This window comes from Lactuca saligna, chromosome 3 (assembly GCF_052625555.1).
Source record: "Lactuca saligna cultivar CGN05327 chromosome 3, ASM5262555v1, whole genome shotgun sequence".
NCBI lineage: Eukaryota > Viridiplantae > Streptophyta > Magnoliopsida > Asterales > Asteraceae > Lactuca > Lactuca saligna.
The window spans coordinates 90,822,912-90,895,000 of record NC_136419.1 but is presented as its reverse complement, the minus strand read 5'-3'; the positions used below and the strand labels follow the sequence as shown (position 1 = coordinate 90,895,000).

Below are 72,089 nucleotides of genomic sequence, written 5' to 3'. Positions count from 1 at the left end.
GAGAGACGTCGCCTGGTTCGTTGAGAGGTGTTTGACCTGCCGTAGGGTTAAGGCCGAGCACCAGAGACCGCACGGTAAATTGCAACCCTTAGAGATTCCTGAGTGGAAGTGGGAGCAGATCACGATGGATTTCATCACCAAATTGCCGAGAACTGCCAGGGGAGTCGATGCGATTTGGGTGATTGTGGATAGGCTAACAAAGAGTGCACACTTCCTTGCCATTAGCGAAAGTTCATCAGCAGAGAAGTTGGCAGAGTTATACATGAGAGAGATAGTATCTCGGCATGGAGTGCCGACCGCGATTGTTTCGGACCGCGATGTACGTTTCACTTCCAGGTTCTGGAAGAAATTCCATGAGGAGTTGGGTACTAAGCTGCATTTTAGTACCGCATACCATCCCCAGACCGACGGTCAGAGCGAGCGGATGATTCAGACATTGGAAGACATGCTTAGAGCATGTGTGTTAGACTTCGGGGGTAGCTGGGATGTGCATCTGCCGTTGGCTGAGTTTTCCTACAACAACAGCCATCATTCGAGCATTGGTATGCCACCTTTTGAGTTGTTGTATGGTAGGAGGTGTCGGACTCCCATTTGCTGGGGAGAAGTGGGACAGAGAGTGATGGGCAGTACAGAGATCGTACTTCAGACGACCGAACAGATTCAACGGGTGAGGCAGAGGTTATTGACCGCCCAAAGCCGACAGAAGAGTTATGCGGACAGACGCCGGTCCGAGCTCGAATTCCAGGTCGGCGACTTCGTTCTCCTAAAGGTTTCTCCTTGGAAAGGAGTGATTCGGTTCAGAAAGAGGGGCAAATTGGGGCCCCGGTTCATAGGTCCATTCCGGGTAATTGCAAGGGTAGGTCGGGTAGCTTATCGGTTGGAGTTGCCAGCGGAGCTGAGTCAGATTCACAATACCTTTCACGTATCACAGTTGAGGAAGTGTATAGCCGATGAAGCGGCAGTGGTTCCGTTAGGGGATATTCAGGTGGATGCAAGCCTGAATTACGCTGAGAGACCAGTAGCTATCAGGGATCGGAAGATCAAGGTTCTACGGAACAAGGAGATACCCCTGGTGTTGGTTCAGTGGCAACATCGGAAGGGATCGGAGATGACTTGGGAGCCGGAAAGTGAAATGCGGGAGCAACATCCGGAGTTATTCGCAGAATGAGACTTCGAGGGCGAAGTCTAGTTCTAGTGGGGGAGAGTTGTAACAGCCCGGAATTTCAGGTATTTCTTTAAATTATTTTTGGGGCATATTTAGGAGGGGACTCGGCGAGTTGGTGCCTGACTCGCCGAGTAGGACCACGGTTTTGGTCACAGATTCGCGACGGGACTCGGCGAGTCGACGCTGTTCAGCTGAAACCCTAGCCGTTTTGATTCTGAATCGTATATAATGTCTTTAGGGCCGTCATGTCTCGTCTTTTGGCCGATTGAAGATAACTTAGGAGTCTATGGGCATCTGGAGCAAGGGTGAGGGCTAGTGGAAGCTTGAAGAGGTTGTTAGACAAGGAGAGGCAAAGTGGTGATCAAAGGAGGTTCAAGGGGTCGAGTTCTGAAGGTTGGGGACACAGGGAACACGTTTCCAGGTAATCTTCGGATCATATCTGTAGCTTTTATGTTGTATGCGAATCTAGGGTTTAGGAAACCCATTTAAGGATTTGATAGATTATAGTGTTGTTACAAGTGTTTAAACCCCTGAAATAGTATATGTGAAGGTCCAGGAAGCCCCATATCTATATATTATGGAATCATGCGAAGTACAGGAGGCAGTTGATTGATTGCATGGCGAGGACTCGCCGAGTCCAATGATCAGACTCGGCGAGTAGCTTGAAGATTCACTAGGACTTGCCGAGTTGTTCTTCAGACTCGGCGAGTAGCTTGAAGACCTACTGGAACTCGTCGAGTCGTTCTTTAGACTCGGCGAGTGGAGTCGGGGTGTCTAGACTCGCCGAGTTGCCTTTGCACTCGACGAGTCCGGTCAAGTTGACCGTTGACCTGTATGTAATTTAGTAGGGTCAGTTGTCTTGTTTGATAAGATCATTAATAAAGGTATGTGGTATTATAGGGAGCCTGCAGATTAGCGGATCGAGTGCGAGTAGCTCGAAGGGTTTATAGCTTGCATACTACGAGGTGAGTCTTCTCACTATACTTCACCCGTAAGGGTTTGACTGCGTGACCGGAAGGTTGTATGTGTTATATTTATGCTATGTCTAGAGAGGTAGTTGCTTTATATGTGATGTATGCTTATATGTGAGGTATGCTTATACGGGCCGGAAGGCGTGACTTTACGTGATAGAAAGAACGGTATGATGTATGACTTATGTGTTATGTGTGATATGTTATATGTGTTATGTTTTATACTATTATGGGCCGGAAGGCAAAATACTATGGGCCGGAAGGCAATGTAATACGGGCCGGAAGGCGATATGTTATGGGCCGGAAGGCGATTATGTTACGGGCCGGAAGGCAATGTTATGTGGACCGAAAGGTCCGGGCCGGAAGGCGTATGTGGGTAAGTCGTATACTGGGGAACTCACTAAGCATTTATGCTTACTAGTTGTGTTTATGTTTTTCAGGTACTAGCGATGACCGTGGGAAGGCGCCGGCGTGACACGTACACACTGCCATTGTTGAAGATCTTGAGGATTTATTATTTATACTTTTGCAATAAACTTGGAATAAACTCTCTTGTCGAATAATGATGTTTTATTTTAAATGAAAATTTTATTTGAAAATTTGAGCTGTTACACATTTACACGGACCACAAGAGTTTGAGGTACCTCATGGATTAGCCGAATCTGAACATTAGACAACGTCGGTGGTTGGACGTGGTGAAGGATTATGATTTTGAGATCCTTTACCACCCGGGGAAGGCCAATGTGGTGGCTGATGCGCTTAGCCGCAAGGCGGCGCCGCTCAGGGATATTTTCATGCGGATGACAGTGGTGACTCTGCTTTTGGAGCAGATTCGGGAGTCCCAGCAAGAGACCCTGAAGGAGGATAATCGGAAGAGTGAGCGCATAGTGGATCAAGTTTCCTCCTTCGACTATGATAGTAGGGGATTATTGACATTACACCGTAGGGTATGGGTGTCATACCTCGGAGGCATGCGCAAGATCTTGATGGATGAGGCACACAAATCCTGATTCTCCATTCATCCCGGGGCGACGAAGATGTATAGGGATCTTCGTATGGACTATTGGTTGCCCTGCATGAAGCGGGATGTGGCTTGGTACGTCGAGCGGTGCTTGACCTGCAGGAAGGTCAAGGCCGAGCATCAGAGACTGCACGGAAAGATGCAGTCGTTGGATATCCCATTGTGGAAATGGGAAGATATTACGATGGATTTTATCACAAAGCTTCCCAGGACCGCGCGAGGAGTGGATTCTATATGGGTCATCGTGGATCGATTGACCAAGAGCGCCCATTTTATTCCGATTCAGGAGAGCATCTCGGCTGAGAAGTTGGCCGATATCTATATCAGGGAGATAGTGGCGCGGCACAGGGTTCCAGTATCAGTGATTTCAGACAGAGATGTGCATTTTACTTCCAGGTTTTGGAATAAGTTTCATGATGAGTTGGGCACTCATCTGCATTTTAGCACTGCCTTTCACCCGCAGACGGATGGTCAGAGTGAGCGGACCATCCAGACTCTTGAGGATATGTTGCGGGCATGCGTGCTAGATTTCGATGGTAGTTGGGATACCTATCTTCCTTTAGCCGAGTTCTCATACAACAACAGCTACCACGTGAGTATTGACCATCCTCCCTTCGAGATGTTGTACGGACGGAGATGCAGGACCCCAATATGTTGGGGAGAGGTTGGCCAGAGGGTCATGGGAAGCACCGAAGTGGTGCTCCAGATGACAGAGAAGATTCAGCAGGTCCAAATCAGGCTTCAGACTGCTCAGAGTCGGCATAAAAGTTACGCCGACAAGCGCCGTTCAGACTTGGACTTCCAAGTTAGGGATATGGTTCTTCTGAAAGTGTCACCATCGAAAGGCATCATCCGATTCAGAAAGCGGGGTAAGTTAGGCTGAAGGTACATTGGGCCATTCATGGTTGTAGCTCGGGTGGGCAAGGTGGCGTATAGGTTGGGTATACCAGCCGAACTCAGCCAGATCCATAACACTTTCCACGTCTCTCAGTTGCGGAAGTGTTTGGTGGACGACTCGGCAGTGGTGCCTTCAGAGGGTATTCAGGTCAACGACAGCCTGAATTACATCGAGCAGCCTGTCGCAATCCTCGATAGGAAGTCGAAGGATCTGAGGAACAAAACGGTGGAACTCATGAAGGTGCAATGGTAGCACAGGAAGGGTTCAGAGTGGACTTGGGAGCCGGTGGAAGAGATGATGGAGCACTACCCCGAGCTGTTTCAGGATCGAGCATTAGTGGGGGAGAATTGTAGGACCTGGTTCCCGAAACGTACTCCTTGCTATTTACCTTTTAAAAATAAATAAATAATACTAATGCATCTTGCCTTGGACTCGGCGAGTTGATGGGCCAACTCGCCGAGTAGGAGTGGGACAAGGCGTGGGAGTTGGACTTTGGACTCGGCGAGTAGGCCCTGGTTGGGCAAAAACCCTAATTAGGGTGTTTGCACCCTATTTAAATGCTCTAACTTGGCCTCCTTTGTCCCTAACACTTCCAGAGAGCAGTAGAGCAAGACCCTAGCCCCCATATTGTTCTTGAGAGTGTTTTTGGCTTTGTGAAGAAGGTTTGGAGCTTGGAAGAGAAAATAGGTGGTTGAAGAGTGAAAGGAAAGGAGTAGATCCGAACTCTACTCAGGGAGAAGCTTCCATTCAGGTAGAAAAGTCCCTACCTTGATCTTTAGGTCATTAATTACCATTTTTGTCCCAATTTGGTGGTTTTCAAGTCGTAAAACACCAAACTCCATGTGTTGTGCTTAATGACCCGAAAGGACTTCAGATCTAGGCTTATTGGATGAATTAAAAGCATAAAGTTTTTGTGGTTGAAGTGATTGAGGTCCCCATTGAGTGCATGATCTCATTAAGAGTTTGGTTTTGGCCTTATGAGCTTATAGGGCCATGCATGCACGTAAAGTTTGCAACTTTACGTGATAAGCATGCTCAAGGAACATGGATCTGTGGTTTTGAAGCGTTGCATGTCTCAGATTTGGCCTATATGGGAAATGGGTCATAGGGACTCGGCGAGTCCCAAGGAGGAACTCGGCGAGTTCCATGAAGATGACCTTAGACTCGGCGAGTTGGATGAACAACTCGGCGAGTCCTATGAAGATTGCCTGGAACTCGGCGAGTTGTTCTTCAAACTCGGAGAGTCGGGTTGCGAGTCGGTTCAATCGTCCCAAGTAATGAGCTAAAGGTGATTCAGTGAGTGGGAAGAAGGACTGGTCGAGTAGGGTCGAGTTAATAGGAGAAGGACTCGGCGAGTCTATGCCATGACTCGGCGAGTCCAGTCAAATGGACATTGACTTTGACCAAGGAGTTGACCTTGGACCAAGGGAGGGTCAGTCTTTTGACCTAAGAGTATTTATGGGTATCTAACCTATGTTTATGGTTTATAGCTGGAGGATTTGCGATCCAGCAGTCAGACGCTCAGCAAGCAGACTTCAACAGCTATTTTCGAGGTGAGTTACCTTCCAGTAGCGGTGGGTCTAAGGCCACAATTCCTTCCCACCAGTAGGAAACGTATGATAGATGATTGTATTTGTGATATCATCTAGGTTTGCTACTACCTGATATGTTATATGCTAGCATGATATGTCGTATGTGATAGTAGTAGAGTTCGGTTGCTAGGACCGAAGGGTAGTCAGACACCCTAGATACGTCTGAGAGTATGTGATGATATGTTTGCATGCTGGCTTGTTATGTTATATGAGATATAGGTAGTAGGAGGGGACCAGTCCCCGAGTTCGGTTGTTAGGACCGAAGGGTAGTTCAGGCACCCCAGATATGTCTGATATTATGTTATGTTATGATATATGTGATAGTAACAGTAGGGGGTGAAATAGTCCCCGAGGATCGGTCATTAGGGCCGATGGGTAGTCAGCACCCCAGAATGGATTGACATGGGTAGTCAGCACCCCAGAACGGCTTCACACGGGTAGGTCAGCACCCTAGAATGGCTGTACTGGGTAAGTCGGGCACCCCAGAATTGCCCGACAATATGTATGATATGTGATTGTATGGTATGTGGTATGATGGGGGAACTCACTAAGCTTCGTGCTTACAGTTTTCAGTTTTGGTTTCAGGTACCTCTTCTTCGAAGGGGATGGAGCTGGCGCGGTAGCAGCACATCAAACACACGCTTTGTATTCCGCACTATGAGATCTTCCTGGGGATTTGTACTCTGACATTGTTATGTTTTTATAAACTGGTTTCCAGACACCCACATCTTTTATGAAATGATATGATCGGAATGTTTTATTTCTAATGTTTTGCTAAGTATGTGTTTTAAAAATGAAATATTTGGCTCGTATTTTTGGGATGTTACATTTTTTTCATAAAAAATATATGGGTAAAATGATTCAATATGAACTTAATATTTAGAACATCATTTTATTTAAATCATCAAACAAACTTATTAATCAATATATAGTTCTTTTGTTAAAAATATATCAAACAAATTTAATATCTATCAAACATTAGATCTCGCTTCTTCTGTTGCGAATTTATGGCAAATACGTGCATTATGTTTTTCCCTTGTGTCGTATTTTATATATTTACCACATTTGTGACATTTTCTCTCATCCTTCTTTGCTTTTTCAGCGACAATCTCCTTCTTCCCCTTCATTCTTTTCTTTGTTTTTCGAACACCTTTATTATTGATTAATGTAAGAGCTAATATGTTTACTTTCTCCTTTTATTCCATACCCATCAAAGTCTTAATAACTTTTTCATTGATTTTTCATTGTCAACCCTTTTCATCTTCTCATTCATATCGTTTCTGAACAAGATCAATTTGTCAAAGTCATTCACCAGCCTATCAATGCAGAACTCCATTGCAAATTCTAATTCCTGTATAACAGATTGAATTTCTTCTTTCTTTTCTTTTGTATGGACATTTGGTATTTTATACGTATTCATGTATCCTCGTACCACATCTTTTGTCCATCTTTTTGTCAAATATTCTTTTGGATAACTCTCCACTCTTTCTATTCTTAAATCATATAAATAATGTCTGCATAAAATTCTTCTCAATTCAAATTTTAAGCAAGAACAAAGAAGTTTTTGATCCCATTTAAAAAGTTTAACTTGTAAAAAAAGAAAATAGTCAATAGTCAATATAAGTTAATATAATATGTGTAATATAATTGTAATTTATAATGTACCTCAAATTGGCCATGATGTTTTGGATGTTTGTCTATATATTTAATTATGAATGTTTTCAATTCTTTGGATTCTTCTAATCTTATTGACATGAAACTAACCACTGTTGCAAGAATCTCTGATTGGATATCAAAGAGAATATTTCTTGTGAAGAATTCAACTCCTTCAACTTCAAGTTTCAATCCGGTTTTAAAATCCGGTATTGTGTATCTTGAATCATGATAGTTTTTTCTTTGAATGCATCTTTGTCCTTCTAATGCAGTATCAAAATGAGTTGGAAATTCAGTTAAATGCAAATATGAGTTGGATAGTAGCCCATTGAAATAATTTTCAGCTTCAGATCTTGATGTAGTCCTCATCAATCAATCCGGAGAATGTGCATTCTTTGAAAGAAGAATGAATCCATAAATCTCTCATTTTATATATCCCATCAAACCAATCGTTTTCATTTAACTGAAACTCATCCATTAAGTTTTTCTATGTTGATTCAAAATCTTCTTTGAGTACTTTTTCATTTACAAATTAGATCACACAACTTTTCCAAAACATTTGTTTTTACCTTATGACTTTCCTATTGCATACATGTAACACCCTCGGATTTTGGCTAGTCAATTTAGAGACAATGAGCATTAAAAATGAATTTTTGATATAATATTATTTAGAATAAATAATCTTAACCAAGTTATAGTATATGTCACAAGGATTCCGTACATATAAACGCTAAAATCCGACTTATAACAAAGAGGTTATGAACCGTCGAAGTTTTGCGACAAAACTGGCATGACGATGTGTATCGTAAAAAGTGAGTTTGCAATAAAATACTTTTTAGCCTTGGCGATCTAAACGAAAATTGTAGTAGATGTTAAACCGAGAGCGTGCATATAGAGAACATCCAAATCTGACTTCGTTAAAGAAAGTTATGATTTTTCTAAGATTTGGCATAACAGTATGCAACCCGGAAATCGAATTTCAGATCGATCGATTTTTAGTCAACAAAATCTAAATGAGAATCGAAGATCTCGTTAATATGAACTTAACGATATAAATACAGATGAAAACGCACGAGGGATGACAAACTTATGAAATTATAACGGACTTTATATGTCTAAGCCTGTTAAATATAACTTTAAAAATAAAGTCAAAATTAGCCGACGGAGTCTAAACAAAAGGTTTAGATCACATTTCTACCTGCGCATGGATATAAAGAATGTCAAAAACGGAGCTCGTATGCGAAAGTTACGGATTTTAGAAGATAATACGTTTTTGGGATTAACCAACGAGTGACACGTGGCAAGATCTGGGCCACACCTTCCCACGGTTTTGCATGAGATTGTGACACTTGGAAAGGTTATGCCCAACATAACAAGTAGTACGGCCAGCATAAGCAAGAGTTGGCAACCTATAAATAGATGGCGTTTCTCCTCATTTCTCCACACCAATTCACTCCAAGTCTTTCCCAAACATCCCAAACCTTCTATTCTTTTCCATAGCACTTCCCAAGTGTTAGAGGCGAGTCTCGGAGCGCCATAAGGATCTGAGAAGGAGAGCTTTTGGCTCAAAAGTTATGTCCCTGCAGAGCCCGACTCCTAGCTAAACCCCCTTGTAAGTGAGTTATGCTTACCCTTCTTTAAGTATAACTTATGTTTAAGTTCATTACCATTATTATGAACCTATAAAAAATATATGTGCTAAGTATTATAATTTATACAAGTGTTATTATAATATCTTTTAACTTCTCGTGGTATGAGGAATCTGGTTTGAAGGGCCGCATAGGTTTGTTGGATTTCAGAACAACTTTAATGCCAATATGGTCCTGCCCTCCGGTGTTACAGGTCTGGCCTCTGTCTGTACATAGTAGTTGAAAAGTATTGTTTAACACTTATATAATACACGAAAAACAATATTGCTCGTAGAGATTAAGTTAGTGATAAATCTGTTGGATTAGGTATCTAAGTCCATAACTATAATTGGTATGTACTTGACCCAATAGTAGCATGGTCCTTTTAGGTGCCTTCACTATAGCAATTTGATAGGATGAATTATGGATAAATAGGTTAATTGTGATTTATTAATATATTATAGAAATAATATATTAATTGAGAAATCATATTATTTAATTAGTATTGATTAGAAGTTAATTTGGAATTAAGTTGGTGATCAAAGGATACTAACTGAATTAAGAGAACTAGTATTGCAATTAACTAATGGTTTCAAAGTTACACTTTTGGATCCCTAAAAAGGGATGGACGAAATCTATGTGTAACCCACATAGAATTCGTCAATAAGGGGATTCTGGAAGGATCTAATGGGTTGCTTAAGGCCTAAGCAGATAATTAGAGTTGTAGTCAAAAACCCCAGCAGCTTAAATATATAAGGAACCCCTAGGACTCCAAATTTTGCTCACTTAATCCCAAGAGGAACCCTAGCTAAATTTTAGAGCCTTCCCACCTCTCTCATACCCTCCATTGCTACTAGGTGGTTGTGATCCATTTGAGGTGCAACATTTGAGGCACTAAGCTCTTGAAGGTCAAGATCAATCAAGCTACAAGAAAAGGTATTCATCTAACTTTGTATTAGTTATCAATTTTGAAAATTGTATGCTAGTTGGGGCTCATGCTTTGGATGATTAGTATTGCATGTATAATTTGAGAAAAACCTAGATCCAAAGCATTAGGGTTGCATGTACACCATAGGATTGTTGTAGTGCTCAAACTCATCAGTGGTATCAGAGCCTAGGGTGTTTTTCTATTATATTTGATTCATTAATGAATTACTCAAAGCAAAGAAAAATCGGTTATTGGTTCTGCTTGATGAACACGACATGGTCATTATGGACGTGTTGGCTCTCCACAACGTGTAAATGGAATTACATGACATGGAGACGAGTCCGAGAGCAGATTTTCGGAATTTTGGCTTAAATTAGGTTTAGATAATTACCATAAGTTATTTTACTAATTAAAAATTTGAATATTTGACATGGTAATGGATATCCTAATCTAATTGGAGGATAATGGTCAAAGTTTAATATAATTACTAGATTATATGATAAACTAATTATTTGTAAATATTGAATTGTATTTATCTTGACATATAGAATTGGATTAGGTCAAATGTAGATAATGGTAAAATTATATGATTATTTCAATTATTTTTAAATTTGATCTAGAAAGTTTTGAAAAGTTTCAAAACTTGCCCTCAAGTTTTCGAATTTAAAATTTGATTAAAAAGTTTTAATTATGAAATATTAAATTCTAAACCCTAGTGTTCTAAAAGTTTAAAATACAACCCTTATACTATTATAATATTAAAAGCTTAATACTTATATATATATATATATATATATATATATATATATATATATATATATATATATATATATATATATAAGATTAATCAGTTTTACCGTTAGTAGGCATCATTCATGAAGCGATCTATAAGTGGGTATAAGGAAACTGCCTATAAAATGGTGGTTGAATGGGTGTCCACTCTTACCCACCGCTTCCTTGATTCGTGGAGGGTCGTTAGTCGAACGGGTAGGATAGGACATTTAATTCCTCATTAATAAGTATAATGATTATAATAAAGTAACTAAATGTTTTTACAAATTCTCAATCTTAGTTACTTTAGGAAAAATGTGAAAATGATGTTATTCGATGAAATAACATTTTGCACATTGCCAAGTCGTTAGTGGAGCGTGTGTGGTTAATCGACACACTAACTTGGACTAACAAGGGTGGCAAAGGGTAACTCGATGTTTATCATAGATCAATGGAGCGTGTGTGGTCAACCGGCACATTGATTAGGTGATAAATGACATTGAGAGTATGCATGGTTATTCACACCTTTTTGTGATCCTCGGTATCCCAATCACAAACTTGAAGGAAATATTCGAGATTGAAACATGTCATTGAAAAGTTCAATGAATCTCAAAGAATCTAGGAATTTCAATTCATTTAAGACCTAATGTTCATTTTCATTTTTAATGGTGGAAATTGGTAAATCATCATTTACCTACCTTCAAATATTTTGCAATTGGATTATGGCATCCCTCTTCTGAATTGTAGAATATTGTGTTGGGTCCTAGCCTTAATATTTCATTTGAGTGTTATATTAAGGATTTTTATCTAATCTGAACTTTGTCTCTTTTCTTTTTCAGATGTCAGGCTCAAACTCCTCCAACGTAAACTCCCTGAACCTACTTTCTCTCTTGGGCATTTGTGGGAGGGTCACATTTGATGGATCCAACTTTAACAATTGGACTAGCAACATTCGCATGGCCCTAAGGTATGAGGACGAGGAAGAGATTCTCGACAAGGAACTCGTCGAGATCAACAAAACTATTGCTACTCTCAAAGAAATCATCGAGTATAGGGCTCGATGCAAAGAGGCGACAAAGGTGTCGTGCATCATGGAAGCCACTATGACTCCCGAGCTTCAAAATATCTACGAGGACTATTGGCCTTATGACATGCAACAAGATTTGGTGGAAAAGTACCATCAAAGTGCACGTCAAAAGAGGTACGAGATAATTGCCTCATTAATAACAACCAAAATGAAGGATGAAGAGTCCATCACGAACAACTTGCAAAGAATGCAAAGATATGTGGATCGTTTGCTCAAGTTGAATGTCAACTTTGATGAAGAACTGGCCATTGATATTATCCTCCACTCTTTACCTCCTTGTTATGAACAGTTCAAAATGACTTATCATTTGAACAAGGATGAGGTGAACTTGAGCGAACTTCAAGGGTTGTTAAGAATTAGTGAAATCGGCTTTAAAGGCAAAGTTGTCGTATCAACTCCTACTGTTGCTACCCTTGTCTTGGCAATTGGACAAGGGAAGGGGAAGAAGAGGAAATCTCCTTCTAAGCTTCACAATGAAAAGTCTCATGATGGTTCTTCTTCAAGTGGAACCAAAGTTGGTTTTGCTGCCCCTTCGTGTAATCCGAAAGATGCAGAGTATTTCTACTGTCACGATAAAGGGCGTTGGATATGAAGCTGCCCAAAGTATCTGCAAGATAGCAAGGACGGGAAGATAAAGCCCACATTCGCAGGTATTTACACTATTCAATCTAATAACTCATCACATGCTAGTTCTTGGGTCCTTGACACGGGGTGTGGTTTTCACATTTGTTCTGATTTACAGGGTTTAAGAAGAAGTAGGGATATGGAGCACAGGAAGATGAAATTGATCATGGGGAATAGGAGAGTATCGCATGTCACCAAGATTGGATTTTATTCTTTATTGCTTAGTAATAGGTTAGGGTTAGATTTGAACGATTGTTGCTACTCATCGGAAATAGCAAGAAGCATTACTTTTTTTTCATGGTTTATATAAATGAGTTTTTAGATTTCCATTTAATAATGAAATTGGTTCTATTAATTCTTTCTATAATGGTAAATTTTATTTTGAAGCATTGCCTTGTAATGGTATATATGAAACTATGATAGTTGTAGAAAACTTAGGAAATAATGTTTTGCATATTGATTCGTCCAATGGTTTGGACAAGGCATGCTTGTGGCATTGTCACCTTGGACATGTCAACAAGAAGCGTATAGACCAACTCCAAAAGGATGGAGTGTTGGAGTCATTTTACCTCAAGTCGGATAACACGTGTGAATCTTGTCTGCTTGGAAAGATGAATAAGTCACCCTTCACTGGTACTTGTGAAAGGGGTGAGGGATTATTGGATCTCATACACACTGATGTGTGTGGGCCCTTTAGACCCATCACAAGGGATGCAAATCACTTCTACGTGACTTTTACCGATGATTATAGCAGATATGGGTATATCTACTTAATCAAACATAAGTCATAAACTTTTGAAAAGTTCAAAGAGTTTAAGCAAGAAGTGGAGAATCAATTGGGCAGGAAGATAAAGATGCTCCGATCTGATCGAGGTGGTGAGTATCTTAGTATCAAGTTCCAGGACTATCTTAAGGAATGTGGAATTGTTTCACAATTGACGTTGCTTAGGACACCGCAGTTGAATGGTGTGGCTGATAGGCGCAATCGAACCTTGTTGGACATGGTTCGTTCCATGATGAGTCGAGCTTCACTACCTATCTTACTTTGGGGGTATTCCCAAGAGACTGCCGCCCATATCCTTCATCTAGTCCCAACTAAGAAGGTTGCCAAAAAACCTCACGAGATGTGGACAGGGAAGGTTCCCTCGTTAGCACATATCAAGGTTTGGGGTTGCGAGGCTTTAGTAAGACGAGAGACTTACAACAAGCTTGAACCTTGCAGTGAGTGGTGTGTTTTCATCGGCTATCCACAGAAGTCATGTGGATATCTCTTTGATAGCTTCATTTTATTTACTTCTTTTTATAGTTTATTTTAGCATATTTCATTCATAATTTAGATAATTTCCATGCATATTTTCCTTTTTGTTATTTTATGACTATTTCGGGTACTCTCGAATCTTGTGAGCATAATTGCAGGTTTTGGGGTCTAGCGGAGCGGGAGTGTTCGGGACGTATAGGAGGCAATGAGATTTGGTAGACAAAAATGACGTTGGGCTTGATGGGTAGTGGAGATGATGCATAGAGTGATCTTGATGATTATTTGAAGACATGGAGAGAAATAAACTTTAAATTTGCAAGATGCGGGGGAATATTCAAGCGTACGTAAATTATTAATCGGGCGAGTTCACGAGCTTTGGAGGACTTAGAGAGGTCAAATTGGGCTTAAAATGAAGAAAAACTTGAAGAAAATGGGCTAGGAGGTGATTGGATTCGATCTGGGCCAAGTGGGCTAAGCTATGGAGGCCTAAAACCTCAAAGATGCTACATCCAGGGACCACCCGCGCAAGAGCACGCGGGTCGCGCAACCTCCTGCAGGGGCAGTTTCGGAAATTCTTCTTTTGAGCTATTTGAGGAAGGTTGGTGCCCATCTTTTTCATACTCTTGGACATCCGATTTTTGAAGATTCTCTCTGGAGTTTTGAAGACTTTTGAAGGCCAAGAACCGTTGAAGAACATCATATTTTTACCTCTTGATTCTTGCTTAATGTTTGGTACAAATTTCTCTAACTTTGTTTCTTTGTGTTTAGCCATGCTTGGCTAAGCTAATCTTGGTTGACTTTTGGTTAATCCTTTGAACTTTTGTTGAATGTTGAAGAATCCATGAACATGTTCTTGAATCTTTATGGGAATGTTTTGTGTTTTAACATCTTATCATTACTTGTATGTTTTAGTTCATGAGTTTAAATGTGTTTGTGGTGATTAGTTGGCTAATTTCTTGATTAAGTAAAGGATCCTCAAATTAGCAAGCAACAAATGATTTTTGTGTTGTTTTTGCTTCACACAATCATAAAAACATTTCCTCCAACATGGTGGTGAAAGCATTTGACCCCTCTTGGATTTGGTGACTTTTTGGTTCTTAATGCTAGTTGACTTTCACTAATTACATGCTATTTGGAATTAGTGACTTTGACTAAGGAAATTGTTATGAGCTTCTCTAGCCATTTCAACAATTAAGAAAAGTCTAGGTAATCTCAAGCTCCTTGGATTACTATAGCCAAATTGAGGATTTAAAACAAGTATTGCACCATTGAATTCTAATGATATGTTCATCAAAAGTCAAAGTGAGAAAACTTTAAGTCAACCATCTTTCCCTTATTGATTTTACATCAAATTCTTATTTTTGTTGCAATTGTCTATTTAAATCATAGTTAATTCTAGTTTGTTTCAAGTATTTCAAAACATCAGAACCCCCATTTTTAATTTATTGTCATATTCCAAGTATTTTACAAAGAGATTTTTCATAGAGTTATCAAATTGAACCAATCTCTGTGGATTCGATCCCTTTACCACTATACACTATTTTAGTGTGTAATATTTAGGGTTATTATTTGTGTTGGCCTCGACAACCACCAAATTTTTGGCGCCGTTGTCGGGGATTGGTTTATTTTTAATCAATTTGTTTCTCTATGCCCAGATCTCAGCGTACAGGTGACTTGATTTACAATCCAGAAATCGAAAAAGAAGCAAGGCGTTTGGCGAAGGAAAAGCGAATTGAACGTGGTCAAACTTCTAAACCTCACGGGGATCCGGAGGTCGAAACCGCTTCATTAAGCGACATAGAGCCCGATTCTAGTCCCGACCTTGGCCAAGAAATTCCCGAAACACCACCCCTACAACAAAATCCACCCATTATTGAACCAATTGAAATGGCGGACGGAGGAGAAGTTCCCAAAAGAACGTTGAGGCAAATGATGGAGACCGATGTTACACAAACTCCAACCGGTATCAATTACCTGGTTTTGGAAGGAGGCTCGAAGTTGAAGTCAAGTTTAGTCCATCACCTACCGACTTTCCATGGATTGGAGAATGAAGACCCTCATAAGCATTTGAAGATGTTCCACATTATTTGCACTAGCATGAAGCCACAAGGGTCAACCGATGACCAAATCAAGCTAAGGGCATTCCCCTTTTCATTGGCCGATAGAGCAAAAGATTGGTTATTCTATCTTCCACCGGGGTCGATCAACTCATGGACCGACATGGCAAGAGCTTTCCTTGACAAGTTTTATCCCGCCTCAAGAGTCTCAAGTCTTCGAAATGAGATTTGTGGAATCCGCCAAGGTCAAAATGAGACTTTCCATGATTATTGGGAGAGGTTCAACAACTTGTGCTATAGTTGCCCACAACACCAAATTCCGGAACAACTCCTCATTCAACACTTCTATGAGGGATTGTTGCCAATGGAGAGAAGACTAGTTGATGCCTCAAGTGGTGGAGATGTCTTTAGTAAAACCCCACAACAAACAAGACAACTTTTCAACACCATAGCCGCAAATTCACAACATTTTGGCCCTCGCCAAGACATGAAGAGAGACACACAACACAAAGTTAATGAAGTGGGAACATCGAATCTTGAGTCTCAAATAAAAGATCTAACATCTGTCGTCCAAAAGCTAGCCATGGGACAAACTCCACAAGTGATGGTTTGTGGAATATGTGCAACCATGGGACATCCTACGGATATGTGTCCCATCCTTCAAGAAGATGCGGAGCATGTGAATGCCACGGGAGAATTCCAAAACTACCACAACAAACCATCCGGGTACCAAAATGCATATAATTCAAGTTGGAAACCAAATCCCAACGGAAGCTACAACCCAAGACCATTGCCTCACAATGCATTGGTTAGACCATCCTATCCACCACCACAACCTCAATACCAACATCAACAACCACACTATCAATCCAAAACGCACCCTCCACATCATCATCAACAATCTCCTCAATCTCAACCAAGTAGCTCCGGAATGTCTCTTGAAGACATTGTCAAATCTCTAGCCACTAGTACCCAATAATTCCAAAAAGAGACAAGGACTAGTATCTCCAACCTTGAAGCACAAATGGGAGATATAGTTACGTCCATAAGCAAGTTGGAATCCAGTGGTAAACTCCCTTCTCAAACCGAAAAGAACCCAAATGTCAATGTGGTGACCTTGAGAAGTGGCAAGCAAGTCGGAGAAAGTAGTTCAAAGAAGAAGCCAAGGGAAGAAGAGGAAGAAATAGAGATCATTCCCATTGAAGAACCTACAGTCAAGAACGATGCACAAGCCGGAGTTCCAAAGAAGTCCATCCCTCTAGTAACACCAATAGCCACTCAACCACCGTTCCCCTCTTGACTTGCAACTTCAAAGAAGAATATGGAGGAGAAAGAGATTTTGGACACCTTCCGAAAGGTGGAAGTAAACATCCCTCTACTTGATGCAATCAAGCAAATCCCAAGATATGCAAAGTTCTTGAAAGAACTTTGTACCAACAAGAGGAAGTTGAAGGGAAATGAGAAAATTTTGATGAATGAAAACGCATCCGCGGTTTTACAAAGGAAACTTCCACCCAAATGCAAAGATCCCAGAATGTTCACGGTTCCTTGCAAGATTGGAGATGTCACTTTTAGTAGTGATATGCTTGATCTTGGTGCTTCTATCAATGTCATGCCCTATTCAGTGTATGAATCATTAAATGTCGGACCCTTAAGTGAAACCGGTGTCATAATCTCTCTTGCGGATAAATCAAGTGTCTTTCCTAGAGGTGTTTTAGAAGATGTCCTAGTGCAAGTGAACCAATTAGTCTTCCCGGCGGATTTCTATGTGATTGATCTAGATGAGCAAGTGTCTTCCAAATCGGCTCTAATCTTGCTTGGGAGACCGTTTTTGAAGACGGCTAGGACAAAGATCGATGTGTATGCGGGAAGTTTGACAATGGAGGTTGATGGTGAAACAATAAGTTTTAATATTTATGATGCCATGAGATATCCTAGTGATGTTTCATCTTTGTACTTTATTGATGTTATTGAGCCAATTACTCAAGAATTGTTTGAGTTATCTAACGGTGATATGTTGGAGATGATCTTAAGCAAAGGATTCGATTGTGGGAAGCTAGCCGAGCAATTAAAGTTTTATTCTTTGGATCCGGAAGTTGAGAAGTTGGTAAATAAAATGGAAATGAAAAAATCCACAAGATTAGATGTCAAGCAAATTGAATTGTCCCAAACTCATACAAAATTGTCTCCATCCCTTGTTCAACCACCCGAATTGGAATTAAAGGTCTTACCTCAACACTTGAAGTATGCCTACTTGGGAAAGAATGAAACCCTTCCGGTTATCATCTCAACTCATTTAACCGAATTTGAAGAAGAGCAACTCCTCAAGGTGTTGAAGGAGCATAAAGAAGCCATGGGTTGGACGATTGCGGATATCAAGGGTTTGAGCCCCTCCACTTGTATGCACAAGATCTTAATGGAGGATGAATGCAAGCCAAGTAGAGACGCGCAAAGAAGGCTAAATCCACCAATGATGGAAGTCGTGAAGAAAGAGATATTAAAGCTTCTTGATGCGGGGATGATCTATCCAATCTCGGATAGCAAGTGGGTGAGTCCGGTGCAAGTCGTTCCAAAGAAGACGGGAATCACGGTGGTCGAGAACAACAAAGGTATGATGGTCCCCACCCGTGTGCAAAACGGGTGGAGAGTATGTATTGACTACCGCAAACTCAATGCGAGCACACGAAAAGATCATTTCCCATTGCCTTTCATTGACCAAATGTTAGAAGGTTGGCCGGGAAATCCCATTATTGTTGTCTAGACAGGTACTCTGGTTTTCACCAAATCCCGGTGGCACCGGAAGACCAAGAAAAGACAACATTTACATGCCCATTTGGTACTTTTGCATACCGGAGAATGCCATTTGGATTGTGTAACGCCCCGGCCACTTTCCAACGTTGTATGGTTAGTATCTTTTCGGATTATGTTGAAAACATAATTGAGGTTTTTATGGATGATTTCACGGTACATAGCAACTCTTTTCAAGAATGTTTGACTAATCTCACAAAAATTTTAAAAAGATGCATTGAAACAAACTTGGTTTTGAATTTTGAGAAATGTCACTTCATGGTGAGTCAAGGTCTCATTTTGGGTCACATTGTGTCTAAAAAAGGAATTGAGGTAGATAAGGCCAAAATTGATGTTATTCAAAGCTTACCTTACCCGACTTGTGTTCAGGAAGTTCGTTCTTTTCTGGGCCATGCAGGTTTCTACCGAAGGTTCATCAAAGATTTTTCAAAGATAACAAGACCAATGTGCCAACTCTTGCAAAAGGAGGTCGATTTCGAGTTCAATGAGGCGTGCAAAGAAGCTTTTGACAAGCTCAAAGAGTTTCTTACATCCGCTCCCATCATGCAAGCACCAAATTGGGATCTCCCTTTTGAGATCATGTGTGATGCAAGCAACTATGCGATTGGCGCCGTTTTGGGTCAAAAGAATGGGAGGGCCTCCCATGTGATCTATTATGCATCAAGGACACTAGACAATGCCCAAAGCAACTACTCTACCACGGAGAAGGAGCTATTGGCCATAGTGTTCGCCTTGGAGAAATTTAGACAATACCTACTTGGTACCAAGGTCATAGTGTATTCGGATCACGCAGCTCTTAAGTACTTGATGACGAAGAAAGATGCAAAGCCGAGACTCATCCGGTGGATCCTACTGTTACAAGAATTTGACTTGGAAATCCGGGATAAGAGCGGATGCGAGAACCTCGTTGCCGATCATCTAAGTCGGATCACTTCAAATGAAACTCCTCTCCCATTGCGGGACGAGTTTCCGGATGAGCATCTCTTTTCCCTTACCCAATCTATTCCTTGGTATGCCGATATCGTTAACTTTTTGGTCACAAAAAGGTATCCCGACACATTCACGCGTTCTCAAAAAGACAAGTTGAAAAGTGATGCAAAATACTATGTGTGGGATGAACCTTATTTGTGGAAACATTGTCCCGATCAAATCATTAGGCGATGTGTGCCCCAACAAGAGCACCAATCCATTTTGCAATTTTGTCATGAATTTGCTTGTGGGGGACACTTCGGACCTAGCCGGACTTTGAGAAAAGTCCTTGAATGTGGATTATTTTGGCCAACCATGTCACGCGATAGTTATATGTTTTGCAAAAGTTGTGAGCGGTGCCAAAGGACGGGAAACATTTCGCAAAAGAACCAAATGCCCCAAAATCCAATCCTTGTTTGTGAAATTTTAGACGTATGGGGGATTGATTTTATGGGCCCATTTCCCGTATCATTTGGCAACATTTATATTTTACTCGCGGTTGACTATGTTTCTAAATGGGTTGAAGCCAAAGCCACAAGATCGGACGATGCCAAAACGGTTATCGATTTTTTAAAGTCTAATGTTTTTGCGAGATTTGGTGTGCCTAGGGCTTTGATTAGTGATAGAGGGACGCACTTTTGCAACAAAATGATGGAGGCTCTATTGAAGAAGTATCACATGACTCATCGTGTCTCCACTGCCTATCACCCTCAAACGAATGGTCAAGCGGAGGTCTCGAATCGTGAAGTGAAGTCTATTCTAGAGAAAACGGTGAATCCAACAAAGAAGGATTGGAGTTTGAGACTTGACGATGCCTTATGGGCATATCGGACCGCTTATAAGACCCCGATTGGAATGTCACCCTTCAGATTAGTTTTCGGAAAACCTTGTCATCTTCCCGTCGAGTTAGAGCACCGAGCATTTTGGGCGGTCAAGAAATGCAACTTCGACATTGACGAGGCTGGAAGGCATAGGAAACTTCAACTCCAAGAGCTAGAAGAATTGAGAAACGAATCCTATGAAAACGCAAGGATTTATAAGGAGAAAACGAAGCTCTTCCACAACAAGTCCATCACCCGAAAGAATTTTGAACCGGGACATAGGGTCTTACTTTACCATTCACGGTTGAAGTTATTCCCGGGCAATTTAAGATCAAGGTGGATTGGCCCATTTGTTGTAATAAAGACTTTTGACTATGGAGCGGTGGAAATCCAAAGTGAAGAAACGGGACATATTTTCAAAGTTAACGGGCACCGATTAAAGCCATTCTATGAAAGTTTTAATGCAAGTGTTATTGAAGTCATCCACTTGGATGCACCGGAGTGTTGAACCAAGCTAGAAGGACGTCTCGCCTAAGACGTTAAAGAGAGGCATTTTTGGAAAAGCTTTATGCTTTCGTGTTTCTACGTTCGAATAAAGAAGTTTTGAAAATGTTTTGATACGTCTTTTGAAGTCATTTTTGAAGAAATCAATAGTTTCTAGGTGTTTGGGGCATTTGGGATCAAGAACAAGTGAAGAAACGGAAGAAAACAGAGAAAAATCGATTTCCGGGAGCAGGGGTCTGCGCGACCCGCGCACGGGTGCGCGGCTGGTGTGCGCGGCCGGTCTTCAACATGCAACAAAAAATCAAGCACCAAACTGCATGATATGCGCGACCCGCGCGCCCCCTCTGCGCGACCCGCGTGCTGCTTTGACGACTATCCCCTATTTTGTTGACCAGCTTTGACTTTCGTTGACCAGGTGGTTTAATGAGTTGACCAACATTGACCGGGTGTTGACCACACTTGTATATGGATTAAAAACCTCCAGCAACTCTTCTTCTTCATTTCATTCTCTCAAAAACCCCTCATTCTCTCTCAAACTCTCAAGAACACATAAACCCACTTTTCACAAAAATTTGATTTCCCGGAGTTCCACCGATCGGAATACGACGAGACCACCACCATTCTTCACCATTTTCCATGCTTTACAAACCCCACCTAAAGTTTACTCCGATCCATCGCCGGGTCTAGGGGCGCCACCACCACCCAACTCGCGGCTTTCCGGCCAACTCCCACCACCTCTCGAAATTCCGACATCACCAAAGTGTTTCTTTTTCGGGGATCTTTACATCTAACCAAACAAAACCTCAAAATCTCATCAAAAATTTTCCCATAATTTTTGAGCCACCACAAGCCGCCGCCGGATTTTTCACACAAATCAAGTTGAAAATATCCCTTCAATGAACAAGTCTTGCATTTAGGCACCCACGAATAACCAAAGCTTGGGGTGCACGGTAGCGGATTCCGGGTTCAAGTTCAATTTTGGGATAATACGGGTATTCTCTTTCCTTGGTTTTTATTACATTGCATTGTTTCAATTCAGTAATTGCATCCAATTATGCTTTGGAAATTGCCTAAGATCGTTAGTTGTTGCCCGGTTTATTTGGAAACATTGATTTGAGAAAGGTTGAGATTGGTTAATTTGCTTGGAAATTTGTTCAAAAAAATTGTTTAAACTTTGGTTGGGATTTTCTCATTTTGTCTCATATTGCTGCCGAATTTTTGTTGGGATTATCGAATTGACCGAGTGGTGTTGTTGAAACCATTTTACATTGTCAAAAGTTGGGTGTCATTATTTCTTGGATTTTTTTTTTGTGTTCGGTCTAAAGATAGTTGCATTGATTTGAGAGTGGTGAGGTGAGGGATTACGTTGGTGAAGTTGTTTTTGATATTGTAGGTTTCGAAAATGGGCAAAACCACGGCTCGGACACGCACCCATGGATCATCGATCGATCCTAACCCGCAAAAGGATACCGCCGGTCCATCACGCAAAGCAGCCGGTAAACGAAAAAAAAGAGGAGAAGAGGGAAGCGATCCTTCCCTTACAAATGCTGAGATCAAAACCTATCGCTCCAATCTTCGGGGTCGCGCAATCCGGCCGACAAAATTCTACCATAAAAAGTCCATGAAAAAGCTTGGGGTGCATGATGGTGTATACCATTTGTTCATAAAACTCGGTTGGCGTGGTTTTCTTCGACTTTGTGACAGAACTTACGAGGAACCTACAATGGAATTTCTTAGCACATATGCACGAAATGATGACACGGAAGTCCTCACATTCCAGTTGAAAGGGGAGCATCATAGACTCACATACGAAGAGCTTGATTCTATCATGGGTATAGACGATCCATTCCGCATCAGCCCCCAAAATCAAGAGTACCAAGATTTTCTGCGTTACCCTGATGCAAACTTTTGGATGCAAATTTCCGGTCTCCCAACCTTCAACCCAAGCCGACAGCGAGCCAAGCACATCGTTCACCCCTTTTGGCGAATTGCTCACCGAGTCCTTACGACGAGTATCTTCGGGCGTCTCGAGCCCGGTCAAATCAACAGATGTGAGCTATTTTTCCTCCGAAGCATGAGGCGTGCACTCTCCCTCAGTTTTTCAGGCTTCTTTTTAGACAAATGTGACTCCATACGCCAACGTTCCTCAGGGGAAATTTTCATCGGGGGACTTATCACGATCATAGGTCGAGCCGTCGGCCTAGACTTCCCGGATCCCGAGTACATACCTGTCGACACCCCACCGAACTTCCTGCTAGATTGTGACACTCTCATCCGGATGGAGATGTTGCTCGATCGGGGAACCCGCACGTACAGTTGGTTAGACTCTGACAAAGCCCCGGTTTACATCCTGCCAAGTTGGATCGGTTCTTCATTCGATACAGGCGACCCCGACACTTGGCTTCCTCCAGATCAATTGACCCAAGCAAGTGTATTCCCAGAATTCGGTGATGATGAGGGTGACGACGCAGAGCAACAAGAGGAAGAAGCTGACGAAGAGAACGACAAGATACCCGAAGCTGAGGATCATTTTGACCAGCCCTCGATGCAGCAGCCGATGTTTCCGCATGATCAATTCCAGGCCCCTCCACATCATTTTGACCAGCCGCATCAGCAGGAGGGACACGAAGTCCCACCATATTTCCCCCCATGTTCTTTGACCAATTTGCCACAATGTTCTCCACAATGCAACGCATCGACGCCCAAACGCAAGAGAATTCGAGAGCCATCCTAGATGTGGCAAGCCGTGTTGATCGATTAGAGCAGTCCTCCTCTCACACTTCCCGCCAGGTCCAGGATATGTGGGACTACCACTATCGCCATGGGCATTTCCCGCCGCCCGACCCCCCGATTTAGGTCCTTTCTGCCCTTTCCTCAAGCATTGAGGACAATGCTCGTTCTTAAGCTTGGGATGGGGCATTTCATTTTCCTTTTATTTTTTTCATGCATTTTTAATTAGGTTGCATAACATTTTAGTTTTAAGCTAATTTTCATTCATTTTTTTTTAATTCCAAAAAAGATTTTATTTTCTTCTTTTTCCACTTTTTATTTTTGCATAACATTTAGCTTAAGACATTAGCATTCATGCATTTTTGTTGTCTGTTTATTCTCACCTCTCTTGGATGCCATGGAACAGGTTCACAGTTATTGTATCATTATTGGTCCAGGATCTTGTTGCTATCTCACCCATCGAATCGGGACCACTAGCTGCAGTTTGGGATTTCATACTTGGGATCAGATGTTGGTAGCTTAAAGGGGTAAGTGATCATGGCCAGGTAGTTTCATGAAGAATTATGCATACAATACTAACAACTGTAGGATATACTATAGCAATGGGTGTTCTTAGCCTTGCGGTCACTACCGCGGAGAGGATCACACTTGATCATGTTTGAACTGTTAGGATGAAGCATTGGTGCTTGTCCCCGAGTAGAATCCATATCCGGTCTCTTTACATCACCATATCTTTTTGCGATTTTCTTAGAATTTAGAGAGTCTTTTATTCCACATTTGGACATTTTCATTATCTTTGAAAAACCACAAGTTTGAAAAGGAGCTTACATTATATCTTTATGCTCCACACATGGTCATTTTCTCGCTTAGACCATTCGGATTATATTACTACCCTTTCGGTTCCACTTACACATTTTAGGAACCAAATTTTGAGTCAAAGGGCTGTTATTACATTACTTCAAGTATGGTAAAAAAAAGAAAAACAAAAAAAAAACAAAAACAAAAACAAAATGAAGCATGCAAATTTTCAGTTGCAACTATCTTAGATAGGTGGCCGGTTCAATTATTGAACAAATTTCCCAACATCTTGGTCACCCGGCGTTTGATATTCATTTATTTATGTATGTTTTATTATATATAGATCGAGTTGTTTTTCACAAATTGGTGATGTTAGAGAGACTGTCGAGTCGGATACTACGGGAGGTTTGGGCCAACACTAAGTGAACTGATTCCTACAATGGTGCCCGAGCGATTAAACCTAGTTACACATGAGAGAAACCGGCAGATCAGAGTGTGCACTTAAAGAAGAGCTCCACCCGAGCCCATCTAGTTGCTTTCTCCCTACTACAGATGTTCTTCATTGTATACATGTTCCATTGAGGCTGCGACTGCTCATCCCTCCTTACTCACCTAAAGGAGTTGTCCTGGCTGTGGTTTATGGTTCCATTGTCATTGGATGAAAAAGTTGTGAGATAGCAGCGAAATCAATTCTGACCATGTTGACTAACGTCGAACAGGTTCCATGGTTCTATCCATTCTTTTTATTTCTAGGGTAGTTCATCCCAAGTTCATTTAGTCTTGTCTTACTTGAGGACAAGTAAGGTTTAAGCTTGGGGTGATTTGATAGCTTCATTTTATTTACTTCTTTTTATAGTTTATTTTAGCATATTTCATTCATAATTTAGATAATTTCCATGCATATTTTCCTTTTTGTTATTTTATGACTATTTCGGGTACTCTCGAATCTTGTGAGCATAATTGCAGGTTTTCGGGTCTAGCGGAGCGGGATTGTTCGGGACGTATAGGAGGCGATGAGATTTGGTAGACAAAAATGACGTTGCGCTTGATGGGTAGTGGAGATGATGCATAGAGTGATCTTGATGATTATTTGAAGACATGGAGAGAAATAAACTTTAAATTTGCAAGATGCGGGGGAATATTCAAGCGTACGTAAATTATTAATCGGGCGAGTTCACGAGCTTTGGAGGACTTAGAAAGGTCAAATTGGGCTTAAAATGAAGAAAAACTTGAAGAAAATGGGCTAGGAGGTGATTGGATTCGATCTGGGCCAAGTGGGCTAAGCTATGGAGGCCTAAAACCTCAAAGATGCTACATCCAGGGACCACCCGCGCAAGAGCACGCGGGTCGCGCAACCTCCTGCAGGGGCAGTTTCGGAAATTCTTCTTTTGAGCTATTTGAGGAAGGTTGGTGCCCATCTTTTTCATACTCTTGGACATCCGATTTTTGAAGATTCTCTCTGGAGTTTTGAAGACTTTTGAAGGCCAAGAACCGTTGAAGAACATCATATTTTTACCTCTTGATTCTTGCTTAATGTTTGGTACAAATTTCTCTAACTTTGTTTCTTTGTGTTTAGCCATGCTTGGCTAAGCTAATCTTGGTTGACTTTTGGTTAATCCTTTGAACTTTTGTTGAATGTTGAAGAATCCATGAACATGTTCTTGAATCTTTATGGGAATGTTTTGTGTTTTAACATCTTATCATTACTTGTATGTTTTAGTTCATGAGTTTAAATGTGTTTGTGGTGATTAGTTGGCTAATTTCTTGATTAAGTAAAGGATCCTCAAATTAGCAAGCAACAAATGATTTTTGTGTTGTTTTTGCTTCACACAATCATAAAAACATTTCCTCCAACATGGTGGTGAAAGCATTTGACCCCTCTTGGATTTGGTGACTTTTTGGTTCTTAATGCTAGTTGACTTTCACTAATTACATGTTATTTGGAATTAGTGACTTTGACTAAGGAAATTGTTATGAGCTTCTCTAGCCATTTCAACAATTAAAAAAGTCTAGGTAATCTCAAGCTCCTTGGATTACTATAGCCAAATTGAGGATTTAAAAAAAGTATTGCACTATTGAATTCTAATGATATGTTCATCAAAAGTCAAAGTGAGAAAACTTTAAGTCAACCATCTTTCCCTTATTGATTTTACATCAAATTCTTATTTTTGTTGCAATTGTCTATTTAAATCATAGTTAATTCTAGTTTGTTTCAAGTATTTCAAAACATCAGAACCCCCATTTTTAATTTATTGTCATATTCCAAGTATTTTACAAAGAGATTTTTCATAGCGTTATCAAATTGAACCAATCTCCGTGGATTCGATCCCTTTACCACTATACACTATTTTAGTGTGTAATATTTAGGGTTATTATTTGTGTTGGCCTCGACAACCACCACTCTTCTACAAAATGAGTGACAATGTTGTCTTTGTTGCGAGGAGAGGGGTTTTCCGAGAAAGAGAACTCATATGCCAAGAGGATAGTGGGAGGTAATTTAAACTTGAAGAGCTTCAAGAATCAAGTGATGAAGGAACCTTAAACACTAGCGCTCAACCCGAGGAGGAAACTCATATTGAACCAATTGACAAGTCCTTACCTCTTAGACGTTCCAGTATAGTTAGTGTTCCAAACGTGTTATATGGCTTCCATATAACTACTGAGGGTGATATGAATATTAGTGATAGTACACTAATAAATATGGATGAACCAAACAACTACAAGAAAGCCATGGCAGGCCCGAAATCTACAAAGTGGAAAGAGGTGATGGACAGCGAGATTCAGTCCATGTATGACAATCAAGTTTGGAACTTGGTTAACAATGTATCGGGTCGTAAGACTGTCGGGTGCAAGTGGATCTTCAAGAATAAGACCGGCATGGATGGGAAAGTGCATACGTTCTAGGCATGATTGGTTGCGAAGGGCTTTACTCAAGCCCCTGGGGTTGACTATGACTAGACCTTCTCACTAATGGCCAAGATCAAGTCTATAAGGGTTATGCTAGCCATATTTGTGTTTCATGATTATGAAATATGGCTGATGGACTTCAAAACCGCTTTCCTTAATGGAAAGTTGGCTGAGGATGTTTACATGAGTCAGCCAAAGGGTTTTGTGAATGCAAAGTACCTGGATAGAGTGTGCAAGCCTGAGAAATACATCTACGGATTGAAACAAGAATCTCGCAGATGGAATGTTAGTTTCGATGAGAAAGTCAATGAGTTTGGTTTTTCGAGAAGCGGGGATGAGTCCTGCGTATATGTCAAAGATAGTAGGAGTATAATTAGCTTATTGGTATTGTATGTGGATTACATACTACTCATAAGAAACAACATCCAAACCTTGCAAAAGGTTAAGTCATGGCTTGGGAAGTGTTTCGCTATGAAAGACCTCAGAGAGGCTCCTTATATTCTAGGGATAAGGATATTGAGAAATAGAAGTAAGAGACTAATAGGACTTAGTCAAAGTACTTACTTGGATAAAGTGTTGAAACGTTTTAGCATGGAGAATTCCAAGAAAGGGGAGTTACCGATCCAGAGAAATACCAAATTGAGTAAGACTCAAAGCCCGAGTACTCATGCTGAGATAGCGGAAATGAGTCGAATGCCATATGATTCTGCCGTTGGCTTGATCATGTATGCTATGATATTTACTCGCCCTGATGTGGCTTTTTCCTTGAGCATGGTTAGCCGATATCAAGGGAACTCAAGTAGAGCTCGCTAGATAGCAGTAAAGAACATTCTTAAGTATCTACGAAGGATGAAGGATTGGGTCCTCGTACTTGGTGGAAGTGAAGACTTGAGAGTGACAGGGTATAATGATGCTAGTTTTCAAACCAACAGAGATAACTTTTGCTCTCATTTGGGCTGGTTATTTACCTTTAATGGAGGAGCAGTGAATTGGAAAAGTTACAAGCAAGAGATTGTAGCTGATTCAATGCGAATTAGAATATATAGCAGCGAGCGAAGCATCAAGGGAAGCGATATGGATGAAGAAATTCATCGGAGACCATGGAGTTGTACCAGCCATAAAGGATCCTATGGAGATTTTCTGTGATAATAAATGAGTGGTTGCCTTGACCAAGGAACCGACGGATCATGGAAGATCCAGGCACATTGACAGAAAATACCACTTCATCAGACATCGGGTAGAAGAGGGACTCCTCGTAGTAAAGAAAGTACCGTCAAAGGAGAACCTAGAAGATCCCCTCACAAAGGGTCTATGCAGGGCTAAGCACTTACAACATGCGAGGAGCATTGGTCTGAATGACGATATTAGTTTTAGTGACTAGATAGTTATTTAGAAACTTGTAATAGATAAAATGTAATTAACATTTGATGATTGAATAAAGGAGTTTTATTTATGAGTAAAGTTACTATCTTGTGTTAATTGTTTACTATTGTTTCACTTTTGTATGTTTTGACTTCCAAAATAATAGGATTATTTGAATTATCTACAGTCGATCATACTTTGGAAGTAGGCTATGAGGTTAGACTATCATGAATTGGTTTGTAGATTGTCTAAGCATTTAGACATAGCAAAAGTTTGTTGCAACATTCATGAGTGCTCCTGAAATAAGATTTGAGTATTGGATTAAACCCACGCTTATATGAGTCACTTCATGGAATTTATCACGAGTTATTGTGTTACGAGAATATCTTATATTCTTTAAACGAGATATATAAGTTGTTGTTTACAAGTTCTTGTGCATTGATAGTGCGTAAACACATCAGTAACTTGATGTTATAAAACATATTGATGTGTAATATTTAATAAGTAAATAGTACAAGCATATAAGTCAAAGTTTATCTATTCCTTTTATCCTAAGAGGATTAAAACTGATATCTTGGGCCCCTTGATGACTTTGTGTTGACTTATATGTTGGGCCTGGTCAGGACTAAATTGATGTGTTAAATTAATTAAGTTCTATGTCAAACAAATCAAAAATCAGGAAACAAACTGTTGCACATTAAGAATGATTATGTTCCATGTCTTTGTCCTCACAATATCTTGAGAATGGAGGACTACATCATCCCTTATCTAAAGGACGCTTTATTGACAAGGTCACAGTTCGACAAAGGCTTTTGAGAGCTACAATTGCTAATCGGATTTTAAACTCATACTTGAAATTATAGTTATTAGACTTATCCAAGTGGGAGGTAGTTTGATTAAGTGTCTAAGCCCATAACTATAACTGGTATGTACTTGACCCGATAGTAGCATGGTCCTTTTGGGTTGCCTTCACTATAGCAATTTGATAGGATGAATTATGGAGAAAGAGGTTAATTATGATTTATTAATATACTATAGGAATAATATATTAATTGACAAATCATATTATTTAATGAGTATTGATTAGAAATTAATTTGGATCTAATTTGGTGATCAAAGGAGACTAAATGAATTAAGGGTACTAGTATTGCAATTATCTAATAGTTGCAAAGTTGGCCTTGTGGATCCCTAACAAGGGATGGACAAAATCTATGTGTAGCCCACATAGAATTCGTCCATAAGGGGCATCTGGAAGGATCTAATGCTTTGCTTAAGGCCTAAGTAGAGAATTAGAGTTCCAGTAAGAAACCCTAGCAACTTATATATATAAGGAACCCCTAGGACTCTAAATTTTGGCCACTTAATCGCAAGAGGAACCCTAGCCAAATTTTAGAGCCTTCCTACCTCTCTCATAATCCTCCATTGCTACTTAGTGTTCATGATCCATTTGAGGAGCAACATTTGAGGCACTAAGCTCTTGAAGGTCAAGATCAATCAAGCTACAAGAAAAGGTATTCATCTAACTTTGTATTAGTTGTCAATTTTGAAAATTGTTTGCTGGTTAAGGTTCATGCTTTGGATGATTAGTATTGCATGTATAATATGATAAAAACCTAGATCCAAAGCATTAGGGTTTCATGTACACGATTGGATTGTTGTATTGCTCAAAACCCATCAAAATCTAGACTAATAATTAGTCGTGATAAATATTAGACTGAAATATAGTGATAATGATACTAGGTTTCATCGAAGAAAAATAAAATTGTTAGAAGGGAAGAGTTGCCCGGGTTTGGAATCATCACTTTAACAAGTGAGTGCATTGTCCCATTGATGAACATGATTTTAATACAAGTATTAATTAAAGTATTAAATATAAGTTTATGCGTGAAATATTTGATATTGCCTGAAATACGTGTTAAGAGCATATTTGATAATATATGATGATTTAGGATATAGAGTAAACCTAAATTAATTAAGAGGAATATTGGATAATATCTCCTTATGAGTACGAGTGAAATATATATGGAGGGTAGAACTTTAAAATTTTTCATTAATCCAAGAGCATGGATTAGACATAGTCATTTGTCCTTAGTTCGAGAGTATAGAGAGGACATAGTTAATTGTCATTAATCCGGGAGCATGGATTAGACATAGTCATTTGTACCTAGTCCGAGAGTATGGAATGAGCATAGTTATTTGTCATTAGTTTGGGAGCATGGATTAGACATAGTCATTTGTCCCTAGTCCGAGAGTATGGAATGGGCATAGTTATTTGTCATTGATCCGAGAGCATGGATTAGACATACCTGATCCGGGAGTATGGATTAGGTAAAGCTTATGGAATAGGTATAGTTATTCGCTATTGATCCGAGAGCATGGATTATACATACCTAATCTAGGAGTATGGATTATGTAAAGTTATTAATTTTAGATATGAGAGTATAGATTGTGTCATTGTGAGGATCGACAAGGGGGGGGGGTAAAATTGCTTATATGAGGTGAACTTGTATATATTGTGAGTTCTAATATATATATATATATATATATATATATATATATATATATATATATATATATATGATATAACATTGTGGGATTGAAATCCCTATGTACTCACCTAGTTTCCTAACCTGAACCACTCAGTTTATTTGAATCACAAGTGTCGATATGAAGCTACATTAGTATATATGAATGTAAGGTATGTTTATGCTTATGTTTCTGTATTGACGATGACATCCCAATGTTTTAATATAAACAAAATACATTTCTTCGGAAATGCTTTGATAATATTATTATTATGTTTTTCTGGGAACAAATTCCGCAATGTTATTCTTTAAAATGGATACTTTGATTTTTAAATAAGCATAAATAAAATTTTTAAAATGACCGTGAATTTAGGGACGTCACTGTTGATATCAGAGCATTAGTTTAAGCGAACTAGGAATTTTAGGAAATTTCTAGACTTAAACATAGAATGCTAAACGATGATTGTGACATGAGTGTCTGTTGTATTTAGGATGTATACCTGAATAGACACCGGTACTAACTTATTTAGGGGAGATGCCTAAATTGCTTTTATGTGCTAAATGGTTTATGTTATAAGATGCCTTATATGCTTTATGATGCTATTTTTTGATTGGATCTATGGTCTGTTGCCGACCGGATCTGGAAATGTTATGTGTTCAGATTTCTATACATTTAATTACGGTATTAGAACTGGCATATAACTTTTCGGAGTGATAAGGAGGTTTATGTGTTTTTCGTAAATAAAGATTTCCCTATCTTAATTCTCGTCACTGCACACTAAGCGTTTGATTTGGTGTATAGATCGACATGGTGAGAACTTGAAGCGGATTGTGAAACGGTAATCAACAGCCTGAGCCATGAGTGATTGAGCGTGCATTAGGGGTAGCAGCTACGCCCGAGCCAATCATGATGGCAGGAGTCCAAGAAATGATTCGGGCTATGATGGATGAAAAAGGGAGGAGACGAGACAAATGTTTTTTAATAATAGGGATGAAGCTACTGTGCCTGTTGTGTAGCCCGAACTGAATGAAGAACTGTTGGAGGAGGGAAATTACAGTCGTACAGTGAGTCAAGTTGAACCCCAAGTGGTTAGAAGAATTAACCAAAATGGAGGAATCGAAAGGAAAGGATGCAAGTATAAAGAATTTACGACTTTCAAACCATCAACTTTTACTGGGAAGGAAGGTCCAATCGGAGTTATGGATTGGACCTCTGAGATGGAGCTAGCTTTCATAACATGTGGTTGCAAGGGAAAGCTGCAAACCACTTATGTTGTGCGCCAGTTCAGGGGGTGGAGTTGTTCGTTTGTGGAACATTTTGGGGAAGATCATAAACCCCAATGAGCCACTACAACTGACATAGGAAGAATTCTTGGTACACTTTAAACGCAAGTTCTGCTCATCCCAAAATATGCTAGAGCTGGAGAACCAGTTTCCGACATTAAAAAAGGGAAACATTTCCATTGATGAGTATACCCATGCCTTCATGGACAAGACAGAGTTTGCTTTGCGCATCGTCCCTGATAAGCTAACGAAAATCGATAAGTATACAAAGGGACTACCATTTGAGTACATTGTTCCAGTATGCCATGCACTTACTCTTGAGGCATTCGTCTGGAATGCTAAGTCTGTTGATGAAATGATCAAAGGCAGAACAGCCAATAAGGTTGAAGTTGGTGAGAAGAGGAAGTTTGAAGGGTCTTCAAGATCTGAAAACAAAAATAGGTTACCAAAGTCTGACCCCAACAACACGAGGTATGGGGATAGTAATGAAGAAAAGTGGCGTGACAAGTGCAGAAGGAAAAACATTCGGAGATGATCTCAAGAGATGACCTGCTTCAAATGCGGGAAGATTGGTCACTATGTCAAGGAATGCACAACCAGGAGAGAAGTCTGCTTTAAGTGTGGTGAAGAAGGACACTTCAAGCAAGACTTCCCAAAGAGGGAAGGAGCTACAAAGCCAAATGTACCGTCAAAGCCAAACGCAAGAGCATTTTAAATGATCCTTAATGAAGCAAGCGAGGATACAAGAGAATAAGAGTGAGGATCTATAAAGTATCCATATAGATAGTATCATATGGGGTAGCCTAATATAAGAGGCATCATGTAGGGTGAACTTGAATACCTATGTAATCGTTTCAAGAAATAATATAAACCTTAGTTATGTTATCCGATGTGTTAAATTGCTATATGATTTTTCTTGTGTGTTAACTTGGAGAACTGTGAGACAATACTTAGGACGAGTATGAGTAAGTGTGAAAGGTAGTACATGCCTATACTACCAGAAGCACATGACTCGTACTTGGATAAGGGAAAGTCACAAGGTTAACAAGGAGCTAGTAATTGATTATGTTTTATTCATGTATCTCGTTACCATCATTTTGGTAATGACTAAGAAGATGATTATTATTTTGACCCTAGTGGTCATATCAAATTGAGTCCTACTAAGATGAGTATGTTACATGGTTTGAAGAACCAAGTTCGATGAAACATCTGACTTAAGCCATAACATTGAAGTGAAAGATAATCGAAGTGATCAATAGAAGTATCACGATCATTTTTAAAGTAAGAAGCTTGTAGATAGATGTGCTACATGCTAGAATGTGATTATATCACATTAGAACATGAAGAAAGGTATATTCCAATCTAGAATATGACTCAAAAAGACCTTAGTCTAAGGCATTGCATCATACGATGAGAGGTCATTAGAACATGACCCATCAGTTTGTTATGATAATCGAAGTAAAGTCTATTTAAGAAGGAGCGGGAGTCTCCAATAAGGACTTAGATTGTAACTCAAAGGTTACAATTAAGAGTCTAACATAGAATGAACAGCGGGTGCAAGATTGAGCACCGCCAACTATCAAGAAGTCTAAGAATTAGATACTCATTCAAAAGGACACAAGAGTTACAATTATTAACTGGGATGAAAAGATAAACGTATGGAGTCATTATACAAGCCCTGTTTTGTTGATGATTTCGGGATGTAATCATCCTAAGAGGGAGATAATTGCAACGCCCGTAGATTTACGCCAATCAATTTAGAGACAATGAGTGTTAAAAATGACTTTTTGATAGAAGATTATTTATAATAAATAATATTAACCAAGTTATAGTATATATCACAAGGATTTCGTACATATAAAGAACGCTAAAATCTGACTTATAATGAAGAAGTTATGAACCGTCGAAGTTTTGTAACAAAACCGACACGACATTGTGTATCGTAAAAAGTGAGTTTGATATAAAATACTTTTTAGCCTTATCGATCTAAGGAAAGTCGTAGTAGACATTAAACCGAGAGTGTTCATATAGAGAACATCTAAATTGGATTGCATTAGAGGAACTTATGATTTTTCTAAGATTTAGCATAGCAGTATGCATCCCATAAATCGAATTTTATATCGATCGATTTTTAGTCGACACAATCTAAACGAGAATCAAAGATCTCATTAATAGGAGATCAATTATATAAAGACAGACGAAAACGGACGTCAGATGACAATGCTATGAAATTTTGACGGACTTTATCTGTCTAAGCCTGTTAAAATATAAATTTAAAAATAAATTCAAAATTAGCCAACGGAGTCTAAACAAAGGTTGTACACCACATCACTACCTTTGTGTGGATATAAAGAATGTCAAAAATGGAACTCGTATAAAGAATGTCAAAAACAAGTAGTACACTCAGCTTACTGAGTACGCCCAACGTACGCAAGAGCTGGCACCCTATAAATAGGTGGCGTTTCTCCTCATTTCTCCACACCAATTCACTCCAACTTTCTCCCAAACACCCCAAACCTTATGTTCTTTTCCCTAGCACTTCCCAAGTGTTAGAAGTAAGTCCTAGAGCCCCAGAAGGCTCCAAGAAGGAGAGCTTTCGACTCAGAAGTTCAACCATTGCAGAGCATGGCTTCGTACTAAACTCCCTTGTAAGTGAGTTATGCTTACCCTTCTTTAAGTATAACTTATGTTTAAGTTCATTATCATTATTATGAACCTATAAAAAATATATGTGCTAAGTATTATAAATTATACAACTGTTATTATAATACCTTTTAACTGCTCGCTAGGGGTATGTATGGGGCGGTTTGGTTCGGTTATTGGTCAAAACCGGACCATAACCATTATGATTGGTTAATGCATTTTGGTAGCCATTGGGTATGGTTAATATTGGTTATGGTTAATGGTTTTTTTAGGTTAACGGTTTTGGTTAATGATCAATATTGGTTAACCATAATATTCAAAATAATATAAATGGCGAAAGTATATTAACATAAAAAAATGAAAATAGAATACAAAAAAGTCATTGACGCCAATGTTTGTAACTTAGCTTATAGTAATAGAATAAAATGTGTACCTTTGATAGTCAGAGTGAGGTAACATATAGTCACATTCAAAATCAAAAACATTCAATAAAAATATAAAACTTTAAAAAAAATGACGTTAATAATTTCATATTATTGATAATTGATATTAACATTAAAATAATGTCAAACATCCATACACATTCAATGCGATTAAATCGAAAACTATAGAATAAAACAACCAAACATTTATATTATGTGTTATCTGGATAAAAAAAAATACAATCACTTATATACATTTAATGTGATTAAGTAAAAAAAACCCTTCGAATAGGTTTATAAAGTCAAAACAATCTTTGATTAGTATTAATGGTGTGAGAAACATCCATTTAGGATTATGGGTGTGAAGATTAAACTAATTGTGAATAATATTTACAAATTGTAGAATTAGCCGATTAGGAATTACAACATTAATGAATAATCTAACTATTGGCATGATTGGAAGATTGTGTGTCTAGGCGATCAACCTTTTATGGTTTAATTGTCCGTTCGTCTCCTGATAAGTGAGGATTAATGAATTATATTTTGGAATTTTAATGGGTCTTAAATAAGTTTTACTATATTATTTTATATATAATCTATAATTTTTATATATTAAAATATAAAAGTTACCGATTCGATTAATAATGATTCGGTTAACCTATATAACCGTAACCGAACCGTTAGTGATTAGTTAACAAAAATAAGACACCAAACCAACGGTTTATAAAATGGTTTGGTTATTATGGTTTGGTTATATCGGTTATTTTGGTTTTAGTTCGGTTTTTCGGTTATTATGCTCACCCTTACTGCTCGCAGTACGGGGAATATGTTTTCAAGGGCCGCATAGAGTTGTTGGATTTCATAACAGCTTTAATGCCAAAATAGTCTTGTCCTTCGGTGTTTCACGTCTGGCTCCTGTCTGTACATAGTAGTTGAAAAGTATTGTTTAACACTTATATAATACAAGAAAAACAATATTGCTCGTAGAGCTTGAGTTAATTATAAATCTAGACTAATAATTATTCCCGATAAATAATAGACTAAAATCTAGTGATAATTATATTAGGTTTTGTCGAAGGAAAATAAAATTGTTAGAAGTGAAGCGTTGCCCAAGTTTGGAGTCATCACTTTAACAAGTGAGTGCATAGTCCCTTTCATGAACATGATTTTAATACAAGTATTAAATATATGTTTATGTGTGAAATATTTGATATTGTGTGAAATATGTGTTAAAGAGCATATCTGACAATATATGATGATTTAGGATATAGGGTAAACCTAAATTAATTAAGAGGAATATTAGGTAGTATCTCCTTATGAGTACGAGTGAAATATGCGAAGGCTAGAACTTTAAAATTTGTCGTTAATCTGAAATCATGGATTAGATATAGTTATTTGTCCCTAGTCCGAGAGTATAGAGATGACATAGTTATTTTTCATTAATCTGGGAGCATGGATTAGACATAGTTATTTGTTGTTAGTCCAAGAGTATGGAATGGACATATTTATTTGTCATTAATTAGGGAGCATGGATTATCATACTCATTTGTCCTTAGTCCGATAGTATGGAATTGGCATAATTATTTGTCATTGATCTGAGAGCATGGATTAGACAAACCTGATATGGGAGTATGGGTTAGGTAAAACTTATGGAATGGGCTTAATTATTCATCATTGATCCGAGAGCATGGATTAGATATACCTGATCCAAAAGTATGGATTAGGTAAAACTATTTATTTTAGATACGAGAGTATAGATCGTGTCACTGTGAGGATGGACGAGGTGGGGTAAAATTGTTTATATGAGGTGAAATTTTATATATTGTGAGTTCTAATATATATATATATATATATATATATATATATATATATATATATATATATATATATATATATATATATATATATATATATATATATAACATTGTGGGATTGAAATCCCTATGTACTCACCAGGTTTCCCAACCGGACCCACTCAATTTATTTGAATCATAGGTATCAATATGAAGCTACATTACACTAAGAGATTAACGGAGATGTAAATCATTAGTATAAATGAATGTAAGGTCTGTTTATACTTATGTTTCTGTATTGACAATGACATCCGAATGTTTTAACATTAACAAAATACATTTCTTCGGAAATGCTTTGATAATATTATTATCATGTTTTTTTGGGAACAAATTCCGCAATGTTATTCTTTAAAATGGATACTCTGCTTTTTTAAATAAGCATAAATAAAAATTTTCAAATGACCGTAAATTTGGGAATCTAATATATATATATATATATATATATATATATATATATATATATATATATATATATATATATATATATATATATATATATATATATATATATATATATATATATATAAAAATTAAAAAAACATTTATATTAAATAAAAAACCATTTTATAATTTTATACTAACATTGTCAGTAAATTTTTGTGATATGTACCACATACACAATCTATATCTTGCACTTTTGATTACAACTGGTGCTGCTTGTAAAGTTGTAGCATCTTGATCTGTCACATTCGCATTTGGCTCTTTGAGAAATGCTTTTTTGAAAGCATGTAGTAGCCATGAGTAAGATTCAATGCTTTCACTTGAAAGTAACCTAATTCCAAAAGTTACACATCGTTTATGATTATCTATACCGGTAAATGGTACAAAAATCATCCTATATCTGTAAAACAAAGAAATGACAATTTTATTTACTCAAATTTTTAGCAATGATACAAATTATTTATTTAATGTTTTAGTATTATTAAAGTAATGATCAAGTTATTTTTATATATAGAATTTCAAAAATAAAATTACTATTGTTGATATATTAATATTTCATAAAATTAATGATTATAAATACAATGATTCAAAAATATAATTTAATGACTTACATACTATTTTTTTTTTTTAAATTGACCTAATTTAAGATAATCAATAAATGATTCAATAAAAATTATTAATATTTAAAATTTTCCTAAATGATTCACTATTAATAATGATTATAAATATGATGATTCAAATTATAATTACATTAAAGATTCAATTGATTTTTGAAACTTTTATTTTAAAATTAAAATTTATATTAAAAAAATCTAATGATACAAAATTTTTATTATTAAAAATAATAATTCACTATTCTAATATTTGTAAATTAAATAATTTGAAAATATAAGTAAATTATGGAGTCACTTGTTTGTTCTGTAAGTTGCATCAAAACCAAGAACATCTCCAAATGCAGAAGAGTTTTGTTTTGCTTCTTCATCCATCCAAAACAATCCAATCAATTATCCATTACTTCCAACACTATAGTCAAATGAAAATTCTTTTAAATAATCATTTCTTTCTTCAACTTGTCTATCACAAAATCTGCATCTCTTTCTCTAATAAATTCAATCAAATCCCTTTTGAAAATTTTGTATCTGTTCCTGTAGCTCTAATATTCTCAAAACCACCCTTGGACTCTTTCATGTATTTATATGCAACACTTGGTCCCATGTTCATATTTGATATATCACATATGATTTTCTTTTGTGAAAATGTAAGCCTTCTTTTAGAATTTAGAAATTTTTTATCTTCTACATGAATAAATATATGTGTATGTTCTTCTTTAATCTCATATATCTGCCATACATTATTATTGTTGACCTTCATTCTCACATATGCTTCACAGTTTACTCTAATAGAAGGTCTTTTGCGTTTTTTTTTGTTGTTTGAATATGTTAGAGTATCATATGCAGATTTCTTTTTTGATCCTTGCCTATTACATACTATGTATCTTCTTGTATAACCTTTTACTCCTTTACTATCTTTGTAGAACCTATTCTAGTTTCAAAACCACTTTTCCTAACATATTCTATATAAAATGCTAAACCATCTTCAAATGTAGGAAAAGTTTGTCCCTTATAAGGTCTTTTATCTACATCTGGTATCCAATATGTTTTTCCATTAATTATTCTCACAATTGGATCACATATATAATATGATGAAGATTCAACATTCCCGGATGAAGATCCAATATTTGTTGTCATAAAACCATTGTTAATAATTCATAAAAAAATTGTATATTAAATTATATTTTACAAAAAAAAAACAATACTTTTTAATAACAAAATTACATTGATCATTACTTTTTGAATTTGTTGTTTTATTTTTTTCCGCTTTATGCATCATCAACATGCATTGTACATTCTATATTTGTTGAATGTTGATCCATAACTTGTTTTTGACCTAATATTAACATAGAATATGTTGATCCATAATTGTTTCCATTAATTATTCTCACAATTGGATCACATATATAATATGATGAAGATTCAACATTCCCATATGAAGATCCAATATTTGTTGTCATAGAACCATTGTTAATAATTCATAAAACATTCTATATTAAATTATATTTTACAAAAAAAAACAATACTTTTTTAATAATAAAATTGCATTGATCATTACTTTTTGAATTTGTTGTTTTATTTTTTCCGCTTTCTTCTTCATCAACATGCATTGTACATTCTATATTTGCTGAATGTTGATCCATAACTTGTTCTTGACCTAATATTAACATAGAATGTGATATTAACAAGATACTTTTATATATATATATATATATATATATATATATATATATATATATATATATATATATATATATATATATCATTGTTTATATTTGTTTAGCTATTTGTATTAATCAATTTCTATATCACTCATCATATTATCAATAAAAAAATGAAAACAATGTATTTCAATGATCTAAAGTTTTTTATAAATAAAAATTTGATTTTTAGCCTAACCATAAAACAGTTCCGTATATGAACAAATTTTGTTATAAATCATGTCTTTTCAATCGTAATGCATTTAACTATCGATGAATGGAGATTTATACCAAAGTTTTTACAATAAACTAGATTTAATCATGTCAATTTCATAGATGATTTCGTTAAAATCGTAACTGGTTTATAGTGTTTTGATACAGAGCATTACAAATCGACAGTAATGTATCTTTTTTTAGTTCGAATCTAAGCTAGTTTTGTGTTATGTGAATCTAAATTGTAGAGTTTCAGTAAAAATCTATGATAATTTCAATTTAACCTGATTCCAAATTCTAAATGAACTTGAAAGATGATCGAAGCAAAAAATTTCGTTTTTTGAAACATAAATTCATGATTATCAGTAAAAGATAATTTTTGATCTGAATGTAACCTGATTCTGTATGATTTGTATCCAATATTGAAGATTTTAGTAGAAAGAATCTCGATTTCGACATTGTTCTCCGAATTAGAATGATGATCAGAGGAGTAGACGACCTGAAAGCTAATGACGTCGTTGTCAGAAGTTATAGAGCCAAACGATATGTTGTCCATCATTAGTAGCCCATTTATTTTTTTGGACCTAAATACTCTTAATGAGTTTGATTAGCAGCCCATTTATTTTTCAGACCGATTCAACTAAAAACATACCTTCTCTGTTACAATTTGTTTTTGAATTTTTCAAAGTTTTCAATAATTTTTTGAATAATTATATATTTAGTCATTTAGTTAATAACTAAAATTTGCAAGTTATGTTAGATTATTCTATAATTGAAATATATAAACATGTTATAAGAACATTAGTAAACCATACCTGGTCATTTTACTTGTCCTCTGGAGTTACAAGAAAGAGGCAATGTTTTGTCTTTTGGTTCGGTTATTACCTTTTTTTAACAGTAAGAAATTTATTAAAGCAACACAAGCAAGATGATAGTGAGCATTAACAGAAATACAAGACCAATTGGGACTGATGTTCCAGCTATCCCATGACAAAAAATCTATCTTTTCTAACTCTACTTTTTATCCACCAAAAGGATATGGCTTTAATTTCCCAGAAAACAGAATTACAATTCATAACCATGCCTTTGAGAATATTGTTGTTCCTATACCCCCATAAAACCCATATGAAAGCCAATAAAATCACTCATAGTCTATTCATTTTATCCTTCCTATCTGCATCCCTCTTCTGAATAGTTTGGAACAAATCTTCAATGGTAACCTTATCAGTTGGAAATTCACGACTCCACATATTAATAAGAGTGATAACTTCCTTATCCGTTGAACACCTGGTAACCAAGTGGTTCTCCGTCTCCTCGAAACTATGACACAAAGGGCAATATATGGAGCTGATTTGAGAACTTATCCTTGCCAAATTCGACAAGGTTGGTAAACAACCCAACCTTGTTCTCCAAAATAGTATATTTGATTTATTGGGAGTCGACTTGTTCCACTAAGTATGAAAATCCAAACTTTCAAGAGTGTGGCAGTCTATAAATTTTCTGATGGAAGAAACCATGAATGTTCTGTCATTTTCTAGGCCCACTCCCAGCCATCATCCGTTCTGTAAAACATGTGTCTAAGATCTATATTTCTGAGTTTAAGAGCTTTATTGATGTTTATGGTCGTCCCCCATGTCCCTCTTATGTCTGCAGCTGACCGAAAAAACCCCAGTTTCCCATCTGGACCGAGAATGTATTTTATTACATCGTGTCATAGAGATCCTTCTTCTTTTTAAACCACCATCACCATTTTGAAAGGAGAACTAGGTTAAGTGATTGAAGGCTTCCAATTCCAAGACCTCCATTAATATTCGTCTTTAAGGCCTTCTTCCATGCAACCCATGCGGTTTTTTCTTTTATCCAAATCACCCCCAAAAAGAAATTACACCGAATTTGTTAATGACTTTTGTAGGAGCCTTGTAGAGCAAGAACATGTACGATCCCAAGTTTCCTAGAACTTGTTTACAAATTAAGCACTAATCTTCCTCCAAAAAAGAGACAACGACCTTTCCAAGTTGAAAGTTTATTTTGAAACTTTTCAGTTAGAACTCTTCAGTTTGACAATTCTCGACATACCTCCACCAACCGACATTCCAAGGTAAGAGAAAGGGAGGGTCCCTTCCTCACACCCTCTAAAGGTAGCCATATTCATCACCTCTTGCTTATGTACGCCAATACCCATAATTCTACACTTGGTGATGTTGATCTTTAAACCTGAGCAAATATGAAAACATCCCATGAGCCTCATAAGATTTAAGGCGTTAACTTTATTCCATTCACCAAGGAAAAGAATATCGTCCGCAAATTGTAAGATTGAAAGATTAGGACCATTGTTGGAAAGATTCACGCGTTTGTAAAGGCCTTTGTCCAAAGCTTCCGCCAAAGCAACCCGAAGTCCTTCCGTAGCAATAATAAATAGGAAGGGGGAAAGCGGGTCGCCTTGTCGCAGTCCTTTTTGAACTTTGAATTGCTGTGTGGCAACCCCGTTAACCAACACTGATATTCTTGAAGAAGATATATAAGCGTGAACCCATTTTCTCCATTTCTCGCTAAACCCCATTTGCCTCATCACATCGTCTAAGTAGTCGCAATTTAAAGTATCAAATGCCTTCTCAAAATCAACCTTGAAAATTAACATCTTCTTTTTCTTCTTAGCCCAAGTAATAGCCTCATTGAACATTAGATGACCGTCAAGAATGCTTCTACCATTCATGAAAGTTGATTGCTCTTTACTGATAATCGAAGGCATGACATTTTTAATTCGCTCAGCAAGGCATTTAGATATAATTTTACTAACACTCCCAATAAGGCTGATAGGACGGAAAACTGAGAGGTTAAGAGGGTCATTGCATTTAGGAATCAATGTGATAAAAGACGCATTGCTACTCGGGTTTAAAACATATTGCTCTTCAAAGAACCAGACGGACATGAAAATGTCTTCTTTAATCTTTTACCAACACCTTTTTATGAAGGAAAATGTGAACCCATTAGGGCCTGGTGCCTTGTCGTTTCGGCAAGCCCAAACAACATATTTAACTTCATCGCGGGTAAAAGCGGCCTGCAAAAGAGTCATATGATGGTTTGAAATGTTCATGAATCTATGGATTTCCAACGTGGCCCTTATTTGGTGCTCTTCTTTGAACTTGAAAACTAAAAATCTGACTATTTCATTCTTCACAATGGGTCGATTATCACCTACTAGAAAACTTTTGTCACACCAAAATCACAACATACAAGTTATATGTTGTAAGTTTAGTAAAATTAAATTGTTACTTCATGATAAATTCTAGAGTTATGTAGTATACATGTCTGTTATAAATGGAATTACTCACCAAACTAACAATTTAATTATAGTACACGAGTATAATATTATAATCTAGGTGAAATTATGATGTGAACCTCTTCGGAATATTTTGCATGCAAAAGTTAAGGGATAATGATTTAGAATGGGTAATATATTTTTCGATTTGTATACATTTGATCATTGAGATTTTTTCGTCCATATTTACCCCTTCAACTTGTTAAATTGTACACATTTAGTTATTATGAGCGGTTACTCCATGTTAGTCGGGAAAAATGACTTAATAGGGTAATATATTTCTCATTTTGTACACAATTAGTCCTTAATATTTTTGTACACATTTATTTCTGAATATTTTTTTTTGTTGCGGTACAGCTTGTTGCTCGTTTACCCGCTATGTCTATATAAAACTTTATTCTTTCTTTTATATATTAAATAAGTCATTTTTGCTTTTGTACTAATTTAGTACTTATGAATGTTTTATTTAGGTTTTTCTCATAACATTTTACATGGGACAATCATTAATGAGGTGTTTTGGTTGTTGATGCTTATGTTCATCGGGACCTCGACTGCTTGGTTGCGTAGATCTTATGGTTTGACTTAGGTCTTGTGTTCTGAACGTCGTAACTTCTTCATACAATATCAAATTTTAACGATCTTTATATCCACATGTTCGTTTTTTGAGTCTAATACAACTTTCGTTAAGATTACTTCAATTAAAATGTACTATATTTTTACTTACGATTTTATAAAAAAAATCGATACATATATTCATAAAAAACATATGAATATAAAGATCATAAGTACAAATATATTATATTTTAACGAGAGTAATCTAAAAAAAAGTTGTAGTAGATAAAATACGAACACCTGAATATAAAGATCGTTAAAATCCGAGATTGTATGAAGAAGTTATGACATTCAAAACGCATGATCTAAGCAACCAAGTAGTCGAACTCGCGATGGACATAAGTATCAAAAGCCCCAAACACTTGATTAATGATCGTCCCATGTAAAATGTCATGAGAAAAACATAAAGAAATTATTAATAAGTACTGAATGAGTACAAAAACAAAAATGACTTATTCTGCAACAAAAAAATATTAAAGACTAAATGTGTACAAAGTAAGAAATATATTACTCTATTAAGTCATTTTTACCGGCTAACCTGGAGTAGCCGATCATAAGGATAGAATGTGTACAGGCTAACAAGTTGAAGGGGTAAATGTGGACGAAAAAACACAGTGATCAAATTTGTATAAATCGAAAAATATATTACCTTTTTAAGTCATTATCCCAAAATTTAAAGATAAAATAATGAAACTTTGTGTTTCGATGATAATATGTCATGAATTCTTTGAATACTAGTTTGATTTTTGTAAAATAAAATAATAATAATAAGTTGTAAATAAGTTAAAAAATATATAATAAGAAGTAAAAGCAATCAAATTGTAAAGGAAGTGACACATGCCTGTCAATATGTCCATGCTTGTCAATATGTCATGCGGATAGTGGAGTATTATGTGCTCATTAGGCTATATGGAGTGGTCACTATAAACTCACCAAAAAAGTGATGCCACTTATGCTATGCGCCACGTCACCTTCACCACCAACCCACTCCCTTATGGAAATGGTCACCACTAACAACATTCACTTTTATATTATTTTTTTTTATTTTTTTACCATTTTGTTAAATAAATAAAATATTAAACTAGATGCGTTCCCCGCGTTGCGGGGTTGGAAGGTGTTGTTTTTATGTACATGTATAGTAGATTGTCTTAATTGGTAGACACAGTTAAGTATGTTTTTATTCTCTGTAATTCACCCTTAAAATAATAAAAATAAATGACATTGCCCTTTGCAGAAAAAAAAGGATCCAAATTACATAAAGCTAAAGATTCAAATGAAAATACATTGCTCTATTTTAGTTTTCTTGTTCTAAGATATGCAAAAAAAACCACTTTACATCAGATTTGCCGACGTGCACTTGACAGACTCATTAGTTTTTGATACATCCCACTAAATGTGGAAGAGCTACTGTCATTCAAGTCTGCTCCAACCACTAATTTCTTAACACTTCCTGAAAAAAACAACTGTGTGAATTTTTAATGTTTATATTAAAAATAAAAAAAATTACTTGAGTCGTAACGGTTCTTGTCCATTTAAATCTTCTTTCAAGTTCGAGTTGATCGATTCCATATTTAGCGGGGTCTCTAGCTGCCTCAGAAATAGCTTTCTCCAATTCATCCACCTTCATATCTGTAAAATAGATTTTCAGCCTACATTCTTAAATCTTTTATGGAATAACAAATTCTATGTTTAGATGCATACCTGCCATTCAATATATGAATATACGCAAATAGGCTTAAACCCAACTGAAAGTTGACCTACTAACGTTAAACCTAATGCATGCATCCTATAGTGGCAAACAAATACATATAAAATAACCATAGAGATAAATATAAATCGTTTAAATGCTTCAATGTAAATTGTATATCTAATGCTATGCTTAAATGCATCTCTCTTAGCACTTGTGTAAGCCATTGATGTAGCAACTGCTGTTGCCCAAATTGTGCCTACATGTACATTTTTATCAAGACTCCATTATATTTTTTCGGTTTGATTATTTAAAAAAATCAAATCTATCATTATAGTAAAGTTTATAAATTAAACTAACCAATGTTGGTAAGCTTTTAGTTTGAGACCCAAGATTGCAAGCCTTCCATTTGACCTGCATCATATTTCCAATTTTTTTGCTTCATAATATACAATATGAATAAACAAAAAGTAGAATGTCATTAATTTTTTTTTAACTGTTAGAAGGATGGACAGGGGCAAATAGATCAACTGTTATCAAAGAGAAGATGGTCAACCATCCATTTTATGACCAAAAAAAAAAAATTGAGTCATGTAATTTAGCCACTGAACTATTTTTTTTTTAGATTTTCATCATAATAGTTATGTGGCTAAATCGTAAAAAAAAACTAAGAGTTTAATGACTAAATCAATAAAAAAAAATATTAGTGTAGCGGCTTAATTAGTAAATAAAATTTTTAGATGATAAAAAACGTATAATGGTAAAAATAAGTTTGTTTGTTTTTTTTTTTTTTTTTTTTTAATTTTTATAATATCAAATCAGGCCAATTTTGAGACAGTAAAAGAAAATATAATGGTTTAATGACTAAATAAAATAGGTAAATGACAAAATCAATAAGATTATGAAAGTACATGTGGGTTTTTTTTTTTTTTATTTCTCTAAAAATCTAACAATACCACTATCAACAGTCCATTTTGATTAGTATAAATCAGAAGCTAGAAGGTAATATGTTTTCAAAAGCATACTTTTAAACACCTTACTTCAACTTCTTCCTATTTGAGATTTCTATCATCAATGTTTAACACATGTAAAAGTTGTGATGGAAGTACAGAGAAAAGGTGAGTAAGGGTAATCTTGTCATTTAGCTTTAGCAAATCATTTTCGCAATGTCAATGAAGCCTTCATTCCTATCATCTGTAACTTTTGTTTAAAATAATAAACAATAAAACATTTTCTTTAATATTTAAAAAGATAATAAATAAAAAACACTCACCATTTCGTTTGTAGTCTTCCTCAAAACTCCATTACCAATCTCTTGGCCTAGACTCTTAGCTTCTATATCAGCAAAACACAATCCAATTCCATTTTTTGGCATTGCAAGAACACCTGTCTGGTAGAGTAAAAAAATACATTCTAATTTTAAAAACGTTATGAAAATGTTTATAGATCATAGTTCCATATATTTTTATTTGTAATTTGTTTCTGCAACTTGTGTGTATGGTTCTTCATGTCTATTTGGATTTTTCTTTTTTTTTTCAGATAAATTCATATTTTTGCAAGTTTACTCATGAAGTCCTAATATTCTTGATAAGAAAAAAGCGGTAGATTGTCGGTAGGAAAAACAGAGCATCTAAGCGGTGGAACAGAGTAACCCAATTGTAGACATTATAGGAGACCGACTGAGGGTTCTTTGAAATTACTTATTCATTTAGAAGGAAAATTTTCTAAGTTTAGTTGAAAAAAATAGTCTTATTAGAAAGTCTTAAAATTCTATAAAATTTATGGTTAGATTGCATACTGAGTATAGTATTCAAATAACATTAGTAATTTAGTATTATATGTATAATATTGAAAACAAAGATTTGTACCAATGCATAAAAACTTATTCTTGAGTAATTAAACAAAACCTTCACAGGTGACATCTTCATTATCATGTAGTCTAGTCGTTCAATTCTGCACTTTTCATAATTGGAAGTAACCATAATTCCATTATAATCTATGATTTTAGATGATAAGAATATTTACAGGTATGAAAGTAATGTCCTGTTATATTACCTAAGCATGAAAACAGACAGTGGTAGAAATAAGTGATGATTGATGCCTGCAAAAAAGTCATCCCTCCGACACCCATCATATTGCCAGTGATGGAAACAATAAACCAACTCTTTTTTCCGTATCCAACAACCTTTAGTTTTATCCATGACAATCTTGTTTTAGAGATGAAGGAGGATTATGATTATGGGTCTCATCAAGCAATTTAACAAACATTAAGATGAAATCTGATCACATGCGTCCCTTTTTCAAGCATCTCAATTATGCCACTACAAACACCAAAAGATAAAGTTTAGATAAAGAAGTAGGATGAATATTTGATACCCCAAATACAAAAATCATAGGAAAAATTCGATTAAAATCCTCTTTTTTAATTGAATGTTACCTCTTTCTAAGTTCATGTCATCGTAGATGAATGTAAAAAGGAGAAATAGACACAAAGTCTAACCTGCTCAGATCCTGTAATTGTTGTATTTTATTTATCCGAATCTTTCAATTGCTTGCGTCTTTCTTCACTACACCCTTGAAATTCACCAAATTTGTTCTCTAAATTTGAATCAAGCAGACACACCCACATATTCCTTCCGATCACCTGTTCAACACCCAAAATACTTGTAAACAAAGACAGAAAATAGAAATAATAGACGAAAACGTACCTATGGATGGCAGAAAATAGAGGAGGAGTTGATGTAAAGTTAAATTTCCAAACCAAAAAAATATTAATCTCCAGTTAACTTGAATCGATTAGTCAAATCATTTACCTTGTGGTCAGGATCGATTAATTAGATGAGGAAGAGAACATCTAGGGTTCGACCGGATGACTTCCAATAGAGATGGAGGCAGAAGCATGATGTAGATGAAGTGGTTGAAACATTTGACAGTGTGGGCATACGAAAACATGAAGGTGGTAGACTGAAATAAGATAAACATCGGAAGCGAGAAGAAGCTCAAATCGAGTGAGCCCTGCAACTAATGAAGTACTAACCTTCAATCAACTGACCCCTGCAAAATAATAGACTTCAAAATAAGCTTTTGATGGATATTATAAGCGGTGACGTTGTTTCTTCCTGCTTGACTGTCGGTCAAGTCCATCGTCTACACCTCAGTCATTCTTTTCCACTCGCTCACGACACATACCTGGTGGCGTAATGGTGGTCATTGATTCTCAATTCAAAGTGGAGATGGACATACATACGATCGAAATCAGTTTAGGGTTTTTGTTGGGAACCCCCGATCACCGCTCGTTTCGGCGTTCTTCACCAACAGGAGGAATGACATCGGCTGAGCCGGTAAATGGGGTGACGGTGGCTCGTGGTAAGGAAGGGGAGCCGACTTTTTCTTAAAGAGAGACAAAGATAGAAGGGTAAGGAAGAGAAGTCGAAGGATTGTCTCCAAGCCTTCCCAGACAGAGTTTCAAAAGTGGTATATAGAGCAAATAAGAAAAAAGCGGTAGATTGTCGGTGGGAAAACGTAGCATCAGACATGTATCTAAGCGGTGGAACAGAGTAACCCGAAGTAAAAGAGAAGATGACACATTTGCTGAATGAACAGTGGTGGTGAAAGAGAAGAGAACACGTTTGCTGAATGAACAGTGACTTTGACGATCCATGGACTGAACATTAAAAAACTGTTATGCTTACAAGGACCAAACTGCTATTTCAATAAATAGGTGGACCAATTCCGATTTACAGCAAATGAAAGGGACCAATTTTGCCAATCCTTAACCATTTTACTGTAGCTAAGGATGGATAAATTTAATATTTTATATTAATTAAAATCATATTACATAATTTAAAACACTAAAAATTAAAACTAAAATACTAAAAAAACATAATCCATACTTAGAAAATTAAACCTAAATTATTAAAAAAACATCAAATCTAGTTGCGATATTGGTCGAGAACTTTTTGTTGAATTTTCATAAACACCCTTAAATTTTCATATGTCCGACTAGTTTGCCTTCCCAATAACGCGTGGAAGTGGTTTAAAATACGATTCCAAAAGCTATGTCCCGATTGCACGTTGGCGACATCCCCGTCTTGTGATATGGCAATCCAAGTTTTAGCTAAAGTCGCCTCCTCCTCCTCGGTCCACTGGGTGTTTTTCTTCTTTGTTGAATCTTTGGATTTTTTTTGCTTTCTATGACTTGGTTGTGTTTCTTGAACCCATTCGTCGTCGTCTTCATCGTCGAGGTTTACGGGTTGAGATTGTGATAATGGAACTTGAGATGGTTGTGAACTTGGTTGTGGCTGTTGGAAAGTTTGGGGCTGAAAACGCGGAGGAGGTTGTTGTTGAAAGGGTTGAAATTGGGTTTGAACAAATTGTGGTTGTGGTTGGTTTTGGTAGTAGTGTGGGTGGTATGAAAGATTGGTAAATAAAGGTTGTTGTTGAATGGGGGATGATAACAATTGCATATAGCCAATGTTTGTTAACGGATCATTTGGAGTGTTTGGGGTGTTTGGGGTGGGTGGGTTATTTTGGTTTGGATCCATGGAGGAAAGTGTATTTTTTGAATGAGAGTATATTTGTTTGTGTTCAAAGTTTGGTGTGTATTTGAAAGGTAAAATATATGTTGATATATAGAGAATTGGTAGTAATTAATTAATTAATTAATTAATTTTTTTTTTTTACAAACGGTCAATAAAGCAATAAAGCAACGGTCAAAAAAAGGAGTCAATCAAATCCATCGTCTTCACCCGTCTTCAGCTCCACGGAACAAGACACCCACCAGAAGGTGGGGCGGTGTTCACGCGTGAAGGGGCTGACACGTCAGCTCTCACGCGTCTTTTCCCCTACCACTCCTGATAGCCTTACCGCTCAATATGGTGAGAGCTTCATGAAAGGACTATCTACATCACTTTTTACTGATTTTTGATCCAAATTAAACTTTCGTGTTTCTCCTCCCATTCAAATTGTGAAGGGTTCTTAGTATATATTGTATTTGTACCTAGCTTAGCCCACTATCTAGTCCATCCTAGAGGCCCATTCATTGTTTAGTGTGTATATAAATTATATATTCCACCTGTAACCTCTTTTAGATCAAGGAAGATTACTCCTCAATACTTTCTATACTTGTATACTCTCTTATATCCTCCATTTTTGTTTGAATAATCAAGTTATTTTTGCATCCACTTTCATGTTTCGGATTAGAGATTTTAACTAAAACAAACAACAAAACAAAAAATGGCATGAATGTAAATATGAATATAAGTATATAAAGAGAAATTACCAAGCAACGACTACTTACTATGTCATTGAATCAATCTCTTACAATATATATCAAACATGTTAACATGTATATCGTCTCCCTTGAAAACCACCATCCTAACAAAATCTTGCATCCCCATCCCTCCTCTTGGTCGTATAAAAAGATAGAAATATTCCTATGAATTATTTATCAAGCAAAAAGGTTCCAAATAGGATGAAAGAATGATGATTTGTTGGGAAAGCAATAGCATACTTGTATGATATCTACAAAGTGATTTTTTATCGTCCTTTAACCCATTGATCATTTATTATGATTTATATTTGATTGTGTTTCTTTGTAACGTATTAATATGTCCTTTCCAAGTCGACATGCCTAGTACCTTTGTTGCTTTTACTCTATATTTGGAAGATAAATACAACAAATAAGAAGACAAACATGCAACTTATAATGATCTTAAGAATTAAAAGGACAAAAATGATAAGAATTAAAAGGACAAAAATGATAAATAATGTTCGATATGAAGCTAGCAAGCACCATTAGGGATTAATCCATCATTTGTTGCAAAAGAGGACCAACAGTATTAACCCCAAAACAACTTAGAATTACCTAGTATGTGATTAAAAAAAATCCCTTTGATGTGTTCCCGAGATTATTTAAATTTAAAGGTCGTTTTTTATGTGTAACTTATGGACAAGGTTTGGATCTTGTGTTGTTTTTTATTTGGGTAAAACCATTATAAATTTATTAATAAAAAAATAAATACAATTAAAAGTGTAAATAACATTATCTAAATCCCAATACAAAGCAAAACCAATTTGTTCTACTTTCAACAAAGACAAAGTTAAATAAATATACACTCTGCATCATATCAATTTGTTTAATAATAATTGTCCAGTGATATTGATCAACAAATTAACTTCATTACATTTAAATAATATTAATGATATAAAATCATCAGCATAACATTTGAAGAGAGTTTGAGAGTAATACTCAGGAGTCTCCACATCATCAATAATAATCTTGACCATAATTCTATAGGGTCTTCTTTTATTCTTGAAGAACCTTGTTACACGCAGCTTAAAATGGTCCCAAAAGGAGTGAGAAAAACGTGTGGAGGAGGGATATGAAGTGTTGTAAATACAAAAGTCTCTTATGCCATCATTGTAAGAAATAACAAGAGGGTGTAAATAAAGAGAGGATGAGCTAGCCATATTTATTTATTTCTATATGATTGAACCATTGTATTGGAAATTAATAACGAAATATAAATTAATCTTATCGGTTTGTTTGTTGTCAAATCAAATATTTTACGTGAGTCCACAAATAAACTTTGGCAATACTTGTATCATTTGATTAAAATCCAGAATATTATAGTTTTATAATGAGAATGCTCCTTCTGCATATGATCATTATAGTGCACGGCGTACGTGGCTACCATATTAGTAGTTCCATTTCCAACTCATGAAGGCTACAAGATGTGTCGTGGGTCCAACCATAATATTTTTATATTGCTTATAAAAAATAAATATTTTGTTTTTATGTATTACTACGACTAGTTGTGAGACCTGTATATTATACGGGTTGATTAAAACAAAATGTTAAATACGAACGATTAAATAGAAATTTTATTTGAATTTGAAATTGAAATAAATGAAAATTATGAGAAAAAAAAACATGCAAAAAATAAATAAACTAAAATTATGTGTTTAGTGTGTACTAAATGGGTTAATTATAACAAAATGATAAACACCAAGGTTTGAGCTGTAAATTTATTTGAAATTGAATTTGAAATTTAAAATTTAAAATTTAAAATTTGAAATTAATAGTCATTATAGTAGGTTTAATTTATGGAAACTAAATTAATAACATATTGAAAATGAAAATTAAAGTAATTACCAGTGGAAAATAAATATATCTCAAATTATGAAAAAAAAATGACATGTGGCTAATTTTATGAGAGAATGACATGTGGCAAAGTCATTTTCATTTATTAGGGTAAGATGTGTCGAGTTTTATTGGCGTATACCTCTGATTCCTCTTGATAAATTTAATAATTAGGTGTTAGTTTTATTGACGTATACCTTTGTTTTATCATATTTATACACTTGACCATTTGCAGCTATTTGTTTTTCAGAAGATTTCGGACTTAAAAACTGTTGTGCGTGTGCTGTGTGGCGCAACACTTGACCATCTGCTTCAAACATCTTCATACCTTACTTTAACTTATTGCAGCAGTTTGTAAATGTTAAAAAACAAACGGACTTTTTATTACATGTTGCAACCGTTTGACCCCCTCTTCTACTACAGATGGTTGCAGAGGTGGTCCGCAAACTTCACATATTTTCGCTACGAAAAAACAAACCGCACCTCAGGCTCAACATGTTATAAATTAGAATATTAAAATATATTTGTATTAAGGTATTTTTATAAAAATAAGTCATATCTTTCCTTTATGAAAAGGAAAACTTAGTAAACCTAGACCATCGGTTGAAGATAAGAGTATATCAGTTATAGACAAACGGTGTAATGTTTTATAGTCTTACCAATTATATTGTTTACTTTTATAAATATTTTTTAATTCTATGAACACGTTGTGAGGATGACAAGGAAACAACTTGGATAGTTGTTTCATTAATAACGAATTAAGTACTTGTATTTTCGGATAGTTGTTCGTTTATAATTGATCAAGTACTTATATTTTTTGAGACTTGTTCATTTATTATTAGTTAATCTAGTTGCGAAGATATAAACGCAACTTAGTGTATATAAAAAGTAAAATTACTTGCTAGGCTTACGTGCACAATACCCATCGTCTATTTGTATTTATAGAGAAATTCGAAAAGGTAAAAACAAATTCACAAATATATTGGATTATATTTTTAGGTAACTATCAAAATCTCACTTAATAACCATAATCTCCATGAAACAAGGTTCGTTAACTAAATAATACACTTTTACCAAGTAAATTTTCGAAACTATCTCGTGAGCAAAATTTACTATTTGCAAAGTTAGTATTACGTCTAATTTGTTACCTATAAGACTCGTAAAAGCTATCGCTAATGATCCGCAATATTCTTGTTAAAATGAATTTTGGAAATAATATATAAAATAATGATCCGCAATATTCTTGTTAAAATGAATTTTGGAAATAATATATAAAAATAAAGTTGTGACAAATCATATATTCATATGGATATAATGGACACAAATGAAACAAGATAAAAGATCTTAAAATGCTAAAAGAAAAAGTTAGGGAACATGACTACATTCAAGAGTGACAATTAATGATACGATATAATAAAAATACATGAAACAAAACGAAACTGTGATGAAATTAAATTTAGTACGTGTATATTTTATAATTGTGTCAGGTGTAAAAAACACAATGTTGTGTCGTGTTTATGTTCATAATTCAACACAAAATTCACACGATATTAACATGTGCTTATTGTGTTTTTTCGTGTTTGTTGTGTTCTGTATGATTAATTATGAAGTAAATAAATTAAAAACTTATATTATTTAAACTTTTTCGTTTTTTTTTTTTTTTTTTTTTTTTTTTTTTTTTTTTTTTTGTCGTTTGGTTGTTTTTATCGTGTTTTCATGTTAATAAAACAACACATGATGTTGTGTCGTTTCGTGTTATATAAAAATTGATGTGTCTTTTCGTGTCGGTAAAATACAAAATGATTTGTCAACATAACTATATGAGACCTACTATAACATCAAGGCTATGCGTTATAACACATGGAGAGAGAGAGAGAGAGAGAGAGAGAGAGAGAGAGAGAGAGAGAGAGAGAGTCCCCATGGCAAGCATAGGAGGGGCTACTTCATGACTTCATGTCACTACTACTATAAAAGGAGAGGTGTTCACTCTATCGTGATGTTCACATCATCATCACATTAAAAACCTAAACATAATATCAAATATTTCTTACTAATAAAAGAATACTTCTTTTGTCATGTGTCACCTTATTAGACATTCGAATTAATATCATATCACTTGTCAAACTTTGATTTTCTATTTTAAATTTTAAATTTTAAATTTCTCATTCTAATCACATTAACTTAATAACATTAGAATAAAAAATAAAATAAAGTGAACACATATTATAAGATATAATTTTATATATTTATTTGAATCAATGATTATAATTTTATATAACTAAAAAAAATATTTTTTAATTAATAACAATTTAATTAAAATAAATAACTTATAAGTTTAAATTTTTACTATCAAAATTTAATTAATTTTATAATCATACGTAAACAAAAGACATAAACAAATTTAAAACTAAAAAAAAAACGAAGAATAAAAATAAAATAAAAATCCATTAAATAAATACTTAGAGAATAATTTAATTACCAATATCAACTTTAATACTAAATTCAAAAATATATAATATGTTTTGTATTTCGAATGTTATATGATATGAGGATCGCAACACTTCATTTTATTATATTTAATATTCAATTTTAAATTTAAGGCAGTGGTGGCAGCCATATGAGCTGCGACAAGAAGCTCTGATTGAAGATCGGAGAACAATGGAGATCCTCCCCTTTTTTTGAACCACCCACTTCTCTGATTAATCACTTCTCACCTTTCGCGTCTCCTATTTGATACAGTAAGTGTAAGATCTTCTCATTCATATGAATTTCAGTAGCTATACGATTGGATTTGATCTAGATTTGATTCTATTTATTTCTTTCACGAACTTGTACAGATTCAAATTTGATGCTGTGCGTATTGTTTCACGCTGTAAACCAATGCGATGATTCAGGTAAAAAATCACTCACTGATTTTCAATTTTCCCCTGAGGCATAATCTCATCGAAGCCCAATCGACGAAGGTAGGGTTCGTGAACTTCCCGGCAACGTCGCTAAATTGCCGTCGGAACTTAACGTCAACGTCGACGAACTTGTCGCATATCAAAGCAAAGGAGTCTCCTCGAATGTCTTCGTTAAAATCCGGTATTGAAGTCAAATCGAATGAAAGTGGCATCATCAACAATTCGGACGATTCGAATGGTACTAAATTGTAACAGATGCGAATTATAAAGTTGATTATCTCGAATATTCTGTAACTAATTCATGAAACGTAGGTTCGATTCGTCATGAAATCTCAACAAAGGGAAAGCGATCCACGAATATCGTTTGGCATAAATGTTCTGTAGAGAAAATCGACAGACAGGAGTTGCTTCAGCAAAAAGGTTGCGTCATTTGGATTACTGGACTCAGTGGTTCAGGTTAGTAGTATTAGTACATAAACAGTTAACAAAACCTTCATCTTTTCAAGCTTTCTGATCTAATTACAGAGACTAATCAAGTCAAGTCCTTTTCAGATCTGAAAATGTTTTTTAGATCGTATTTCATTTTCAACTTAGTTTATGAACACGAATTCAGGAAAAAGCACCTTGGCTTGTGCATTAACACGAGCTTTGCATTCACAAGGGAAGCTGACATACGTCCTTGATGGTGATAATGTCAGGCATGGTCTTAATCGTGATCTTACTTTCAAACCCGAAGATCGTGCTGAGAATATTCGAAGAATCGGTGGGTTTCAATTCCTTCACATCTCTTCATCTTAATCAAACCTTTTCTCTTCTGATTATCCTCTAATTACATGGATTATTACTTATTAGGAGAAGTCGCAAAACTCTTCTCTGATGCTGGAATCATCTGCATAGCGAGTGTCATATCTCCCTACAGGAGAGATCGTGATGCTATTCGATCAATACTCCCAGATGGCGATTTCATTGAGGTTGCTTCTTCTTCTATTCTATCATTCTATGATTCTATCATTTCTATGATTCGATCATCTATACCTATAAATTTCAGCCTTTTCTTTTCTTCTAATGATTCATTTTGTGTTTTCAAATAGGTTTTCATGGATATGCCTTTAAGGGTTTGTGAGGCTAGAGATCCAAAGGGTTTATACAAGCTTGCAAGAGCTGGAAAGATTAAAGGTAACTTTTTTTTTTTTTTTTTTTTTTTAAACAATGAATTACAAAAAGATTATATTTTTATTAAATTGAATTTGGTGTGTTAGGGTTTACTGGGGTTGATGATCCATATGAGCCACCATTAAATTCAGAGGTATGTTAAGTGTTAACAAATTTGATTTTTTTTTTTTTTTTTTTTTTTTTTTTTAAATATGTAAAAAAAAAAATTGTACATTTGTTTTTTCCATGATTAAATATTGAAATTGCAGATAGTGTTGGAATATGAAGGAGATGTGTGTCCTTCACCTGAGGTTATGGCTGATAAAGTGATATGTTATCTGGATGCAAAAGGGTATTTGAGGGCATAATAATAATAATAATAATAATATTTGAAATTATATTTATGAATAAATTAAGTCATTTCTAGGAAATTACTCGTTTCCTGGGTCTTTTTTCTTTTTTCTTTTTAATTAATTGGTTAATTGCTGCAATATATGATATATGTTGGTTTAGGGAATTTGGTGAATTTAGGGTTTTTATGTGAATGATTGTTGTGTGTTGATAGTGATTATGATAGAAAGGAATAGATGAAAATATGGATTAGGGTTTGGTAATGTTATAAGTTATATGTGTATTATGATAATTGAGAATTTATGTTGATTGAAGAATAATATGGTTTTATGTTTTTATGTATATATTTATATGCCATTGGCCTCAATCCTCATTATGGATTCTATGTGTTATTGTTAAACCTAAAAGTAAGGGTAGATGTGTAATTTACATGTTAATGGTTTAGAGGGTGTTTGGGATTTTGATTTTGAAGTTAAAAATAATTTTTATCCAAAATGACTTAACTTATAAAAGTGAGAAAAAGAGTTTTTAAAAAGGTGTTTGGATTAGCTTTTATAGTAGCAAAAGTCAATAAGTTAAAAAGTGTTCGATATAATTGTTTTTTTATCTATTTTATAAACCTAATAAGTCATAAGTTGTTTCAAGAGATCTGAAATTGTGTTTTCTTGAATTTTTTTAAAGATTAAACAAAAAGTTGTTTTAAAAGGCTTTTTCCTATACATAAATATATTTTTAATTTATTGACTTTTAAAAAAGTCAATAATTTAAAAAGTCATTTTTATATGAACAACCAAACACCATTTTAATTACATTGTAATACTTTGTTTCTGAGTTTTAGAAAAAAAAAAATCGAAAGAAGATTAAGGGGGGAAAAATTGTATTTTATGTTCTTTACTTGGAGAAAATGAAAGGAAAATAAATATTTTTTTATATCTTTCCAAAAAATTTCAAATCAAAAGAAAAATTAAGAGTTTGCAGTTGAATAGCAACAATGCCACAATAATATGTTGACTATCCTATTATAGATATGGCTACATGAAAAAAATACAAATCTAAAATCAAATTAGATTATTATGGATAAAATCATATGAAACTAGAATTCCAAACATAGATTGGAGTTTGCATTTGTCAATTTATCTTTTGATTTTGATATTGATATGCACTATTCAACAAGAACCAGAATTACCCTACAAAATCAACTTTTCTCCTTGTTCCAAAAACAATATAACGTTTCTTTTAAATTTAAATCTCGAAGACCACAAAGAACAAACATCAAAATAAAAATAAGGATTCTATGATTAATAAAAAAAAAGTTAGGTTTTTTAATTTTTTTTTTTTTGTCAATTATCGGTAAACTTGCTACATGAAAACATTCTTGTCTTTCTATTGGCGTTTTTCTAATAACCCAATAAGAAATATTCCAAAATAAAATTGGAACTTAAGCATTAAAGTTACACAAAGAAAAAAAAAAAAAAAAAAAACTACATGATAATCTTACCCTTCAAACACCACTATGCTCATTGTCATTTGCACTACAACAAAAATTCTTTCAAAAATGCACATTGGATCTCAATTTCAATGTACACTTAAAAATGGTGCAAATTAAAAATAATTTAAAAAAAAAAAAATTACTTGGATCTCATTTCTCTAGCAATAGCAGGCAACCATCTTTCCCCTCTAATCTTTTTCAGGTCTGCAACTCTCTCTTCTTCTCTTCTAGCTTTTGCTTTTGCAGCTGCATCCATGGCTTCAAGCTTTGCTAAACGCTTTTCTCTAGCTTCTTTAGCTGACACCAGTATATCATCTCCTTCAACAACAACCGATTTTATCTGCTTTCTAAACTGCAAAACCCAGATTCTTACTCACCACAATCATTAATGCAACAACTAAAGTAGAGTTTCTAGTATTACCTTTCTTGATTTCTCATCAACCTCTACATTAGGGATGATTCTTGGTCGCTTTAATGGCCCTTGAAGTTCATCTGGTGAACAGATATTCAAAGTTAGAAACTTCTTCATGTGTGTATTGATTCAACCGATTTATTTACCAGTTTGATCGAATAATATTCCTACTGGAGCATCTCGAAACAATCTAACACCTCCTCCGTTTACATCAGAATGGTTTTCTGCAACTTTCGTTGGCTGATGTTTCACTACTTCTATCGTCTTTTCCAGTATGTCATCCAGTAGCTTCTGTGCCTGTGGTGTTTGATTCAAAATCGGTGATGAAATCGATGAATGAAGAACTGACGAGAGATTATTTTGAAACTTTTAGAAACCCTAAGTAGCTAGATCCATGAATCGATTGGTGATAGGGTGTAGATGATTATGGAAGTTAACATGGCGATAATGTGATACATGAATGTTTTAATTGTAATGAATTGATGGTAAATTTTCAATCGGAGGTCTATTTGACGAAGAAATACCTTGATGTGGTAGAGTTTGATGCTCTTGGAGTTGGCTTGATTTTCGCGAGTGGGAGAAGCGGTAGAAGTTGTGGTTGTTCCATTGACAGCGGCGGAGCCGTTGGAAGGAGTGGTTGATGAGACGGAGTTTATGGCGGCTCTCCACTCAGCGTCGCCGTCTTCCTCCCCGCTGCTACTGGAGTCGTTTCTAATGTCACTACCCATTTCGGCGGAGCAAAGGTTTTCGCGTTTAATTAATTGATGTCCATAACACAACCTACCGGTTTATCATGTTTTTTAATTTTAGCTTTTTTGAAAAATGATTTTTAGGATAATGAAGTTTTATTTTTTGTATATATGTTTAATTTTTTTTTTATTAATCCATATGATTATCATAAGATTACTAGGTTGAACATTATGTTATTAAATGCTACCACAGTCAAAATGCCTACCTCATATTTTAGTGTTATATCACAAAAAATGAAAATTGGCAACACCAATAAAATAATAAGATGAGATAACATATATTATTTTCTATTTTTTTTTTTAAATTTTTTGGATGTTTTTAATTTGTTTAATTTGTTTTATATATTACTAATTTGTTTTATTTTTTATTTATGTCATATACCTATAAAAAATATATAAATTAATAAAACATAATTTCATTAGATAGGAAATTAAAAATATCATACAAACTTAAAAAACAAACATTACAAAAAAAAAAAAAAAAAACATTGAACAAAAAACACACGATAGTCCTAATAATTAAAAAAAAAACACCGATAAATTATTTGTCGTTTAAGTATTTGTATTTTGTTGCATAAAAGGCGAGGTGAAGAATTGTATCGGAGTGAGGCGAGATTGAAAAAATTGGTGAGTTTTGGGAGTTTAGAAGGTTTATATATCCCTCGTATCCTGTGAAACCTAATGGAGTGGATGTGGTTGTGTTCGGATGAGGAGTATTTGGGTTTTGATCCATACTGGTTTTTTTGTGTTTGGTTGATTTTTATGTTTGTATTGTGAATGATAAAAGAAATAGAGAGACATATAGAGAAATAGAAGTGTAGAATGAGGTATATATGTATTGATATAGTTTAATAAAAATTAATTAGCAATTTTATTTTTTGAATTTACCGTTTTTAAACGGTAATATTATTGTTTTTCAATGAGTGTGAAACTCAAACGTTCGAAAAATTATACGTTAGCATCCGTTACCATGGTAGCGCATCATCGCGTAACGGCTCTTAACGGGGGCTGGGGCGGTGTTCCGGCGTTATGACGCCGTTATGGGCGGCAGCGTAACGCCATATGGCGTTGCCCATATCGCATGGGCTAAAACTCATCTTCACTATTTAAAATTTATTATTTTGATCGGTTATTACATTTTAATATTTTTTCTACACAATTTATTATGAAAATTCCTTTATAAATGATTTTATATTAAACTATGTCTCACTAATTTTTTTCGACCAACATCAACTCTTACCGTACAAAAATAAACATATAAATGGTATTTTCTTTCATTTTTGGAATTGCTTTGGCTGAATAAGATGTCCGAAGAATTGATGATGTCCAGAAAATGTGAAAGTGATTAAATTTGTATAAAGGTTAGTTTAACAGTAACTCATGTAGAAAAATATAAGTTTATTGGTGTTTTTTAACAACAAATATGGTTCGACAGTAGAGTAACGTTCAAAATATGACAACTATTACTCTCAACCTATGCAGTTATCGCGGTTAAAATTTCAGTAGCGGTCACATACCGCTATTTGAGATCACGGTTATCGCGGTGGTATAGCGGTGATATAGCGGTTTTTTAATATTACGTATAATTTATAATTTTATATTATATTTATATAGAAGTTATATATATTTGAGTATTAATACTATAAGTCTATATAGAATTAATATCATAAACCTAAAAAGTCATATAAAAACATAACATAATATTTTATTATAGTAATATACAAACTAGGTAGTGTCAAAGTATCAAATAGAGTTTAATTGCATTGCCCGTGTTCAATATCGTATTAGTAGGTCATGGTTGATATAAAGAGTTAAGTCCCAAGCCGTAGCCTCATAGGTGTGTGTCGATTTATAAAAAACATTAATGGAGTAAGACCATAACAGCTCAAGTCGTCGTGAGTACAGAAAGAGATGAGAAAGAGAGTTGTCGGTAGATGTAATTGTTTTGAATGCTTTTAATTATGTTAGTTGTTTGGGTATTTTAAAATGAAAGTGTACCGAGATCATTAAAACTAGTTTTTCAGAGACAAAGTAACCAAATGATCCAAAATGTGAATGAAAATGGAATAGCGCCCGTAGCGCCGCTATAGCGGTTATTGAAATAGCGGTAAATAGTGGTGAATAGCGTCGCTAATAGCGGTACCGCGAAATGAAAACGCTAAGTTGAAAATAGCGGTTCCTGACCTCCGCAAAACGCTATAGCGCGCAATTGATAGCTTAGCTCTCAACATAATCATCGATGTCCCCAATTTAAAACAATAAACATAAAGTAAAATCAAGTGGTTTGGGAACAAAACTAGGAGTATTTGTATAATAAAAATGCGAGAATATTTTAGCAAAGCTTGCAAAAGGTTGAGGGGTCACTAGTATACTAGTATACCGATGGTGAAAAACTACATATTTAAATATGGTAGTCTAGCCATGGATGTGTATGTGAAAAAGAGAGATATATATAGGGGTATGGGTGGGCCCATTTCAATTAATTTTTTTAAAAAATAAACAAAATACAAAAAAGTTAAACAAAACCAAAAAATATATAATAAGCATTTTATATTTTTTATTTATGCAAATCTTGACAAAAAAATATAATAATCATGGTCAAAGTTAAAAGAAAAAAAAGATAAGGAGGTAACATGAAACTTGCTCTAAACCACATGGTTGATTTATGTGACTTACTATTTGTTTTCTACTAATAGATAACAAACATTATGCTCAATAACTCATTGTTTCGATCCAACCAAACATTAATATTGTATGAGAGGTACAAATTCAACACAAATTTGTAATAATTAAACATAAAACCCAAAATAATTCATAAAATTATAGAACATATGAAAATGACCAATGTTTATAACTCATTTACGAACATATGTATGTTCATTTATGTATATACAAAATATTTAGAATTGGTCCTATGATTCTATAAATTTTACTTAATTCTATTAGAGTATAATGATCAAATCTGTTATCTCGATTATCTCATTATTCATTTATTTTGTACCAAATAAACCATATTATCTCATTATTCATTTATTTTGTACCAAATAAACCATATTATCTCATTTCCCCTGTGTAATAAAATTCACATATTTTAATTAATCTAATTTCTTTTACTATTCATAATTAGTGGGCCTTAATACATGGGCTGATATCAGAAGGAGCTAGACCACAAGAAGCCCATAACAAATAATATTTTTACAAATTCTTAAAATTACTAAATTAGCTATTTCTGTGGTTTAGTCTTTCAGACAACCACCGCAGAATTAAGCCGGCTCGGCGGACTTATTAGCGACCACCGTATCAGATCCAGGAGCCGCGATTTCCGACGTCGTTTTTCCATTGGTGGGGATAAGAAAGAAATAGAATTCAGGGATCTATTTGCACAAATACACTTATTATTCTATGCGAACTCTCCTGTAAACCCTAATTTGCTCCAAGTTCAGAAATTTTGAAGAAAGATGGGGAAGAAACAACACAGCAAAGACCGGATGTACCTTACGAAGACGGAGTGGGCCACCGAGTGGGGCGGTGCTAAGTCGAAAGAGCTCCGCACACCTTTTAAACGTCTTCCCTTCTATTGCTGCGCGTACTCACTTTCTTCATCTTTGTCTTTTAATTCAAATTTCTGACCTCTGCATATGCGAGTTGAAGATTGACTACATCACTTTGATGAAATTTGCAGCCTCACATTTACTCCATTCGAGGACGCAGTGTGCACTGAGGATGGCAGCGTTTTCGATATCATGTGAGTGTTTATTATTATTATTTCAGTGGTTTAGTAATTGTCTTCGAGGATTTGGGATTCATTCTATTGTTAAAGTGTATATGACCAGTCTTCTGAAGGAATTTGGAGTTGTAAACTTAGATTTTGTTTGGTGCAACTCCTAAAACATAATCCCATCAAGTATGAATAGTTGGAGGAGCTTCAAAGAGCCATAACTCCAAATGGAACCACATAGTAATATAGGATCACATCAACTCAAATAGAAGTATAGAGCTTTCTTTAACTTGAAATCATTTGTAGATACAGTTGAAGCTTCATTCCAGTTAGCATACATTCTTTTTTCACGTTCTTTTGGGGCTTTCCCTAAGCCACTGACTTAAGTTATACTGAATGAATAACATGCTGGGAATTGATAATTTGATACTGGTATAAATGTTGAGTTTTAACACTACAAAGACAGCCTAACATAGCTTTTAAGTCTACATTCTCTATTTGTATCTTGTTTGTTCTCTATTTTTCACAAATCTCTAGTTTTTAAACTGAATTATGAAATTTGGTGATGTAGGCATATAGTCCCATACATAAGGAAATATGGAAAGCATCCTGTTTCTGGAATTCCTCTCAAACAAGAAGATCTCATCCCACTAACATTTCACAAAAACTCTGAAGGTATAAGATAATTCCATCTTCTTCATTATACATGTTCTTTCATTTTTTCCATAGCCCTTAATAACATTCTTGATATTTCTTAACTTAAAAAAAAACCCTTTTTTCTAATTTTGCAGGAGAGTATCACTGCCCTGTTTTGAACAAGGTTTTCACAGAGTTCACACACATTGTTGCCATAAAGACAACTGGAAATGTCTTCTCCTATGAGGTTCCTTTTTCTTCCTATTTAATCATTAATAATATATATTTCCTTGTAAACTCCTTTTCCCTCAAATATAATTTTTTATATACTCTACAGGCAATCAAAGAATTAAACCTCAAAACCAAAAACTGGAAAGAGCTTCTAACCGATGAACCCTTCACAAGGCAAGACATCATCACAATTCAGGTAACACAACTTTCACTTAAGCAACTGAAAATTCATACATAAAGGGCAAAATAGTCATTTCATACATGTCTTTGTAGAATCCCAACACACTCGACAACAAAGCCCTGGTGGATTTCGACCATGTCAAAAAAAGCCTAAAACTTGACGATGAAGGTGTTTAATTAATCATTTTCCCTTTTCCCTTTTCAATTTTTAATTTTTAATATGCAAATATTGATTCTTGAAATTACATGTTAGAAATCAAGAAAATGGAATCAGATCCAAGCTACAATATAAATGTAAGAGGTGACATAAAGCAAATGCTAAAGGAGCTAAAAACAGAAAAGGGTCGCGAACTTGCACTTCATGGTGGTGGTGGAGACAAGGCACAGAATGAAAGAGCCGCCGCCCTCACCGCCATTTTAGCCGCCAGAGAACGTATTAAAAATAACGAAGTCCAAAAAAGTCAACCGGGTTTCAGTGTTGTTGATGCTGCATCTGCTTCTGTTCATGGAAGAAGTGCTGCTGCTGCTAAAGATTCTTCAAGTGACAAAACAGCTGCCAGAATTGCTATGCATATGTCTGGTGATAGAACACCTGTTAATGCCAAAATGGTAACTTTTCTTTTTTATGAAATAGCAACCTACTTTTTTCATTGTTTTTTTTACTCATAATAATAACATGCTTCCTTTTTTTTTTTAATTGATAATAGCTTTTATTAGTAAAGAAATGTAAGTAACATTTATAAAGCTTTTAAGTCTATGAAAATATAAGCATGTTGATATTATGGGTAAATAAATGTAAATGTAAGTATATCTCTACTATGGGTAAAAAAAAAAAACCCTCAAGGGTTAATCTCATAAAAAACCCTTAACTTTGAAAAAAACCCTCAACTTTCAAAATGTTTCTGAAAAACCCTGTTTTTTTAGTTTTTTCCTAAAAACCCCCACATTTTACAAGTTTTTTTCTTAAAAAACCCTCACATTTTACAAGTTTTTTCTGAAAGGGTTAATCTCATAAAAGATCTTATATTTTGTGTTTTTTTCTGGATTAAACCTCATGTTTATTTTTTTTCATGAAAAAGACCTTATATATATATATATATATATATATATATATATATATATATATATATATATATTTCATTTTTTCCAAAAAAAAACCTCAACTTTGTCTTTTTTTTCTTGGGAATAATAAAACCATCAACCTTCTAAAAATTTCCAAATAAATCCTCAACCTTTTTAGTTTTTCCCTAAAAAAACCCTCAGCATTTTACAACTTTTATAGAGAAAAACGACTGAAAACGTCAGATCGGAAAAAATGAAAAAAATTCAACATCTTTTTCATGAAAAAATAAAATAAAACTGAGGTTTAATCTGAAAAAAAAAAAACACAAAATCTAACGCCTTTTATGATATTAACCCTTTTGGAAAAAAAATGACAAAAAGAGCTTGATAAAAAAAATGAAAAAAAGTTAGAGGTTTAATCCGAAAAAAACACAAAATAAGACTGTCTTTTAACGAGATTAACCATTCTTTACTCGTAATACCTATTATAAATAAAAACTAAAGTACATTCCTATTCTTGTTAAAAGAAAAATAAACCACCTTCTCCATATTCACAAATAAGCACCAATTCTCACTTTCTAAAAATCACATAAAAAGACGTATGCATTTACAATTTAGTACCTTACCATTTTAGGTAAAGAGCCGTTACACAAGCGGGGCCACATCAAGATCCTTCACTTCCACATCATACGACCCAATCACAAAGAACGAATTCGAATACATAAAAGTTGAAAAAAATCCAAACAAAAAAGGTTACGTTCAACTCCACACAACACATGGTGATTTAAACATCGAACTACACTGCGACATAGCTCCCCGAGCATGCGAAAACTTCATCACTCTTTGTGAACGCGGCTACTACAATGGCGTTGCCTTTCACAGAAACATAAAGTATTTTCCTTTTTCCTTTTTCTTTTTCAATTTATTATTATTATTGTTATTTTTGTTGTTGTTGTAGGAATTTTATGATACAAGGTGGGGATCCGAGTGGGAGTGGGAAAGGAGGGGAGTCGATATGGGGAAAGGCGTTTAATGATGAAGTGAATTCGAAATTGCTTCATTCTGGGAGGGGGGTTGTGAGTATGGCCAATAGTGGGGCCCACACGAATGGGTCCCAGTTTTTTATACTTTATAAATCGGCTAATCATTTGAATTTTAAACATACCGTTTTTGGGGGAGTTGTTGGTGGGTTAACTACTTTGTCAGTTATGGAGAAGGTTCCCGTTGATGATGATGATCGACCTCTGGTCAGTTTTTTATTTTTTAATTTTTATTAAGTATATTTATTTATTTTTTAATTTATTATTAATGATTATTGTTTTTGTGATTGTGTAGGAAGAGATCAAGATAATTAGTGTATCGGTGTTTGTGAATCCTTACTCCGAACCAGATGAAGAAGAAGAAGAGGAAAAAAAGAATGAAGAGGAGAAAACTGTTGATGATGAAGAAAATGTTAGGGTTTTTATTTATTTATTTTAAATGGTTATATTTGTTTTGTATTAATTTTTTTTTTATATGTTTCTAATAGGAAAAGATTGGATCGTGGTATAGTAATCCTGGAACAGGGGTAGAGGTGGAAGGTTCTGGTGGCGGTGTTGGTAAATATCTGAAAGCCAAGACCACCACCACTGCCGCCACCGCCAGTGATGGTGGTGTGGGAAAGAAGAGGAAATTGGGTGTGTCAAGGCAAGATTTTAAGGATTTTTCTGGTTGGTAAAAGATTTAAGAAATTTGTGATAAAAGTGTGATATTATGAAACAGTAGCATAGTTTTGGATTTTGTTTATCCAAGAATGTAGTTGTATTTTATGTACAGTTTAATGCATTTCATTTTGAAAAAAAGTAGGAAAAAACTTTCCCTATTGTGGGAGGTTTTAAAAAAAAGATTGTTAATTAACGAGTTTTTTCAATTATTGTGTGTGTTCAACTAATTATAAGCAGGCAAGTAATATATAAAAAAAGTAATAGAATATATATAAATATATTTGATGGGTGATGTAAATAAGTTAATGTTTTGTTAAAAAATTTAACATATTTCTTTCATCATGCTTTCCTTCAACAACTTTCATGACACCACAATTAGATGCAATTTCTTTAAATACAAAAATGTTAGAAGAGATTTTTAACCAATATTCTAAAATCAGGGTTTTTAGTTGAACTGGTCTAATGATTGGTTTTTGGTTCAATCGGTCTGAATGCTGATCTACATCTGATAGTGGTGTACGTTGATAACTTGATCAATTAAACTATACAGTATTATTTAAAAATGAATAGTTTTTTAACATGCTAAATGCATTCCAACTATTAAGTTTAGAACTGAGCCGGGTTAGATAGGCATCGGATATGTTTGGATCATTGTGTATCTTGGGGTCCGATTCGAAATTCAATATAAAATGACCCTCTTGAGTCTTGACCTTTGTTAGAACTTAGATAACGATTCAAGATTAATTTATTTGAAAATATATGATAAATAATGCCGACTTCATAACCTTTTTTGATCAATAATTTGGTGGTTAGATGTAGAAAAAAAACCCCCCTACCGAATTTGAAATTCGAAAGTGAAACCACTTTATGCCTTGTCGTTGGCCTTCTAGTAGATTAGATTATTGAATGATGACTAAATTGTCTTTTAGGTGGAGTATTTAATCTGATTATAGGTTTGAAAATATCAAGTTTAGAGATGTATATTTGTTAAAATGTAAATTAACCGAATTCCGTTTGCTTTACATGAAATTGACTCTTATAAGACACATCCAAGTTTTAGGTAGTGTTTAGTATGTAGTCATTAAAAGAGAAAAAAATGGACAATTATACCAGAATTCAAGTGTCTAAATCACACTAGTCTCCAAACCCACCCTATACATATGGATATCGGATATACATGATTATGATTTAAAAGTCAAAAAGTGTCTTAGTAACATTATTTTTAAATACAAAAATTAGTTAATGTGAATAATATAATTCAATACATATCGATGGAAGGCAAACGGGCAACACGCTGCGCCGCTAGCTTTTTCTGGATGACAAAACCAATTCTTTCGAAAACGACATCTATGGATCTAGAAGATATGACATTAGAATGCATGACCCGTTGGACTCTGTTGAGGAGCTCCACTGCATCTGGTGCGAGAAAAGCAAATGTATCAAATGCAAAAGGTACAAACACATGTTGATTTTCTATATATGCATTCTCGTGCTTTGCCACTTTGCACGCAGCGACTTTCAAAGCGGCATGACTTGCTCTGAAACCTTCGCTCCTCAAACCGACGAGAGGAGAGACCCCAGTAAGATCCAGACTACCCATGTAAAGACCAAAATGTCAGCCGATCTAAGTGTGGATCTTCCATCATGCGGGCCCGTCAAAAAGTTCACTGTCGCTTCTTTCTTCGCAGAAATACCAACATGCCGACAAGCATCAAAGAGAACATCCCTAACCACATCATGTTTGTTCTTGAAACCAGGGAGCTCTCTACAATGAACTGTATGTTCCCCAAAGGTGTCTAAACATAACTTGCGGCAAACTGGGCATATCTCGTCAATTGTGAATAGAGGAATCATGAGGCAGTAACGAAGGATAGTTCGGTACTCCAAATGAGACATATGCTGGCCAAGGCTATAAATAGGGATATTTAGCGAAAAATGTTGAGCATGAGGTGCCCGAAGACACTCAAAAACTGCTTTCTGTCTAACAGTCATGTCGAAGTCAACTTCCATATCTTTGATAATTTTTCTAAAAAGGGCACATGCCAATACCTTATTAGTGAAACCGCTACATTCGAATCCCGGAATCGTATCGCGAAGACAAGTCATAGCACATAGGTAATCAGAGTCCATACCACATATGCCACTGTCACGTAAGATGTGGTCTTGTAATGCCCAAGATTGGGCCCTCGAGGCTACTAATGCGTAGGAAGAAACCTCGTATGCCGAGTATAAACCCAAACCACCAAAATATATTGGTAAGGAAGCCAGACGCCACTGAATGTCTCCAAAGAAAGGGCCTCCACATACCACCATATCCTCGATAGACTTGCACAATCCTTTATCAAAGAACAAAGTTGCCTCTTCTATGTGCATTGGCTGACATGTCCTTAAACCAATGAAACGTTTTGCAATGCCCATACATGATCGAAGCAAAAGGAGCTCACTTTGCGGGTCACATAGTTGTGGAAGAAGATCCATCAAATCAACAACATTGACCGCTCTCTTCATGTCCAGCCCGCTAATAAACCTTGCATCTCTGCTAACAGCCCCCCCCCCCCCCCCCCCACACACACACACAAGTAACTCCACCCCTAAAGAAGGTCTCCCTATATGCGTTAGGAATAAATCGGCAGGAAGCTTCCTACCATCACAAGAGAGCCAAAAAAATCTTCGTTCTCTTGATGTTCAACTCAAGACCTAATCCTGGACCATTCATCCAAATAATGTTCTAGCCACCTCCTCTAAATCCCCAATGAAAGACTCATCATCTAGATTACAAGCATGGAGAAGGAGCTTATAATTTTCTCTAATCTTGTGTACAAGCGGGTGCAAACCAAAGAAAAAAAGAAGAGGGCCCAAGGGGTTGCCTTACTGCACCCCAGTGGTAGACCATATATGTTGGTCTCCGATATAAAGTCTTGCTGCTTGCCTGTACAAGAAATTCACCCACAAAGAAATAGGAGGGAACACCCTCTTAACCTCATGGAGCAATGCTAATCTATCCACCAGGTTAAAGGCATTCGAGAAATCCACTGTCAGCATTGCAAGAGACCCATCAGCATGGTGTTCACTCAACACCCTATTGGAATTATGTAACACAACCTCAGTGTAACATCCTAAAAATCGAGACCAAAAATTTTCGTTTTGATTATAATGCTAATAAAAGTTGTTTGAGGAAAACCTCCTAGGGTCCATATTGTACGTAAAGCTACGAACTTGATGTCCATGCATGGTGTTTTTTTGGCCGAAATGGCTCTCTAATGAAGTCTACAAGATGCATAGGGTGCTTATGGCAATAAAGTTGGCACCTTTATGCCATAAGAACCCCCAATGGTTCCAGATATGAAGCTATACCCTCAACGAACCACAAAATTCCGAGTAGGACACCTCTAAGGCTTAGAAAAGGAAGAAATGAACCCTTAACTAGAGATCTAAGAGATAGATGGTCAAGGTTTTAGCTTTATACCACAAATGAGCTGGAAATGTGCCCAAACCTCTCGATCTTATTGCTTTCTCTTAATCTCTCAAGCTTCCTTCTCTTCCTCAACTTCAAACACACAAAACCACAAAGCTGAAGAACACTCAATAAATGGCTAGGGTTTCGAGTTAGGTTCTTCTGGAAGTGAGAGGGACGATGGAGGCTGGTTTGGGACGAGATAAGTTGTTTAAATAGGGTGCAAACCCTAAATATTAGGGTTTCATCCAGACAACTTCTACTCATCGAGTCGGTCCCCCGACTCGTCGAGTAGGTCAGCAAAAACCCTGCATAATGTTGAGTCTACTCGATGAGTTGGGCCTCCAACTCGCCGAGTCCCAGAGTAAAATACAAAATTACTTGAATTTAAATGCATACCACGAACCGGGTATTACAAATCTCCCCTACTTGTTTTAGACTTCGTCCTCGAAGTCTGTTGCTAAATCCGAAAAAGCTCGGGGTAGTGTTCCCTCATTTCGTCCTCCGGATCCCACATCCATTATGAGCCCTTGCGGTGTTGCCATTGCACCTTTACCAACTCCACTCTCTTGTTCCCTAAATGAAATGACCCGAAATATGACCCGAAATATGACCCAAAATTTTTTGTTTTAATAATACTAAAAATCACATCATATATAATAAAACCATGTAAAGAGCAACTCAAATGTCATAGTACTATGTCAAACAAATATGTGTCAATCATAGTAACATCCAAAATAGACTCCCAGGATAACTGAAGTTGTAGTGTGTGCGATGCCATCAACCCGAGCTCTTCCCTTTGCTTGCGGAAGTACCTGAAACCAAAACTGAAACTGTAAGCACAAAGTTTAGTGAGCTTGTAACATCCGGACTTTTATCAGGTATCTTGTTAATTGCATTTTTGTTGATTTGTGAGGGGGACTCGGCGAGTTGGAGCTCAGACTCGCCGAGTAGGGACGCAGATTTGGACGCGGGATCGCGCCTGGACTCGGCGAGTCCAGGGTATGGACTCGGCGAGTCTGCGCTGTGTAATGAAACCCTAA

The 72,089-nt window shown here is 35.7% G+C and overlaps 4 protein-coding genes across 11 annotated transcripts; 2 read left to right on the top strand and 2 right to left on the bottom strand.

Moving 5' to 3' along the window:
• Positions 1 to 45,378: 45,378 nt before the first annotated feature.
• Positions 45,379 to 49,507, bottom strand: LOC145037004 (uncharacterized). 5 transcript variants are annotated; one of them, XR_013678603.1, is made up of 9 exons: positions 49,052 to 49,506; positions 48,676 to 48,916; positions 48,363 to 48,506; positions 47,918 to 48,183; positions 47,770 to 47,815; positions 47,136 to 47,252; positions 46,223 to 46,276; positions 45,877 to 46,121; positions 45,379 to 45,804 (listed from the first exon to the last, which is right to left on the bottom strand). XR_013678603.1 is itself a non-coding variant. In XM_078985547.1 (9 exons), exons 4-8 carry the CDS (start codon positions 48,061 to 48,063, stop codon positions 45,911 to 45,913), a joined length of 414 nt encoding a protein of 137 aa, XP_078841673.1. In that variant the 5' UTR covers positions 48,064 to 48,183; positions 48,363 to 48,506; positions 48,676 to 48,916; positions 49,052 to 49,505; the 3' UTR covers positions 45,379 to 45,804; positions 45,877 to 45,910. The 5 variants fall into 5 exon arrangements, 3 of the variants coding, with proteins under 3 accessions (XP_078841673.1, XP_078841672.1, XP_078841674.1); XM_078985547.1 differs by having other exon boundaries at positions 45,877 to 45,961; positions 49,052 to 49,505; XR_013678604.1 differs by having other exon boundaries at positions 48,676 to 49,507.
• A 6,063-nt stretch (positions 49,508 to 55,570) lies between these two features.
• Positions 55,571 to 57,756, top strand: LOC145037002 (adenylyl-sulfate kinase 3-like). 4 transcript variants are annotated; one of them, XM_078985544.1, is made up of 9 exons: positions 55,572 to 55,744; positions 55,844 to 55,900; positions 55,974 to 56,147; positions 56,222 to 56,365; positions 56,523 to 56,672; positions 56,762 to 56,880; positions 57,001 to 57,085; positions 57,169 to 57,215; positions 57,331 to 57,756. In XM_078985544.1, the coding sequence occupies exons 2-9, from the start codon at positions 55,855 to 55,857 to the stop codon at positions 57,427 to 57,429; spliced, it is 864 nt and encodes a 287-aa protein (XP_078841670.1). In that variant the 5' UTR covers positions 55,572 to 55,744; positions 55,844 to 55,854; the 3' UTR covers positions 57,430 to 57,756. The 4 variants fall into 4 exon arrangements, with proteins under 4 accessions (XP_078841668.1, XP_078841669.1, XP_078841670.1 ...); XM_078985545.1 differs by having other exon boundaries at positions 55,572 to 55,750; XM_078985542.1 differs by having other exon boundaries at positions 55,571 to 55,744; positions 55,844 to 56,147.
• A 1,150-nt stretch (positions 57,757 to 58,906) lies between these two features.
• On the bottom strand, positions 58,907 to 60,092 carry LOC145037001 (uncharacterized). Its single transcript, XM_078985541.1, has 4 exons — positions 59,838 to 60,092; positions 59,460 to 59,610; positions 59,323 to 59,393; positions 58,907 to 59,253 (listed from the first exon to the last, which is right to left on the bottom strand). The coding sequence occupies exons 1-4, from the start codon at positions 60,039 to 60,041 to the stop codon at positions 59,041 to 59,043; spliced, it is 639 nt and encodes a 212-aa protein (XP_078841667.1). The 5' UTR covers positions 60,042 to 60,092; the 3' UTR covers positions 58,907 to 59,040.
• Positions 60,093 to 63,288: 3,196 nt separating this feature from the next.
• PUB49 (plant U-box 49) lies at positions 63,289 to 67,801 on the top strand. Its single transcript, XM_078985540.1, has 11 exons — positions 63,289 to 63,648; positions 63,745 to 63,807; positions 64,352 to 64,455; positions 64,572 to 64,663; positions 64,754 to 64,843; positions 64,921 to 64,996; positions 65,081 to 65,436; positions 66,524 to 66,780; positions 66,848 to 67,136; positions 67,225 to 67,341; positions 67,418 to 67,801. The coding sequence occupies exons 1-11, from the start codon at positions 63,521 to 63,523 to the stop codon at positions 67,604 to 67,606; spliced, it is 1,761 nt and encodes a 586-aa protein (XP_078841666.1). The 5' UTR covers positions 63,289 to 63,520; the 3' UTR covers positions 67,607 to 67,801.
• Positions 67,802 to 72,089: the final 4,288 nt, after the last annotated feature.

Excerpts from the sequence above, each read along its gene's own strand:
- LOC145037004 (XM_078985546.1), bottom strand. The coding sequence starts at position 48,063 with ATGGATAAAACTAAAGGTTGTTGGATACGGAAAAAAGAGTTGGTTTAT. Across the intron at positions 47,253-47,769 it reads TGAAGATGTCACCTGTGAAG|ACAGGTGTTCTTGCAATGCC; the intron begins GTTTTGTTTAAT and ends TTACTCTACCAG. Across the intron at positions 46,122-46,222 it reads CTAAAAGCTTACCAACATTG|GCACAATTTGGGCAACAGCA; the intron begins GTTAGTTTAATT and ends ATGTACATGTAG.
- LOC145037002 (XM_078985542.1), top strand. The coding sequence starts at position 55,892 with ATGATTCAGGTAAAAAATCACTCACTGATTTTCAATTTTCCCCTGAGG. Across the intron at positions 56,366-56,522 it reads TACTGGACTCAGTGGTTCAG|GAAAAAGCACCTTGGCTTGT; the intron begins GTTAGTAGTATT and ends ACACGAATTCAG. Across the intron at positions 57,086-57,168 it reads AAGAGCTGGAAAGATTAAAG|GGTTTACTGGGGTTGATGAT; the intron begins GTAACTTTTTTT and ends TTGGTGTGTTAG.
- LOC145037001 (XM_078985541.1), bottom strand. The coding sequence starts at position 60,041 with ATGGGTAGTGACATTAGAAACGACTCCAGTAGCAGCGGGGAGGAAGAC. Across the intron at positions 59,394-59,459 it reads AATATTATTCGATCAAACTG|ATGAACTTCAAGGGCCATTA; the intron begins GTAAATAAATCG and ends TCTGTTCACCAG. Across the intron at positions 59,254-59,322 it reads TTGATGAGAAATCAAGAAAG|TTTAGAAAGCAGATAAAATC; the intron begins GTAATACTAGAA and ends TGGGTTTTGCAG.
- PUB49 (XM_078985540.1), top strand. The coding sequence starts at position 63,521 with ATGGGGAAGAAACAACACAGCAAAGACCGGATGTACCTTACGAAGACG. Across the intron at positions 65,437-66,523 it reads CACCTGTTAATGCCAAAATG|GTAAAGAGCCGTTACACAAG; the intron begins GTAACTTTTCTT and ends TTACCATTTTAG. Across the intron at positions 67,137-67,224 it reads ATGATGATGATCGACCTCTG|GAAGAGATCAAGATAATTAG; the intron begins GTCAGTTTTTTA and ends GTGATTGTGTAG.